A 68,240-nucleotide genomic window follows, 5' to 3' on the forward strand; every position below is an offset into this window, starting at 1 on the left:
CTCGGAACGATGCGAACCGAGGCGGTCCCGCCCGGCCCAGGGCAACCTCCCCGTCCCTCCCAGTCCCGCCCGGGGGCGCGGCCAAAACTCCCCAGAACGAACGCGGCGGTCCCGGAGCGATCCTGGAGCCGATCCCGGAGCGATTCCGGGTCCGATCCCGGTCCCTGTTTCGGCCTCGGTCTCAGTCTCGGTCCCGGAGCGCTCCCGGTGCTGATTCCGGTCGCGGTGCGGATCTCGATCCCGGAGCGGTGCCAGTCTCGGTGCCAGTGCCGGTTCCAGTTTCAGTCCTGGTCTCAGTCTCGGTGTCGGAGCGGTGCCGGTGCCGTTTTTGGTCCCGGAGTGCTCCCAGTGCCAATTCCAGTCTTGGTCCCGGAGCGGTGCCAGTCTCGGTGCTGGTTCCGGTGCCGGTCTCGGTCTCGATCCCGGAGGGCTCCCGGTCTGGGTTCTGGCCGCAGTCCTGGAGCAGTCCTGGTGCCGGTGCCGGTTCCGAAGCGCTCCCGGCGCCGGTCCCAGTGTCGGTGTCGGTCTCAGTCTTGGTTCCGGTACCAGTTCTGGTGCCGGTTTCGGTGTCGGTCCCACAGTGCCGGTCCCGGAGCGGTGCCGGTCTCGGTTCCGGATTCGGTCTCGGTCTTGGTGCTGGTGCCGTTTCTGGTGCTGGTCTCGGTCTCGGTGCCGGAGATTTTAGGGTCTTTTCGGTGATTTTAAGCCAAACCGGGCCCTTTTAGGACCGCGCGTTCCCTTGACCCCGCCCATTCCCCCCCTCAGAATTCCCGCCATTTTCTGGACCCCGCCCCTTTCCCCTCCCAGTTCCCGCCCCTTCTCTGACCCCGCCTCGTTCCATTCGTTCCCCGCCCTTTCATTGACCACGCCCCTTTTCCCTTGGGCCCCGCCTATCTGTTGGCGCGTTCCTTCAGCGCATGCGCAGACGACCCAGAAGTGGCTCTCCCGAGCGTCGCCATCTTTGTTCCCGGTCTCCCGAGCCGGCTCCGGCGTGTCCGAGACCTGCGGTGGGGGAATGGGGGATCTATAGGGGATCTATAGGGGATCTATAGGGGATCTATAGGGATCTGAGAGGACCTGGAAGTCTCCTTAGAGGATTTGGTGGGGGATCTGCAGGAGATTTGGGGCGGTCTGTAGGGGCTTTGGGGCGGTCTGGGGATCCCTAAAGGGGGCTGGGCGGGTCTCGGGGCTCTATCGGGGTCTGGGGCTCTGTAGAGGGTCCAGCGGGGTCCGTAAAGGGACTCCGGGCGTCCCTAAATGGGGTCTGGGTGTCTGTGGGGGATTTGGGGGGTCTCTGTGGCGTTTTGGGGGATTTGGGGGGTCTGTAGGGGATCTCTAGGGGTCAGCGGGAGCCTGTAGCGGGTCCGGAGAGGTCTGGGGGTGTCTGTGGGTCCCTGTGGGGGATTTGGGGGGCCTGGGGGGGTCTGGAGGTCCCCAGGGGGTCTGAGGGGATATGTAGGGGCTCGATAGAGGGTCCGGGGGCGCCTGGGGGACCCTATAGGGGATCTGGGGTTCTCTGCATGGGATGTGAGGGGATCTGGGGGAGTCTTGGCATCTCTATAGTGGAGTTTTGGGGCCCATAAAGGAAATTTTTGTGAATTTTTGGCTCTGTACAGCTAATTCTTGGAAATTTGGGGTCCAAATTGGGCAATTTTGGGCGCTCTGTTGGGATTTTTTTTTTTTTTAATTTTGGGGCCTCTGTTAGGAATTTTGGGGAATTTTGGAGGAATTTTGGGTCCAAACGTAGGAACTTGTGGAATTTTCTGTCCAAGCGTGGGAATTTTGGGTAATTTTGGGTCCTAACTTGGGAATTTGGGGAATTCTTTTTCCTAGATATCCTCTTCAAGTTCTCGGTGAGTGGCAGCACGGCACGGGCAAGTCCTGCCTGCTGCACAACTTCATTGAGAGCAAGTGTAGGAATTTCTGTGAATTTTCAAGGATTTGGGCAGTTCTGGGGGGTCGTGGGATTTTTGGGAATTTTGGAGGGATTTTTTTTCATTTTGGGGGACGTCTTGTGTATTCTGAGGGGATTTTTGAGGTATTTTTAGGACTTTTGGGGTGGTGTTTTTGCATTTTTAGAGTGTTTTCTGTTGCTGTTTGCGGGCTTTGGGGAATATGTTGGGAATTTTGAGAAATCTGAGGAGTTGGGGGATTTTTAGATAATTTTGGAGAATTTTTGGGGAGTTTGGGGGGGTTTAAAATATTTCTGGACATTTTAAGGGTTTGGGGTTTTTGTGTTTTGTTTTTTTTTTTTTTTCTTTTATTTTCTGGGTGATTTTTGTTGGTGTTTAGGGAAATTTTTGGACATTTTTTGGAATTTGGGAAATTCTGGGTAGTCTGGGAAATTTTGGGAATATTACTGGAATTTTTGGAGGTATTTTCTGGGTTTTTTTCTTTTTTGAGCTATTTTGAGGCTTTTTTCAGTTTGTTTTTTTCTATAGTTTTCCTTTTGTATGCAGTTTTGGGGGTTTTTTTTTTTAAATTTTTTGGGAATTCTGTGTCTCCGGGCGCTCCCCCATCCTGCGGCATTTTGGGCAATTTTCTGTCACTCTTGGGTCATTTTTGGTCACGCTTTGGGTCATTTTCAGCCATATTTTGTAATTTCGGTGGCATTTCTAGTCAGTTTTGGGTCATTTGGGGGCCATTTTGTGGCCATTTTCTGTCACTTTTCGGGCATTTTTGGTCTCTTTAGGGGCGTTTCTGGTGCCGTTCGAGCCATTTTTTGCCGGTCTCAGTCCCGGTCTCCGGGCGGTGCCGGTCCCGGTCCCGGTGCCGCTCTTGGTCCCGGAGCGCTCCCGGCGCCAATCTCGTTCTCAGTCCCCGTCCCTGGGCGGTGCCAGTCTCGGGGCTGGTTCCGCTGCCGCTCTCGGTCCCGCTCTCGGTCCCAGTCCCGGAGATTTTAGGCGGGTTTGGGTAATTTTAGGCCAAACTGGGCAGGTTTAGGGTGGATTTTCGGCCCCTTTGGATGATTTTAGGCCAAATCTGGTGGGTTTTCGGGTGGGCTTTAGGTACATTTCATTGATTTTAAGCCAAACCAGGTCTTTTCAGGGTTGATTTGACGCCCTTTTTAGGAGTTTTAAGGGGATTTTTTCCCATTTTGTGTGGATTTAAACCAGTCGGGGCAATTTTAGACGATATTGGTTGGTTTTAGACCCCTTTAGATGATTTTATCCCCAACGGGCTGATTTTAGACCGAACCCTGTGGCTATAGGGTGGCTTTTAGTGCCCTTTGGGTGATTTTAGGCCACTTTGTGGGGATTGCAGGCCTCTTAGGGTGATTTGAGGCCAAACCTGATCCGTGTTAGGGTGGATTTTAGGCCCTTTTGGAGACATTTAGGCGCTTTTTGGTGATTTTAAGCGAACCCGGGCGGTTTTAGGACCGCGCGTCGCCTTCGCCCCGACTCTTTCCCCTCACGATTCCCGCCCTGTCCCTGACCCCGCCCCTTTCCCGTCCCAGTTCCCGCCCTTTCCTTGGCCCCGCCCTCCCAGGCCGGGCCCGGGCCCGGGGGAGGAGGAGGAGGGAGGGAGGAAGAGGCGCAGCGGCGGCAGGAGCGGGAGGAGAAGACGAGCGGAGGGAGCGGCGGCTCCAGCGCTCCCTGAACTGGCGGCACCGCCGGGATCATCGCCCCTCATCCCGCAGGTGGCCGGGGAGGGGGAGCTCGCCCCAAATATCCCGGGGGGTCCCTGGGTTTGGGGTTTTTGGGGTTTTTGGGGTGTCCCGGTGTCGGCAGAGCCCCTGGAATTGCCGGGACCCCGCTGGGGCTGGAGGGGCAGGATGGGCGGGAAAGCGGTTCGGGGTCCCGGTGCCGGCAGTGTCTGCTCCCAGTATGAGCCTAGTCAGTCCCAGTATGAGCCCGGTCACTCCCAGTATGAGCCCGGTCACTCCCAGTATCCGTAGGTGGGGAGACAGAAGAGGGGGGAGCTTTAAGGGTTCCTGGGACTCGCCGCAGCCCGGGGAGGGCAGGCACCGAGCAGACGGGTGATCTCCTTCCCCTTCCCTGTGACACGGAGGCAAATCCCATCCTGTCCTTGTCCTTCCTCCCCCAGACAAGGAGCCGAGCATGGAGAGCAGGGAGGACAAATCCCCGCGGCAGAAGCTCGTGGCAGAGGCCGTTTTGAGCGACTCCACGGCGCAGGAATGCAACGGAGAGGAAAAGGGCCGGAGATCCCTGAGGAGGAGGGGCTGCAAACGCAGCTGGCGAGGATGTGAGGAGGAAAGAGCCAGGCCGGGCCGGGAAGGCGGCCGGAGATGGAGCCAGAGCTCAGAGCTGGTGGTCCATGAGCAGCTTCGTGATGGGGAGAAGCCCCACAAGTGCTCCGAGTGTGGGAAGAGCTTCAGCCAGGCCAACAGCCTGATCTGCCACCAAAGCATTCACACAGGTGAACGGCCCTACGAGCGTGGGGAATGTGGGAAGAGCTTCAGACAGAGAATCAACCTGATCCAGCACCAGAACATCCACACTGGGGAAAGGCCGTACAAGTGTGGGGAGTGTGGGAAGGGCTTCAGGGGCAGAGCCAACCTGAACTTCCACCAAAGGATCCACACTGGGGAGAAGCCCTACGAGTGTGGGGAATGTGGGATGAGCTTCAGCCAGAGGTCCAGCCTACTCCGCCACCAGATGTTCCACACAGGGGAACGACCCTACGAGTGTGGGGAATGTGGGAAGAGCTTCACAGAGAGAGCCACCCTGACTGAACATCAGAACATCCACACTGGGGAAAGGCCGTACACGTGTGGGGAATGTGGGAAGGGCTTCAGGCAGAGAGCCAACCTGAGGCTACACCAAAAGATCCACACTGGGGAGAGGCCCTATGAGTGTAGGGAATGTGCGAAGAGTTTCATCCAGAGTTCAAGTCTGATCAGCCACCAAAGCATCCACACCGGAGAGAGACCCTATGAGTGTGGGGAATGTGGGAAGAACTTCAGTCTGAGGTCCAGGCTGATCTTTCACCATAGAATCCACACTGGGAAAAGGCCCTACAAGTGTGGGGAATGTGGGAAGAGCTTCAGCCAGAAAATCAACCTGATCCAGCACCAGAACATCCACACTGGAGAAAGGCCGTACAAGTGTGGGGAATGTGGGAAGGGCTTCAGCCACAGAGCCAGCCTGAGCTTGCATCTAAAAATCCACACTGGGGAGAGGCCCTACAAGTGTTGCCAGTGTGGAAAGGGGTTTCGGGTCAGCAGCAAGCTCCTTGAACACCAGCAGACACACACAGAGGAGAGGCCCTTCCGCTGCCCTGACTGCGGGAAGGGCTTCAGGCACAACCCCAACCTCATCATCCACCGGCGCATCCACACTGGGGAGAGGCCCCAAGAGTGTCCCCAGTGTGGGAAGAGCTTATCACAGAGCTCAGCCTTGACCCAACACCAACCAAGGCAGCATCAGGAAAGCCCTGCCAGTGCCCCCGGTGCAGAAAGAGCTTTGAGCTCTGCTCCAGCTCCAGCCCCCACTGGAGGAGCCACATTGGGCAGAGCCCCGGTGACCCACATTCCCTGTGTTCCGTGTTGGGAAGTCACCTTGCCGATTATCCTTTTGATTAGACCTTAGTTATTTTCTCTTCTCCCTCTCTTTGTACTGCAAAAGCCAAGAGAGATTGTAGCCCTGCTTTCATGCCTGAGATCTTTTAGTTTTGTGAAATTCTTTTCTCAGGGAATTTTCTGTAAACAAGAGGAGTGTTTTTCTAAAAACTGTAGCATTGTTTTTCATTCCTTTTCCTAGGAGAGACTTCTTCTTGATGTCCTTCTGGTCTGACCAGTGTGATTGATGAGGTTTGTCTTTTTTTGTCACCAATCAGATTGGTCTGTGTAAAATACTAAGGGAGACACATTCGAAAATCTAAAGGAGTCATTTTCAGCCTTGGGAAGCTCCGAGTCTCCCAGCTCGGTCCCGCCCAGTCCCGCCCGGAGGCGCGGCCAAAACTCCCCGGAGCGATCGCGGCGATTCCGGGTCCGATCCCCGTCCCGGTTTCGGGCTCGGTCTCAGTCTCGGTCTCGGATCAGCGCCAGTGTCGGTGCTGGTTCCGGTGCCGGTCTCGGTCTGTCCCGGAGCGCTGCCGGTCTCGGTTCTGGCCGCAGTCCTGGAGCCTTCCCGGGGCCGGTTCCGAAGCGCTCCCGGTGCCGGTCGCAGTGTCGGTCGTGGTCTCAGTCTTGGTCCCGGTACCAGTTCTGGTGCCGGTTTTGGTGTCGGTCTCGATGTCGGTCCCAGTGCCGGTGCCTGTGCGGGGCCGGTCTCAGTTGCGGTGACGGTCTCAGCCTTGGTGTTGCTGCGGGTTCCGGTGCTGATCTTGTCTCGGTCTTGGTCCCATTCCCGGAGATTTTTGGCCCATTTGGATGATTTGAAGCTAAACCTGGTGAATTTACGGTGGATTTTCGGCACAATTGGCGATTTTAGGCGAAACCGGGCGGTTTTAGGACCGCGCGTTCCCTTGACCCCGCCCCTTTTCTGTCCCAGTTCCCGCCCTTTCCTTGGCCCCGCCCTCCCAGGCCGGGCCCGGGCCTGGGGGAGGAGGAGGAGGGAGGGAGGAAGAGGCGTAGCGGCGGCAGGAGCGGGAGGAGAAGACGAGCGGAGGGAGCGGCGGCTCCAGCGCTCCCTGAACTGGCGGCACCGCCGGGATCATCGCCCCCATCCCGCAGGGGGCCGGGGAGGGGGAGCTCGCCCCAAATATCCCGGGGGGTCCCTGGGTTTGGGGTTTGTTGGGGGGATGTTTGGAGCTCGCGGGGATCCAAAGCCGAGCAGCAGATGCCCCTCGGGGGGACATCGGGCGCTCCCCGGGAGGTATTTTTGGGGGGTCCCGGTGCCGGCAGTGGCTGCTCCCAGTATGAGCCCGGTCAGTCCCAGTATGAGCCCAGTCTGTGAAAAACAAGGTTCACTTTCTATGTAAATTTTCAGAAACAGGTTTAATAGAAAATGAGTCAGTTAGGAGATTAAAAAAAAGCTAAGTACGTTTGGCCGGTTGACTTGGCATTTAGCCAAGTCCACACTCTGCTGTATCAGAGTCATTCTTTAAATACCATTTCCATTGTATCAACCTGTTGAATGTTCATATTTTTCCATAAACTAGTTTCCATATTCCGGGAACTGTTTTGCATGGTCCCTCCTTGGGTCCGCTATTTTAGGGCATGCGTGTTTCTTGGCTGTGTCTTCATTATCACCTCCAGCTTGGGCCTTGGTCCATACTTTCTTCAGATGGTAGATGCTGATAGTTGGTATCTCAATAGCAGAGTCTCCTTTACATGTTCTCTAGATGTTATCCCGACCAAACAGACAGTTTAAGCATACTATATCATCTAGTACCTCCATGCCTAATTTTCTTTACTAATAGCAGAACTAAAAAAAACTTATATCATTACACAATATTCTTAACCATATAGAACACATCTTGCAAAAAGCCAAGTTTATAATATGCATTTATAACACTGGTCACTCCCAGTATGAGCCCAGTCAGTCCCAGTACCCGTAAGTGGGGAGACAGAAGAGGGGGGAGCTTTTTGGGTTCCTGGGACTCCCAGCAGCCCGGGGAGGGTGGGGACTGAATAGATGAGGGACCCCAATAAAAGTGTGACCCCCCAACAGCTGGGACAGGGGGGAACCAATTTGGGCCTTGGAGCTGCAGGTGGACACAGGCAGCTGCTTCTGCTCCCTCTGTGTCCCCGTGTTCAGCAGTGCTGCTCCATCAGTCTGTGCCCAGCAACGGGGAAAAGCCTCAGCCCTGCAGGGCCAGTGGGAAGGGAGCTGCTCCATACAGGAACAGGAAACAAAGGAAGCACATTCTTTAGGATGTGTTTTCTGTTAAAAAAAAAAAAAAAAAAAAAAAAAAAAAAAAAAAAAAAAAAAAAAAAAAAAGAGAAAACCGGAAAAAATACAAAAGATAAAAACTGCCCCAAAACCGTGTAGTTAAAAGTCTTCCATAAGTGTGGATTAAAAAGATGTAAGTGATGTTTTGAAATGAGAACTCAGTTGCTTTGTAAATGTGCTCGTGGCAAGGATTCATCAGCTGCATTCTTTTGCAGATGTTGGAATTATTTCCTAATATGAAGTAAATTTAAACTTAAAGCAATAGGAAATTGAAAGATGGATTGTGTACGACTGCATCTTGAGTGTAAAAATTTGGCAGTTTGAAACTTGGAGCAAAAGTGTTGCAAATGAAAGTTTTAAATCCCAATGGATTGTGTGACAGCAGTTTTTCCTATACTGTGTGTAGCAGCCCAAGGATTTCATCAGTGGGGTGGTGGGTGCTTTTAGCTTTGTCCTGTGCCACTCTGGGATGTCATGAAACAGGACTTCACCTGCCACCAGCCCGCGTTTCCCTCTGCCACCCCAGCTCCGTGGACCTTGTGTCCCCCAAAGCAGACACAAAGTTTTCCTGCTGCTCTCCCTTTGCACAAATCCACAGAGAGCTGGGATTGTTCCAAGTCTTGTCTCTCCATTGTGCCATATTCCTAAAGAACCAGCATCCCATCCCGATGAATACAGCGAGTTACACTGATGGTTGTCAGCTCCATTTCCTGCCTAGAAATCCTGAAACTGCTTCTAAATGCTGCTCTCCTCAGCTCTTAGACACCTACTCACACAAAGCTGGGAAAAAATCCCCTGGCTTCCGGCTTACAAGTGAGCCAAAGTTAGAGCTCTGTGGAAAATCTCTATCCATCCCTATCCTTTTAATACATCTGTATGTGAGGTGTGCATGGATGTGTCTTGTATAGAAAGGAAGGAGTGCACAAGCACCGTGCCTGACACTTTCCCTCTCTGTGTTCATTCCATACCCATGGGTACAAAGACATTATGGAAACCCTGGCGCAGACAGAGCCTTCTGTGCATGGATACAGAGACATCCAAGAGCCCCTTGGTCATCCTGCTGGAAGGACGACAAAAAGGGAGTGGGAACTCAGCAGTGAGGAGAGCTGAGGGCTGGAGAGCAGCTCTGAATGACACTAAAATGTCTCTGGGCCACTGAGACATTGCTACTCTTCAGCCAGTGACAGTCCCTAAGCCTGGGACTCAGTCTTCCTCATGCTGAGGGGCACCAAGGAAGGCAACAGTGTGATGGAGACTGGCATGGGCTGGGAACTCACTGGGGAAAAATAGAGAGCATTGTGAAGGAAAAGGCAGGTGGAGGACAGAACTGTTCAGAGAAGAGCTGAGCTACAGCTTGAGCAAGCTTAAAAATGTCATTTGGGGCCATCCCAGATTGATTTCATTTCAGAAGGTATTGAAAAAGTTTATTTTTTGGGCGGTATCATGTTTTCTCTTGGAGATGTACACTGCAAACTTGAGCTGCATTGCCAAAATGCTCAAGGCAAGTCTCTGCTGCAGGGCACACCGTTTCTTCTTTGGCTGATTCCGGCCCAGTGCTGAGCCCAGCAGAGCCCTGGCAGAGCCCAGAGCAGCCTCAGCACCCGCAGAGCCCGGCTGCAAGGACAGAAACCAGAAACCGCCCGTCAGCTGAAGGCTCCTGTGCCCTTGTTCCAGCCGCCCGCGGTGCCCAGGCCACGCTGGCCGTGCTCAGGGCTGGGCCCAAAGCTGCCCATCATTGCTGGCAGGACGTGTGCCCAGCCTGCAGCCAGCCACGGCGCATCCAGCCCTCAGCAGCTGCCCAGAGCAAGATGCTCCTGTGCTGGCTGCCATCTCCCAAAAGCGCTTACCCCACCTGTGCCAAGAAGACGGGGACCCACCTCACGCCATCCGCCGCTGGAAGAAAAGCTGCTCCCAAACCACGTCCTCAGCCTTCTCCAAGGGCGCGGCCCATCCACGCCACAGCTGGTCCCAAGCACTTCCCAATCCAAACTGGACACCACCTAGAACACTTCCTTTAGAAAAACAAACAACAAATTAACAGACAAAAAGGGGAAACAAGGGAAAAGGTAAAAGATGTGATCTCTGTCAGGGGTTTGAGGAAGGGCCAATTCCGACATGCTTGGGAAAAACCCACCCACCAGTGAGGGAAGCCCATGCTTTCACTCTTCCCCCCTGCACTGCCCCCCAAAATAATGGTGATCCCAAAGCAAACAAGGGCAGTGGAGCAGCCCAAGCCCTTCCTTGCCTGCAAAGCAAAGCAGCCCATGGACAGGCTCTGGAGTCCCACCTCTGCTCCCACCTGGGGGGTTTGTTTGTGTCGGGCTGGCTGCCCCAGCCCCAGCCCAGGGCACGGTGGGTGGTGGGGGCTGTTGGCAGGGCCAGGAGCCAACTCCCATTTCGTAACCACCCCAGCCTGTGCCCCCAGCCCTGCCAAAAAGCAGCTTGGCAGCCCACTGAACAATCAGTTGGACCTGCCCCAGCAAAGAGAGGAACCTGTGGTTCCTGGACAGGCCGTGCAATGCCCAAATCTGGGAGCATCCCCCTGTGCGTGGACTCATCTGCAAATTGGCTGTGGAGCCTGGCTTTGAAGAAGGTGCCAGAATCGAAGTCAATCATCTTCACCTTTGTGGTGGCCAGGTCCCAGAAGAGGTTTTCATCCTTGATGTTGTCCTCGCTGTCTCCAGCAGCAGCAGCCCCACCTTGTCCAGCTTCTCCAGGGGCTCCTTCTCGTTCCCTGGGGGTGAGACCAGGCTCTCAGGGCTCTGCCCAGGGCCCCAGCTGTCAGTGAACCAGGACAAGCAAAACCAGCCTGGATGGCAGCCACCAGTGCTGGGCAGAGCAGCTCGGCTCCAGCACGAGGGCTGCCTGTGCCCATCCCATGAGCCCTGCGCAGTGACACAGGCAGGACAAAAAGTCTGGGTTGCTCTGCTTCTGATCGCCGAGGCATGTGTGCAGCTGGAACTTACCAGGGCCCTGCATCAAAGTGTGCCTGTGGCTCGCTCCCTTCTTCTATGGCAGGTGAGTATCCTGCATCCAAGGATCACAGAACAGGTCTTCTAATGAGGGCCTGTCCAAGGAGTGCACTGATAAACACCACCTGATCAGATCTTGGCAATCTGGGGAGAGAAACCAGAAGCCACCAGTCAGTTGGAGAAAGCTCCTGTCCCACTATTCCCATGCCCAGGCCATGCTGCATGTGCTCAGAGCTGGGCCTAAACTTTCCCACCAATTCCCTGTTTTGGAGGAGATCAGGAGAGCAGGACATGTGCCACCTCCTCAGCAGCTGCCAAAGCAGGATGCTCACAAGCCAACTGCTGTTTCCCAGCACTGGTATTCCCCCCGTGCCCAGAGATGAGCATCCACCTTGAGAGAGCCGTTGTGGCAGGGAGAGCTGATGGCCCCAGCTGATCTTCTGACCCCTCCTGAAAGGGTGTCTTCCACAGACCATCTGGTGCAGCAGGATGCCCAGGGACCAGATGGTAGCTGGCTCGCCATAGTACCAGCCACAGTGGCTCCATTCCGGGGGGCTGTAGGATGGTGTTCCCATGGAATACAGATGGAGTTCATCAGGGGGATGCTGCTGCTCCCAGAGCCTGGCCCCAGCATCCCTGGGCATGCGGGGGCTGCACCAGTGGCACGTGGGGTGACCTGCTGCTCTCTCACCAGCACCAGTGACTTGTTCACAAACTCAGGGTTGGAAAAAAAGCTACTAGTGTCGGAAGGGGGCAGCGGAAGCCGTGGCAAGGCCTGGCCATGACATCCAAAGGAAAAACCCACCCAGCGCCGGGGAAAAACCATGCCCTCATCCTCCCTGCCTGCATTGCCCCAAAAAACATTATGAAGCCAGGGCAAATAAGGCAGGCAGAACAGCCCAAGCCCATTCTTGCCTGCACGCCAAACTGGCTGCTGCACTGCTTCTAGCCCCCGCTTCTCTGCTACTCTCACCCACAGGTGTTTTTGTCGAGCTGCCTGCCCCAACCCCAGCGCCAGACCTGGGCAGAGTGGCTGGCAAAGGCTGCCAGCAGGGCTGGAAGCTGGCCCCCCACACACCCCTGCTCAAAAGCCACTTGGCTGAAGACTCAGTGCTGTGTCTGGCAGCAAAAGGGAGAGTCCCTGCTGCCACACCCAGGCTGGGCCATGAGATGCTGGGACCGGGAGCACCCCCCTGCGTGGGCTCACCTGCAAATTGAGTGTATGCTGTCTTTTGCAGGTAGGTGCCACAGCCAAAGTCAATCAATTTGGCCTGCCCGGTAGCCAGGTCAACCAAGATGTTCTGGGGTTTGATGTCCCTGTGCAGGACCCCGCAGCTGGTGCAGTGCCGCACGGCTTCCAGGACCTGGCGGAACAGCTCCCGCGCCACCTCCTCGGACAGGAACCTCCGTGCCCGAATGAAATGCTGGAGGTCCTGACACCGCTCCGGGCGCTCCAGCACCATCACGATGTCGTTGGAGAGCTCCACCCACTCCAGCAGCTGGACCACACCAGGGAAGCCAGTGGAGACCCTGTCCAGCAGCACGATCTCCAGCGGTGCGCTGGTGCCGTTGGGCTGTGGGAGGACCACGATGCCGTCAGTGGGGCTGAGGCCCTGCCAGGGGTGGGGAAGCGCTCACCCTGCCCGGGATGTTCTGCACCCTCCAGTGGCCGCACGCCCGCTCTCCCTTGAGGCGTCCTGGCGGATTCCACCCTGCCGGGCCTCGGCTCGTCCCCGCCCGGCACGCCCCGGCTTCTCCCGCTGGCCCCCGCTCACTCACCAGCTCTCCCCAGTGCCGGACGCGGTTCCGTTGCACCCTTTTGATGGCCACCTGCAAGGCAAGGGGAGCAGCGGGCTGAGCTCACCGCCCGCCCTGCCCAGCCCCATCCTCTTCCTCCTCCTCCGCCCTTCTCCTCCTCCTCCTGCACCCCCTCCTCCTGCGCCCGCCGCTCACCGGGGCGCCATCCGAAAGCCGCGTCGCCGCGAAGACAGTTCCGAAGTCGCCGCGCCCCAGCAGCGAACCCAGCCGGTACTGCTCCTGGAGGCCCCGCTGCGCCTTCCCTGCCGGAGAGACGCGGCTGTCAGCGCTCGGCCTGGGGCCAGGAACGGCCCCTGAGCGCCCCTCAACCACCCCAGGCCGGGCATCCCCAGGCGTTCGCTCCTGGGAAGGCGACACTGGCGGCTCGGGGCCGGCGGCCGCGCTGGCCAGCGGCGGAGCTCGGGCCGGGGAAGGCGCAGCGCAGGCGGCGGGAGCGGCCGCGCCGCGTGTGTCCGCGGGGCCCGGGAGGGGCCGGGGCCGGGCTCGGAACAGGCGGAGGCAAAGCGCGGCGATACTGTCCCTGGCCCAGGCACCGATCCCCGCCCAGCACCGCCATCGCCAGGACAGCCAGAGGCGGGCGGAGGCGAGAGCGCGGTGGGAGGCCCGGGGGCGGGGACGGGGCAGCCCCGCCCGGGGCCGGGGGCGGGCCGGGGGCATGGCCCGGCCCTGCAGGGGAGAGGGACACTGGGAGAGGAGGGGGACACCGGGACAGGGAGACTGGGCGCGGGTGTGGGACTGCAGGAGAGGGAGAGGAGAAGCAGGAGGGAGTCACAAGAGTAGCTTTTTTTGCTGCTGCTGCTGCCATTGCTGCCGCTGCTGCCGCTGCTGCCGCTGCTGCCGCTGCAACTGAAGCCCCGGGGCCGTTTTTCCCCGGGGCCGTTTGTCCGTTGCCCGCTCAGCGCCACGCCGAGCCCCGCGCGCCCCGGGGGCAGCCCCTGAGCCTTCCAAACACGGGAACTTTGCCCCGTTGAGCCAAGACCCAGAGCCTTGACTCCTGCACTGTGGCAGAGCAATCCCCTTGGCCGCTGCTGTGCATTGTCCCTGTTGAGGGTCACACACTGTCAGAGAACATTCCTTGAATGCAGAATTCGTACCTGGCCCAAGCACTGCACTTGCGTCTCCAGCATTGCTTTCCAAGAAAAACGGGGGTAGGCAAATTGTGTGTAGCTCATGGTATTTTACAGCATCCAAAACTTGCCAAGTCATGGATCTTAGAGGTGAGATCCATTTGTAGTTAATGAGATGGAGAAGTAGTGCAAAATGGAAAAGGGGAGCATAGAAATAAATAGAGAAAACCATCTTGGATTGGTTCTTTCCATTTTTGTTTCATTTTTTAAAAGCTGTTTCAGCTTTCCCAGAATCTTCTCCACAGTCCTGTCTGCTCTTTCCAAGAACCCTTCCTGGAGAACGAGCTGCAGCTTCTGTCACTAAATGTCCTACCAACGGCAGCAAGTTTGTGAAGGAAAATAAAAAATGGTTTTACAAATATATTACGGCAAAAGGAAGGCTAAAAACCGACCTTTGTTCTCTGCTGGATGTGGGAGGGAACTTAGGAACTGCAGATGAGGAGATGGCAGAAGTGCTTAATGCCTTCTTTGCCTCAGTCTTTAGTGGGAATATGGCTTGTCCTCAGGACAGCTGCCCTCCTGGGCTGGTAGATGGTGTCAGGGAATAGAATGGTGCCCCTGTTATCCAGGAGGAGGCAGCCAGAGAACTGCTGAGCCAAATGGATGTTCACAGATCTGTGGGCCCAAGTGGGATCCACCACAGGGTGATGAGGGAGCTGGCAGATGAGCTTGTGAAGCCGCTCTCCATCATTTACCAACAGTCCTGGCTCACTGGTGAGGTTCCGGAGGACCGGAAACTGGCCAATGTGACAGCCATTCACACAAAGGGTGGGAAGGAGGAACTGGTAATTAGAGGCCAGTTAGCCTGACCTCAGTACCCGGTAAGGTCACGGAGCAGTTTATATTGAGTGTCATCATGCAGCACCTACAGGACGGCCCGGGGATCAGAGCCAGCCAGCACGGGTTTAGGAGGGGCAGGTGTTGTTTGACCAACCTGCCTCTTCTATGAACAGGCGACCTGCGTGGTGGATGTGGGAGAGGCTTTGGATGTTGTCTGTTTGGACTTCAGCAAGGCCTTTGACACTGTCTCCCACAGCACACTCCTGGAAAAGCCGGCGGCCCACGGCTTGGACAGGAGCACTCTTTGCTGGGGAGGCAAAGGCAGAGGGTGGTGGGGAATGGCGCCGCATCCAGCTGGCAGCCGGTCACCAGTGGTGTTCCTCAGGGGTCTGTTCCTCGGGGCTCCTGGACTCAGCCCCAAATCCACCGGATAAAAAACCACCGAAATCCCTGCGGAGCTCTTGGTCTTCCTTCAGTTGTCTTCAAGTCTCCATGGCTTGTGAAGCTGCTTGGAATCAGTTCGGAATTCTCTTAAGGAGGAAGATATCAAAGCGCACCTCGTGATTTTTGGTTTTTTAATTGCAGGAGTATTTTTTTTATTTTTCATTTCATTGAAGAGTTGACTGAAGCGTTCTTTAGGTGATCTTGGTGCTGAATGTCTCCTTAGGAGTTCTGAGCACAGCGAAGAATGAGCCCCTTGCAGGCTGACCCTGTTTGGACAACCTGCTTCTCACCCAACCTCACCACGTGTGACATCACCCACCTTGGACTGCGCTCCCAAAACATCAAAGAAAATTCAGCATTTTTTTATAAAAACAAACTTATGTAAATAATAAAATTAGAAATTTAATTTTTTTATAATAACATTTTTCTATATTTTATTAGCTAATTTTTATATTGACATTAAAAAATCAATATATTTTTAGCAACGAAGAAAGTTATTGGTCATTGGTTCTAAGTAACACACTTCCCTTCATGAATTGATTGACCACTACTGGCTATTGATTTCTTCTTCTTCATGCTGATTTGCTCTGTTTTTAGTCCTTTTGTCATCTTCTTTAGCATTTTCTCAGACAGGGTAAAAGGGGCAACTTTGGGGTTCATGGAGACATTTCTGGGGCACATTTGGGGCAGGGAATTTGGAGAGAACTTGAGGGTCTGGAGGACACGTTTGGGAAGCGGGCGGACACTTGGAGGGGCACTTAGGGATTCTGTCGGACAATTCGGGGTCCAGGGGGGCACTTGGAGGTCAGGGAGGGGAATCCGGGGCCCTTCGGGGTCCGGGCGGGCACCTGGGGGGCTCTGAGGGGACTCTCTGGGGCGCGGGGGATGATGGGAGTTGTAGGCGCGGGTAGAACAGGGTTGAACGGCGCCGCGGAGCATCACGGGAGGTCGAGGCGCAGCTCCAATGGCTGTCGGCGGGGCGCGGGGCATGATGGGAGATGGAGTCACGGTTGGAGTAGCGCTCCGAGTGCGCCGCGGAGCATGCTGGGAGCTGTAGTCCCGGAAGTGGCTCGAACGCGGCGTCTGGGGCTCCGGGAAGGCGCTTTGGGGACACTTTTGTGTCCGAGCCGCGATTTGAGGTCCTCGGGGGGAACGTGTACGGCTCGGGAGCACTTGCGGGGAGCTTGGGGAGCTGTAACCGAGCTCTCTAGGGCCCCGGGCGGGGCAGGAGTTTTTAGGCGCAGAACCGTGTTCCGAGGGGCTCCGAGGCCAGGGGGGATGATTGGAGATGAATCCCTGAAGTCGCTCTAAGGGGAATCTGTGGGGTCGGAGCGTTCAAGGGATCCGGGGACGCTTTGGGGGCGGGCGAATGGGCGCTGAGGGAACAGTTGGGGATCCTGGAGGGGCTGGGGGACACTTGTTTAGTTCAACGTGGTTTTCTGCTCATGAAACGTACGTATTGTATTTAAAACTTAATATTCCATAGGTATGGGTTCTACAGGCGTAGATATCAATTAGCCTAAGTGCAAAACCTAATATTCCATGTAAGAATGATGTTCTCTACTGTTAAAAGCAAAATTAACCATAACAAACAAAAAGGAGAGGGTTAACAATTAATGAGAAAGGAACAGAAAAGGTTGTTATGCCACTGTAAACTTTCACTCTGAGTCTACATTTCAAATAATACAGGTGACCCATCTGAAGGAGAATTTCTCCTCAGGAGAAATGTCTTTCTAAAAGTTTCCTTTGTTGCAAGGAGCTGCCTCTGTGCCAGGAGCCCGACCCAGCTCAGCAGCACAGAAACAGCACAAGGACTTGAACGACCCTCCCGTGGATTTGGTGTTTCCATTCAACTCTGTCCCTGAAAGAGTGTTCCAAAAACTTCTCAAGAACTCAAAGGTAAATTAAAACACTGAAGTTTTTTGCAGTTTTAATGAGAAACACAGAGAGACCCAATGGAGAAAGTGTCCCCAGGTTCCATCACTGCAGGCACTGGTGACAGGTGGGGACAGACAAGGCAAAGGTGTCTCTGGTGCTGAGCAAACCTGGATGTGTTCCATGAATCCAAAAGGCCAAGGCCTGAGCCCCGGCCCCTGGCAAGGCAGGGATCTGTGGGGCAGGGATCTGTGGGGTAGGGATCTGTGGGGCAGGGATCTGTGGGTCACAGATCTATGGGTCAGGGCTCTCTGGGTCAGGGCTCTGTGGGTCCGGGATCTGTGGATCAGGGCTCTGTGGGTCAGGGCTCAGCCATGGGTCACAGTACTATGGGTCAGGGCTCTGTGGGTCAGGGCTCTGTGGGGCAGGGCTCTGTGGTCACAGTACTATGGGTCAGGGCTCTGTGGGGCAGGGCTCTGTGGGTCACAGTACTATGGGTCAGGGCTCTGTGGGTCCGGGCTCTGTGGGTCTGTGGGTCAGGGCTCAGCCGTGGGTCACAGATCCGTGGGTCAGGGCTCTGTGGGTCAGGGCTCTGTGGGTCAGGGCTCAGCCGTGGGTCACAGATCTATGGGTCAGGGCTCTGTGGGTCAGGGCTCAGCCGTGGGTCGCAGATCCGTGGGTCAGGGCTCTGTGGGTCAGGGCTCAGCCGTGGGTCGCAGATCCGTGGGTCAGGGCTCTGTGGGTCAGGGCTCTGTGGGTCAGGGCTCTGTGGGTCCGGGCTCAGCCGTGGGTCGCAGATCCGTGGGTCAGGGCTCTGTGGGTCAGGGCTCTGTGGGTCAGGGCTCAGCCGTGGGTCACAGATCTATGGGTCAGGGCTCTGTGGGTCAGGGCTCAGCCGTGGGTCGCAGATCCGTGGGTCAGGGCTCTGTGGGTCAGGGCTCTGTGGGTCAGGGCTCAGCCGTGGGTCACAGATCCGTGGGTCAGGGCTCTGTGGGTCAGGGCTCAGCCGTGGGTCACAGATCCGTGGGTCAGGGCTCTGTGGGGCAGGGCTCAGCCGTGGGTCACAGATCCGTGGGTCAGGGCTCTGTGGGTCTGGGCTCTGTGGGTCAGGGCTCAGCCGTGGGGCTCAGATCCGTGGGTCAGGGCTCAGCCGTGGGGCTCACCGTGGCAGGGGTTGCTCAGGAGGTCACTCGGGGGGCGCCGGATCCTATGGGGCGGCTCCAGCGGCTCCTGTGGGGCAGAGACGGGGGCGGGACAATCTGTGGGGCAGGAGTCATCTGAGGGGCGGGGATGGGATCTGTGGGGCGGGGTTTGGGATTCGGGATCTATGGGGCAGAGGGGGGATCCCTCAAAATTCCCACAAAAATCCCCAAACTTCCCAAAAACTCCAAATTTCCCCCCCCCAAAATTCCAATTTTTTTCCCCGAAAAAATTCCCAAAATTTTTCCCCCCATTTTTCCCAATTTTTTCCCAATTTTTCCCCATTTTTCCCAATTTTTTTCCCAATTTTTCCCAATTTTTTTAATATTCCAAAAGTTTCCCACAGAATCCTCAAAAAATTCCCCCAAAATTTTCCACAAAATTTTCCACAAAAATTCCCAAATTTTTCAAATTCCCCCAAATGTTCCCAATTTTTTTCCCAATTTTCCCAAATTTTGGGGTTTTCCCCCCAAATTTTCCCCAAAAATCCCCCTAAAAACGACCCCAAACCATCAAAAAACCCAAAATTTTCCCGATTTTCCCCCAAAATCCCCTAAAAATTCCCCCCAAAATCCCCAAATTCCCAATTTTCACCCAAATCTCCCAAAATTTCCCCAAAATTCTCCCAGATTTCCCAAATCCTCCATTTTCCCCCCAAAATTCCCCTAAAAATGACTCCAAAAATCCCAAATTTCCCCCAAATTCTCAAATTTTTACCCCAAATTTCCCCAAATTTGGGGGTTTTTCCCCCAAAACTTTCCGACCTTGAGGGCCACCAGTGGCCGCTCTGCGGGGAGAGAATTTGGCGGATTTTGGGAAAATTTGGGGGAATTTTGGGGAGTTTTGAAGGAATTTTGGGAGAATTTTGAGGATTTGGGGTCATTTTGGGGCAAATTTGGGGGGATTTTTTGGGAAATTTGAGAGAATTTGGGGGAAATTTCGGGTAATTTGGAAAAAATTGGGGGAATTTTGGGGATTTTGGGAAAATTCAGGGGATTTGGGGGGAAATTTTGGGGGATTTTGGGAGGAATTTGGGAAAAAAATTTGGTCTTTTGGGGGGAAATTTGGGGGTTTTTTTCCGGAAATTTGGGGGTTATTTGGGGGAATTTTGGTAAAATTTGGGGAATTTTTGAGGAAATTTTGGGAATTTTTGTGGGCTGTTTATGGGGGGAAATTCGGGAGAATTTTGGTCGATTTTGGGCGGATTTGGGGACAATTTTGCGGGAGATATTTGGGGAATTTTGAAGAATATTGGGGATTTTTGAAGACATTTTGGGAATTTTGGGGGGGATTTTGGTAAAATTTGGGGATTTTTTGCGACTTTTGAGGAAATTTTGGGAATTTTTTTAGATTTTGGGGAAGTTTGAGGGGAATTTTTGGGGAAATTTGGGGCGGATTTTTTTGGGGGGAAATTTGGGACAATTTTGGGGTCATTTGGGGCCTCGGTGTATCCCGTCGGGCCCCGCGGCGCCGATCTGCGCCTCGGTGTATCCCATCGTGCCCCGCGCTGCTTAGCGCCTCGCTGTATCCCGTCATGCCCTGCGGCACTGCTTTGCACCTCGGTGTATCCCGTCATTCCCCACGGCGCCGCTTTGCGCCTCGCTGTATCCCGTCATGCCCCGCGCCGCTTTGCGCCTCGGTGTATCCCGTCATGCCCCGCGCTGCTTTGCGCCTCGGTGTATCCCGTCATGCCCTGCGGCGCTCTGTGCCTCAGTTTATCCCATCATTCCCCCGGCGCCGCTTTGCTCCTCAGCGTACAAATGACGTCACCCGCGTTTATTTTGCCTCTCATTTGCATAAATTTACATAAGGCTGGTGCATCAGTGAGGGGGGAGGGGTCAGAGCCACGCCCAGGCCCCTCCCAGTACAAACCAGTAACTCCCAGTCCCCGTGGTCAGTGACGTCATTCGCGTTTATTGGTGCTCTCATTTACATAAATTTGCATATCGGCGCGGTGGGCGGGGTCAGAGCTGCGTTGGCCCCTCGCACTCCCTCCCAGTAGAACCCATTAACCCCCAGGCCCCGCCCAGCTTGTCCCACCCTTGTTGTCGATCTATATAAGGGAAGGGGGCGTGGCCTGACGAGGGGCGTGGTCGGTTCACCTGTGGGGGGGGGGGCAAAGGTTACACCACGCCCAGAAACCCCGAAACCAGTTTAAACCAGTATAAACCAGTAACCCCCAAACCCACTCCCAGTCCATCCCAGTATAAACCAGTGACCCCCAAACCCACTCCCAGTTCATCCCAGTATAAACCAGTGACCCCAAACCCACTCCCAGTTCATCCCAGTATAAACCAGTGCCTCCCAGTCCCCGTCCCAGTGCCCTCACCTGTCCATACTGGTTTGAACTGGGATCTCTCGACGCTCAGCAGCCTCCAGGGAGCGGCTCAGGGCCTGGGCCCGGCGCTGGGGGATACCGGGAGTTACTGGTTTATACTGGTTTGTACTGGTTTGGGGGTTTTCCTTACTGGTTTGTACTGGGAGGGGGTTTAGGGGTCACTGGGATGAACTGGGATGAACTGGGAAGGGATTTGGGGTGACTGGTTTGTACTGGTTTATACTGATTTGGGGTTTTTCTTTACTGGTTTGTACAGGTTTGTACTGGGAGGGGGTTTGGGGGTTTTTTGGGACTTTTGGGGGAGAATTTTGGGGATTTTGGGGCATCAAAAATCCCAATTTTCAGTGGGAATTTTGGGTGAATTTGGGGGATTTGGGGGCTTTAAAAATCCAAATTTTTAGTGGGAATTTTGGGGTGAATTTTGGGGGTGTTGGGACTTCAAAAATTCCAATTTTTGGGTGAATTTTGGGGATTTTGGGGCTCCTAAAAATTTTAATTTTTAGTGGGAATTTTGGGGTCATTTTTGGGGATTTGGGGCCTCCAAAAATCTCAATTTTAGTGAGAATTTTGGGGGATTTTTGCTGGGAATTTTGGGGTGAATTTGGGTAATTTTGGGGCTTCAAAAATCCCATTTTTCAATCAGAATTTTGGGGTCATTTTTTGAGATTTTGGAGCTCTGAAATCCCGATTTTTAATGGGAATTTTTGGGGTCATTTTTGGGGCATTTTGGGTGAATTTTGGGGGATTTTGGGGCTCTAAAAGTTCCAATTTTTAGTGGGAATTTTGGGGTGAATTTAGGGGATTTTGGGGCTTTAAAAATTCCAATTTTTGGGTGAATTTTTGGGATTTTTGGGGCTCTAAAAATCCCAATTTTTAGTGAGAATTTTGGGGGTTTTTGAGGGATTTTAGGTGGGAATTTTGGGGGGAATTTTGGGGGGAATTTTGGGGCTTTAAAAATTCCCACTTTCAGCAGGAAATTTTGGGGTGAATTTTGGGGATTTTTGGGCTCTAAAAAATCTCAATTTTAGTGGGAATTTTGGGTGGGAATTTTGGGGTGAATTTGAGGGATTTTGGGGCTTAAAAAAATCTCAGTTTTCAGTCGGGATTTTGGGGACATTTTTTCAGATTTTGGGGCTCTGAAATCTCGATTTTTAGTGGGAATTTTTGGGGTCATTTTTGGGGCATTTTGGGTGAATTTTTGGGGATTTTGGGGCTCTGAAAATCCCAATTTTTAGTGGGAATTTTGGGTTTTAATGGGGGGATTTTTAGTGGGAATTTTGGGGTGAACTTGGGGGATTTTGGGGCTTCTAAAAATCCCATTTTTCAGTCGGAATTTTGGGGTCATTTTCTGGGATTTGGGGGCTCTGAAATCCTAATTTTTAATGGGAATTTTTGGGGTCATTTTGGGGGCATTTTGGGTGAATTTTGGGGGATTTTGGGGCTCTAAAAGTTCCAATTTTTAGTGGGGATTTTGGGGTTTTTTGGGGGGATTTTGGGCCTCTGAAAATCCCAATTTTTAGTTGGAATTTTGGGGTGAATTTTGGGGATTTGGGTGCTTTAAAAATCCCAATTTTCAGTGGGAATTTTTGGAGTAAATTTTTGGGATTTTGGGTGGAAATTTTGGGGTGAATTTTGGGGATTTTAGGGCTTCAGAAATTCGAGTTTTTGGGTGAATTTTTGGGATTCTTGGGGCTCTAAAAATCCCAATTTTTGGGGGGAATTTTGGGGTAAATTTGAGGGATTTTGAGGCTTAAAAAATTTCAGTTTTCAGTGGAAATTTTAGGGTCATTTTTAGGGATTTTGGGTGGAAATTTTGGGGTGAATTTAGGGGATTTTTGGGCTTTAAAAATCTCAATTTTGGGGGGGAATTTTGGAGTAAATTTTTGGGATTTGGGGTGGAAATTTTGGGGTGAATTTAGGGGATTTTGGGGCTTTAAAAATTCCAATTTTTAGTGGGAATTTTGCGGTTTTTTGAGGGATTTTAGGTGGGAATTTTGGGGTGAATTTGGGGGATTTTGGGGCTTTAAAAATCTCAATTTTTGGGGGGAATTTTTGGGATTTGGGGGCTCTAAAAATTCCCACTTTAAGCAGGAAATTTTGGAGTGAATTCTGGGGATCTTTGGGCTCTAAAAATTTCAATTTTAATGGGAATTTTGGGGGAATTTTGGGTGGGAAGTTTGGGGTGAATTTGGGAGCTTTTGGGGCTTAAAAAAATCTCAGTTTTCAGTCGGGATTTTGGGGTCATGTTCTGGGATTTTGGGGCTCTGAAATCCCGATTTTTAGTGGGAATCTTTGGGGTCATTTTTGGGGCATTTTGGGTGAATTTTGGGGGATTTTGGGGCTCTAAAAGTTCCAATTTTTAGTGGGAATTTTGGGGTGATTTTTGGCATTTTGGGGGGAAATTTTGGGGTGAATTTTTAGGGATTTTGGGGCTCTAAAAATCCCAATTTTTAGTGGGAATTTTGGGGTGAATTTTTGGGATTTTGGGTGGAAATTTTGGGGTGAATTTAGGGGATTTTGGGGCTTTAAAATTTTGTCCTGGGTTGAAGTATATTTTATCACCATCTTCATGAACTGCTGAAACCAGGTGAGGCAGTGCTCCCTGCCTCCTCCACTCTGGCTTATCTTCTGTTAATGGGCCCATCAGCACCTTTGCTGCACAGCTCACAGATAACCCCCTCCTGGACTACCTCCTGTTAATGGGCCCATCAGGCCTTATCACATGACTCACCATCCCATTGTGAGATGCTCCGCCCAGAGGGAGGAACCAAGCATTCCAGCCTGGATATAAGCTGAGACTCTGAACACCAGAGGGGCGCTTACCCACTGGATTCCCAGAGGACCCGAGCTACCAGACCTTTCTACAGGATCACTGCTTCAGGAAGACCACCTCATCTGGACTGCTTCCATCACTGCGCTCAGGTTGTATTCTGACTCTGTCAGTGGTCTTTTGTATTATTGCATCTATTTTAGTTTACTTTCTTTCCTTTTTTTTTTTTTTTCCTATTAAATTGTATCTCTGACTTGGAGCCTCTCATTTGTTTTGCTTCCAAACCACTACACATGGAAAAGAAAAAGCCCATTTTAGTTATTAATATAGTTGTTCACGTTCCATCGCAATCAGAAGACAGCATAATTAACTATTAGCATATTATTTGAGAATCAAAGCTTCCAGCCAGAAAAACTGCCTGTCAAGAGATGTCAGTAAGAAGAGGCAGCCATAGTACGGAGACCACACAGTTCCTCGTGCCCACACGTTCCCAGTGCACGATGCAAGTAATCATCAAAAGCACAGCTGAGACAGAATACAGTAATAGAAAGTTAACGACTTACACCATTTGCACCATAAGAATGCAGTAAGAGGAGGGAGCTCAGGCAAATACAGTTACAAAGTAGGTTGAAAAGCAGCTCGTCTTACTAATCAGAACAGCATTGAGCAGTACAATGTGCAGAATTCAGAGACAACGTAACAAAAATATTATCTAGCAAATAATATATGCCTGTGGTTAAAGTTCGAAATTATGACACCCATTCCTGGTTTTGCCAGCTCTCCTGTGAAATTGTGAGGAGGCTCCACTTCTCCATCATTAAAATGGGGATCACAGGAAATTCTTGTTACTTGGAATGCTAAAGTTTACTTAAACTTTCAAATTCTGCGTATAGGATACTGCAGAAGGAGTGTTTTCAGTTTTATTTAAGTCTTGAATTTTAAGCACAGTGGAAATGAATGAAAACACAGTTAAGTTAAACTCTGGTGCTTATTTGTCCCTGGACCTTTTGGATAAAAGTCCCTCTGGACTAAAAATCTGAGGAAAACTAGTAACAGCAGGGAAAGTCAATTGCATTCATAAGTAGAAATGAAAGCTATGTAAGGTGAAGAAACTCGTGTGGCATGCGTCAATGGAACCAGTCCTAGTTATTAGTTACTAGTCGCGGCGAGCAGGCGCTTTCTCGCTTCCCAGGCTAGGAGACGCACTTTCCGTGCCGCAGAAGCTTCTCTGTTTGTGGAGAGCTCAGAAACGGCGCCTAGCCGCTGTTCCCAGCCTGCCTGCAGCGTTGAACCGCTGACTGCACTTGGCGCAGAGAACAGGCGCTTTCTCGCTTCCCAGGCTAAGAGAAGCACTTTCCGTGCTGCAGAAGCTTCTCTGTTTGTGGAGAGAACCAGTCCACCAGGCCATTGCTATTCCAATTTAAACATTCAGTTCCACTCTCTGCCGTGCTCCAGATACCCCTATATGTTACTCCAGTGTCTTTGTCGCATTTAACTTCAGTATCTGAAAACAAGGTAAGATCTGAAAATCTAAGGACAGCATACCAATTCTTTTCCCTGACAGTTTCCCCAGTCTCTGTTCTGTTTAAACTTGGCTCTCAAATGTCTTGTCTAGTAAGTCAGTGAAAATGCCCTGTCAGGCAGTCTGTAAGTGTATATGAAGGTCTTCAGTTACAAAATTTAGAGTTTTATTAAGAGACACCTAGAACAACCAAGATGTGCTTAAAAGTTCTTTGTAGTATTAGCTTTAGAATAAAAAAAGACAACTTACTAGAGAGCCTAGCCTACAGCAGGAGCTTCTGAGTATCTCATCCTTGTGTACTGCACAGCTAACCGCAATAGCATTGTTCACAGCAGTTGCTGCGGTATACTCACCTATTTCACACCGCTTCCCTGAGAAACCTTGGTGGCACTGGCAGATGAAGAGCTGTGGGGAATAATGTGCCTGTGAACACTGGCCCCCATTGTAGCCTTTATTTCTGGTGCAGGCTGTGGAATAAGCAAAAGCCAGGAAATACTGTTAGATTTCACAGAAGCAAGAAGCTGGAAATGTAGACACACCTTTCATTTTCCTGTCAGTCTCTTTTAGCCTGTTCTGTTTTTCCCTACCCACCTGTTATTGCCATGTGCTTACAGCCTTTTTGTGTAGCGCTTCAATTTTTTCTCTGTTTCATTCTCTCCACATATTCTATCAGACTTTCTCAGCTCCATGCCCACTCCCACTTAGTCCCGCCCATGACAGTGTATACTGGTATTTTCTTTTCTATCCTCTTCTATTCCCAGACAAATTTTCTGTGCAGTAACTCTGGCCCTGACAGTGGATGATTAGATGGACAAGCTCTCACCATTTCCTTTTTCTTTGTCATAGTTACCTCTGACAGGCACAGTGTGGCAGTGACTCCAACCACTGCCACACCTACAGTATTTGATTCTGCTCCCTGAAAGCCTCAGCCAGGTCCCCCTGTATTGGTAAATTTCTGCAGATGAATTATCTGTGCAAATGGCTGTAATCAGAGAAAGGAAATCCTCTTTTAGTTCAGGGAAAAGACCTGGCTGAGCAAAAGGACTCCCTTCTATTTCCAGGAGAAAAGCATCTGTGATGGGAGCATCTGTCTAATGGGTTGCCCTTTTTCCTTCTCCGACCACAATTGTCCCATCTCTCTTGCTGCTGTGCTGCCAAATGTACTGTTCCACTATTGACTCGTCTCTCTTTCTTTCAAGAAGAGCAGAGGGAGGGGAAAACTTTGTTGTGGATGGTATTAACGCTCTGGTATTTTGCCTTCTGAATCTCTTATCCACATAACCATGACAAAAAGCTCTCAGGCTCTGTTTCCTCAGCATGATTTGCTTTCCCCTCCCATGTTCATAATGCTCCAGCTAACATGGTTTTAGTTAGCCTGGCTTACCTCTAGATCTGGCTCCTCGTTTGAAACGCATGTGTAAGCCCTGCAAGCAAAGAAGGTTAATTCTGTGAGTAACTGCTCTCTTAAAAAAGATGAGAGAACAAGTGCCTTCAAAGAGTCAGTCCTTTTCTTAAAGGGCATGTAAATCAGGAAGCTCTGAGGAATTGTCTGCCCTCTTGTCAGACAGTACAGTGAAAAGTGCCTCTAGTACCTCAGTATGGGTTCCTAAGAATTGTAAATCATTTTGTTCCACAGATTACCAGGTGATTGCTTGTCATCTGAGTGAGGTGAATTTGGGATATGCCGTACTCACATTGTGTGTGAAGTCATTATGTGTTCTTGGGGCGTTGCAAATGCTAACTAAAGCTTGCCAGCTTTCTGCTATTTGAAGGAGGTTCAAGCAAATAATTTCCAAGGTAGGTACAGTCAACAAGCAGTTACTTTTGCTCACTGACATGCAGTTTCCCCGTGAGACTTTGTAGCTTGATTATCTTTAAGAGACATGTCTCTTGCAGCCAGTTAAATGAAATATTTTGGATAAAGTTTAATGGAGGAAACCAATTTAGAAAGCTTCTTTGATTAGGCCACAAGAGAAAGAAGATAAGAAGGAGGAAATGTGGGATAGCAATTTTTTGAGAAAGGGAGTAAACGTTCTGGAATTGTGTAGCATTTACTCAAGCTGTGTGTGGTGTGAGGCTTAAAGTGAGGGGACAAGGGAACCACTGACGTGCAGTTTTAAGTGAGAATAGTGATGAAGATGATGACCATAGAAGACGGAAGGCTGGTTACAATGGAGTTCTTATTAACAGTGAAAGGTGACAGTGAACAGATACACCAAGAATACCCGGAGAAGACTTGTTTACTTGCAAGTCTTGAAATGAAAACGAGCCAGGATAACACATAACACATCCACAATGATAGACCACTTTGTAACATTTTTCTTCCCTTGATTTGTAGTGAGCTAAGCAGATTCTCATTCTGTCTGATGCAGACAGCTGCAGCCAATGGCAAAGAAATGCTGCTGAAAATACAGGAAGATGGCAAGAGAATTATTTGATGCCTTAGCCTCTTACCTGGCACTGGGCAGTCATGATTGCTCCTACCAGCACAAGGAGACATGGGAGCTTGCCTTCCATTCGGAGTGTTTTTCACATCAGCTCTAAAGATCAAATTATCTGTAGAGACAAAAGATAGGATGTTGAACAAAGGAAGTTTACAGTGTGAATGGAGTTCAAGGTGTAACTTTAAATGAAAGTTTTAAATGATGAGAATTCTTTTTATACATTTTTTCAACCCATCACTTCTCAGCTGTCTGGTCTAACTGTCCTGGTCTTCCTAGGGAAACTGCCAGGCTGGATCCAGATGTGCTTTTACTTGATAAACTTAGAAACTCGATAAGCTAAAGCACACTCATTTACATCTGGAGGAAACTGAGAGAGTGCTTCCTGGGGAATAATACAGAAGTAAATTCCAAGTACTTTTTCCCTAAATTGTAGGATGCCAACAGTAGTACCATGTGCACTATTAGAGAGATGGGCTTATCTGATGATGCAGTGTAATGGTGATTTAAATGCGTTAATTGAGATTCTGATTACTGACACCTACTTAAGAGATCTCTTGCAGAGGGTCTGCTGAAGGGTCAGTTTGTGTTAACTGTGGTTTAAGAGGATCTGCATTTCTTGTAGACTGCTACTTTGGGTGAGAGTGAAGATTCTCTCTTGTGTAGAGAATGTGTAGGCAAAATGACTTTGCTTGATGATAGGTGAGGACTTATTTTCAATATTTCTACCGATTCTTCCCAACTAAGCCTTTAGTTTTTACTAGTATCATACGCTTTTGCTAAAAAGGCAGAGTTATGGCAATGGTCTGGCAGGCTAGCTTTTTTTCTGATAGTCTCATTTATTTGTTGCAGCATCTTTCTGTATGTCCCTTCTATGCAGTCACAACTATACATTATTCCCTCTAATCTCTTCAGCAGCTTTACACTTCAAAGCCCTCTTCAATCCACCAAGAAGAGTTTCTGCTTTCTCCAAATCGATTTACATAGTCTGACTCGTCTATCAGTACTCTTGGGAGAGAACCTTCATTGATCCCTAGTGGAAGATTGTAAGGTGTCATGTAGATGTGGTACCATTGTGGGGTAGGTGCATCTGTAGGCTGTACCCTTCCTGAAAGTGATGAACTCTTGTCTGTCATAGGAAGAGATAACACATGGTAGTTCTAATCCTAAGGCTTTTCTGACCTTTGCTATAATCTGCCCATAGCTAAAACACAGACCTTAGGCCTCAGATGGGAGTTGATACTGTCAGGCAAAGAGGGATGGAACAAATAGAAGGATGAAAACGGGATGACAGTGACTTCTTTCATCTTCTTTCCCATGCAATTAAACCAAGGCACAAAGCTGTAATTGCTGCTACCGCAAGTCACAGTCCATAGAGTTTTGTGCTTCTGGAGAATTTAATTGCTGTTGCTGAAACTTCTTGCATCCCTGAGAATTTGTGGAACTCTGGAGTTCCCTCGGGATAGAGAAGGGAAAGACTACATTCTGTGTTCCTTACTTGCAGTACCTGGACCAGCTGGAGAATTGCTGTGGCTTGCGGGAAGAAGCTATTCTTATCTTGTTATCTGACATTGGTAAGTGGTGGCAGTACCTTCAGTTGTGTGAACTATGGAAACCCTTTTAGTCCTGAGTCCACTCTCCAGATATACAGTAGTGACCTTAGTGACTCCATTTCAGACTGACCTTTTATGATCTTGATCATTTCCCAAAAGTGTTGGGAGTCTGGGGAGGTAAACTGTATCAGGCCCCAGAGCTGCTGGAACAGCAGAAGTATAGGGTGACAGTGGATTCCTGGAGCTTTGGCACGCTTCCTTTGAGTGCATTACAGGCTTCCGACCATTCCTACCCAACTGGCAGCCAGTGCAATGGTGAGTGAACCGTGGCTGGGTGGTAAGTGGGCATGATGTGACTTTCCTGTTTACAGGAAGCAGAAGTGTGGTCCCTTGATTCTGAGGATAATATCTCCATGTTTCTTGCCCTTTTGGAAAGTGACCCCTTTCACAGGGGCTTGACTCACCTGAGCAAGTTCAGCATTCCTGAGACTTGCTCTATGGGATAAGGGCTGACTCCCGCAGGGCAGGTAACAGAAACCAAAGTGGCATCTGTATTATATGTCAAGAGTAGCTTTCAAGAGCCTACTAGCATGCAGGCTGGGAAAGGCGGGCAATTTTTTCACCATTGTACTCGCTTACATTAGGCATACAAAAGTGCATCAGAAGAGTGAGCTGGATATTGTTGTTTCAGAAGACTTATCCGGAGAAGTCAAGTTTTCTAGCAGTTTGCCCTGCCCCAACAATCTAAACAGGTGAGTACTAAAAATTGCTGTGCTGAGATAAACTGATTCTTCTGCAAAAGGACCAAGTTTGTGTTATATGCCTTACTGTGTTAATCTGTGAATACATTGAGTGCGTGACACAGGCAGTACTACTGTCACTTGTCAGACTTGTGTAGTCTTGGTTTCTGCCTTCTAAACACTGCGTTTGTGATGGGGAGAGGTGGAGTGCTGGAGGGAGAAGGAGGGGGGCAGTTTTGTCAGTCCTCCCACACAGAACAGGCCGTATCGTTACTGCCAATGAACTTTTACCTTTTCTGATCTGGTTTTTGTTGCTCAGTGTTTTGTCTGGGAGGCTGGAGAAATGGCCGCAACTCATGTTAATGTGGCACCCACGTCAGAGAGGTACAGATCCTACCTATGGACCCAATGGGTGTTTCAAAGCATTGGATGACATTTTGAACTTGAAGGTAAGCAATATGTCTGTATTAGCCTAAAAAGTTTTCCAGAGAGCAGTTTCCTGAGCCTCTGAATCCTAGACTTAGGAGGAAGAGTGAGGCAGAAACTCATAGAACTGTCTCCTGATCGTTAGTGACAGGTGCTTTCCTCTTGCTTCTTTGAGGACAAATACTCCCTGAGCTTGTTGGGAGTAGCGAATAGCTTCTGTGCATGCTTGGTTCCATATTCTGATAGAGGATTCTACAGGTATTTAACTGCCATGTGGCCTCTCTTCCACTTGATGGAGGACAAGAACTTTGCCATAATGTTAGGAAGTAGCTGTAAAGTGACTTCTTGATTCTGCCAAGTGCTTTGAAGAGTTTCTTGGTGGTCATTTTTTCGGTCCCTCAATCTCTGCTCTAAGATGACCAATGTATCTTCAGCATTTCTCATGCCATGCTACTCTTCTGGTAGGTGCTTCACGCTTTGAACATGGTTACGGGAACTGTGCACACCTACCCTGTGACAGAGGAAGAGACTCTGCAGAGTGTGAAGGCCAGGATTCAGTCAGATACAGGAATTCCAGAACAGGACCAGGAACTAGTGCAGGAAGCAGGACTTGAATTGTTTTCTCAGAAGTTGGTCACTAAACATACAGCTGATGGCAAGGTGAGTCTCGGTATTCCCTTTCTTAAGTTTGAGTGAATCAGAAGTCACTGCACTCGCTTTGGGATCACAGCACTCCCTGCTGTTGTGGCATGCTTTTGTCATGGTAACCTCACAGACCTAACAGCCACTGTAGCGTAGGCAGCCTGTTGCCTTTGGTGCTCTGTGTTTGTTTGAGGAGGACTCTTCTGTTTGTAGTGTTGCCAAGGCTTGCTCTTCCCAAGAAAACCTGGTTGGGTCTTTTGTCTTGTGCAGGGGAATGATACTGCAGCAGCAGACACAGACCTTCTCTTCCTCTTTGATAACAAGAAAGTTTCCTGAGGCTCAGGTGGCCTTGCGTCCTCATCCAGAAAGTGTTGGCTGCATCCGTAAGGACTCCTCTGGCATGAATATGAAGGGCGGGCCGGGGTCAGTGTTGAGAGGGGCGTCTGTGTTTTGTGGTCTGTATCATGCACAAAGAGTAGAGGGAGCTTTTGCGTATTGGGACTGAAGAAGCAGTAAAATGGACTGTCATTCATTCAGTTTATCAGAATAACTAAAAAAGGGAGGTGTTTGATTTTGACATGCTAGGGGAGCTGCACAGGGGTTATCCAGCTCTAGGCTTTGCAGGCAGTAACATGCCCCTCAAAGGAGCAATGTTTTGGTCTGGTTTGTGATAACACAGTATTCCTGCTTCACGCTGATATGTACATTTCCCTTTCTCCCACCTCCTCTGTTTTCAGTTCAGGATCCAAAGAAGAATCTCCACTTTTTCCAGTTGCGGGAAGTGTGGGGTCAGATCTGGCAGACGATGCGGATGCTGAAAGAGGACTGTAATCGGCTTCAGCAGGGGCAGCGAGCAGCCATGTACGGTGGCCGTTTCTCCACAATACTTATCTCTGTCTTTGTGCGCTGGTGGAAGGGAAGACAGAAATGGGACCCTGTTGGAATGGGGAAGCCCGTGATTGGAGCTGTATGCAATTCATGAAAAGTGGAGAGTTAGCCCTTTGGCACAACTGCATTTGTCCTCAGCGCTATCTCAAGTATCTGTTTTGGATGTAAATGAAAGCCTGGTGGATTTCTACTTTCAGAGGCTAATAGGACCTTCTTGTCCTTGCAGGATGAATCTGTTGCGTTACAATAGTGCCCTCTGGAAGATGAAGAATTCTATGGCCTCCCTTTCTCAGCAGCTGGAAGCAAAGCTGGACTTCTTTAAAACAAGCATCCAAATTGACCTGGAAAAGTATAAAGAGCAGATTGAGTTTGGAGTTAGTGAGTATAGCATCTGGCAAATGGGTCTTTTCATGACTCTTCTCCTCACAAAAACACCTGCCTCCTTCTCTGTGAACCTGAGAAAGCCAGTCACCCTTCTTTGATTCCTGTAGCTTCTGAGAAGCTGCTGTTTGCCTGGAAAGGGATGGAGCAAGCTGTGGAACTTTGTGGGTGGGTATGTTTCTAAATCTAACTGCTAGTCATAAAGAGGTTTGTTTTTGTTATCTCTCCCCTCCTCCCCCTTTAGCTTCATTGTCCCTGCCTTAAATAGAAGCCCCTTGTATCTGCCCTGATGTCAGATTTCACATTGCCTTGGTTTGTGTGGCACAATTTTTGTCCATTATTAGTACTACATGAAGCTCATTCTGTTGTAAGGCTTAGGGGGAAATGGGAGATCTTGGCGAAGCCCCAGAAACGTCTTGGAATTTCCTTGAATTGAAACGACTCGTTTGTCTTTGGCCAAGGCTGCTGTTTGCATCTTGTTGGTTTGTTTAGAAATAAGAATGAGAAAGGAAGAACCAATGTGAGTGTGAGTGGTAGTGTCTCTAGGTATGAGACTGTTGTGTTGCTTATGTTCTACCCTGCTTTCAGGAAGATGATGTGGAGCAGGTAGTGAAGAGGATGATGGCCCTGCAGACAGACATCGTGGACCTGCAGAGAAGTCCGCTAGGTCGTAAACAAGGAGGAACACTGGAGGATTTGTGAGTTGAACTACCTTGAGCTTCAGATGCAGGAGTGTTTCTGGCTAAGCTTACTCACTAGAGGACAGTGAAAGGGCTGTTTCTTCCACCCAAATTGTGGGGGACTGGGAGCACTTTAACACTAAAGATGTTTTTTGACTCATCTGTCATTGTTCTGAAATGGCAGACAGGTATAGAAAAGATTTGAGTTCTCAAACTATTTGTTCCATGTTTTGGTTCTTTGGAAATCCTTTTCTTTCCTGCTTTTTTCTTCTAGAGAAGAACAAGCCAGAGAGCTGTACCGAAGACTCAGAGAGAAGCCAAGAGGTAAAAGACGCTTTAGCTCAAGGTCAGCTTGCTTTGTGTGTAACTTTGGAGATGTAGTAACGATCATTGAGAAAACTATCTGACTTCTAGGCCTGCCCAGACACTAGCAGCACATGGGCTCTCCTGGATTGCCTTTTCTCGAGAGGGAAGTCAGGGAGTCAGTTTCACACTAGGCCAGCCTTCCTTTCTTGGTGCTTTGTGAGCTGTTCTCGAAACTCCTCTGGAGCTCTTCTCAGAGCAGGCTGTTGCGATAAGCAACAAACAACCTTTCTGGGTAGAAAGGATGAAAGACACAACTGTTCCTTTGATACAGTCCCAACTCTCCTTTTCAAGTTCTTTAAATTTTGAAGAAGGTGGCTAAAATTCAGTGTAATTCATCCCACTCAAACTCGCATATCCTGAACTTTGGCTGTTTCAGGATTAAAGCAGTAGTGGAAATGAGCCGCTAAGAATCTTCTCACTCTGTCCTATAAACCGACCTTTCTGTGTAATATTGGCTCTCATTCCGGATCAGAGGACAGGCGGTGACAGCCAGGAAATAGTACGACTGCTTCTACAGGCAATCCAGACCTCTGAAAAAAAAGTTTGAGTCATTTATGCTCAGCTCAGGTGAGCTTTGTACATTTTATTCAGAGTTGAGAGAAGGTATTTTCTCTTCCAGCAAGAGAAGGTTTAAAACTCATTGCATATGACTCTTGAGATCTTGCAGTGTTAACAGAAAATAATTAACTTCAGAACTGTTCTCCTACTGCAGTGGCCCATGTGTGATCTGATTAGTTTTTATTTTTTTAATAGTAAAACTGTAGTTTGAAAACAGAAGGCATTGGAATTGTTCCCCAGAGTGGAGAAAGTGATGAATCTGATGAGTGAAGATGAGGAAACAGTTGTTAGGCTTCAGGAGAAACGACAGAAGGAACTGTGGAACTTGCTGAAAATTGCTTGTGTAAGTAAAATAAGAACTCCCCTTTAACCTGAGAATATGGTTTGTAGCACAGGCTACTGAAACAATAGTAAATTGAGTGTATCCTATGGTTCTTTTCTTTCTTTTGAATCAGTATGAAAGCCAAGTTCCAGGTTGTCTCATATTCCCGGCTGCTGAAAACTAGTGGGAACAATTACACTCTGAATATTCTGTGTTTTCTTCAGAGTAAAGTGCGTGGTCCTGTTACTGGCAGTCCAGAGAGCGTGAACACATCCCGTCTTGGTAGCTCAGGTCAACTGCTGCTGCAAGTCCCTTCTGGAACATTCAATTTATCAGAATCTGTAAGAAAAAGGTGAGGCAAAGTCTGGAGTTCTTCGGCTGCTAATGCCACCACTACAAAGCTAGGCTTCCTGCTTTGTGCAATAATGGCACACAGGGTTTCTCATATTTTACGCTTTGTGTTCAGCTTGCATTGTCAGCAGCCTTAGTTTACTTGGTAGTTAAGACTTGCTGGGGCTTTCAGATCTTCCGTATGAAAATTGGGTATCATGTATGGCTTCACTTCCCCCAGCCTCAGTAACAAAAGTGGTTTTTTGGTTTTCTTCCTTTAATCTGAGATGGTTGGGCTCACTTGGAAGTACACTGCCAGCAAGAACTGATGAAGTATTGTCATGTAAGGTCACAGTAGCTGAGCTGTGTCATTGAGACTGCTGCATGCGTAGTTCCGGCTTGCTTAATTGAACTGGGTTACCACTTGGAATGAAAGACCTTGGTTTGTTTTTTTGCCTGTTGCCCCATCCTTAAGTTTATAGGCTTCTCAGCTTTTCCTCTAGCAGCAGTGTTTCCACCTAATAAGAACCCAATTCCATCTTGGAATACATTTCCTTTCCCCCATTTGGTAAATCAGGGGCTGCCACCAACTTTTCAAGTTGCAGTATGAATTACAAGCCTATGTCCTGACTAACTTCAGTGTTCTGCAGCGTATCTGCCAGAAGTATTTCTTAATGATAGAGGCAGCATCTCTTTAAACTGCCACAGAAATTAATAGTGTAATAATTGCCCCTTTCAGTGAGGAGCTGCTGCTGGAATCTCGGGAACTTTGTAGCCAACTAGAAAATGTGATGCATGACACAATGAAGGATCAAGAGCAGAGTTTCTTGGTAATGTATTCACTCTTCTGTAAATGGACTAAGGAAGTGCCTGGCTTCGAAGTTCTGAATGTGCAACTTTGCCACCACTAACACAGCTAAATGAAATCTGCATTTTACTCATGGCCAGGGGGGAGAGTAGGAGATGCACAGAGATAGGAAGCACCGGTTCCCTCATAATCTGCGCCTGACATATTCTGCTTGCCAAAACTGGGAGCCACATGCTGGGAACTTGCTGCGCTAAACAGTAAAGGATGGGGCAAAGCACTTGGCTGTTGTACAAAACTACTGCAAAACTGCACACAAATTTGGGATGAGCGGGTGTCAGGGATCCTTAATTTAACAATGCAGAATATTGAAGAGAGAGTAAAATACTGGAGAGTGCAAGTAGGTTGTTTCCTTGACAGCAGTCACGTGGCTCATCATGAAATTGACCAATTTGTTCCCAGTAAATTTTTTATACCTCTTAACACACTTTACCTTTATTTTAGAAAAAGCTCAACTGTAGCCTGGTGTTGAATTTCATTTATTCTTTCGGCTCTAGACTGGAGCTGGCTGCAGCTTCAGGTAGAAGAAACAAACAATCCAGAACAAACCCAGATGTAGAATCACTCTGGTTGCCTCTGAAGCCATGCTGCTTTGGGAAGCCAACTGTGAAAAGCTGCTGCCTCTGAGAAGGGAATATCAGCTGCCTTCTACTGTCACCAACTGCTTATGTGATACATATGGCTTAGCTTTTAGTATCCACTTCTCAGACACTTTCACAAAGATACATTAGGGAATGCCTGTTCTAACTGCTTGGAGAATGTTCTTAATTGTGCCTTAAGACAGCAGATCTCTGTCCTGATACGTCTTCCGTTGGGCATCGCCTGTGGCTGTTTTGCTGCATTTTAGGCTTTCTAATGAACAATGGACAAGGTATACCCAGTCACTGGTAGATGTCACCTTCCTAATGAACTGTGAACTTAATTGCTTAACTTTGCTGATTTGCACTTTTTTTCTTTAAGTGTAATGGTTGTACTTACCTAATACTTGTTTCCTGTATGGGAACGAAATTATCTAAAACATGTAAACTTTTGGTTTGCTCTTGTTGATGCGCTCAATAACACTATAATGGAAAAAACTGCTTTCACTGTGCAGGTCTCTAAAACGTGAGAGGTGTAAGAATGTTAGCCTGGAAACCAAAGAAGGAAATCTTCAGTGTACAGGTATCGTGTAACAAAGCATTTGCAGATTATCTATTAACCATGCTTAAAGTTGCATGAAAAGATGAAAAAAAGACCAAAAAACCCAGCTGGATGGAACCTTGGTGAGAGTCAACACACACCAACCTTGTGTTCTGACTGTGACCAATTTATTTCATTCTGTTCTAACCCCAAATTTCCACTACAACACAGAGACCTCCTTTTATAAAAGGCTGTGAAGTATAGGACTTGCAAAATGCAATACAATAATAGGGAGAGGTTGGATTTTCTTTTGGTTTTTTTGGAACAGATTTAAAATACAGGAAACTGAAATGTGGCACAAACATCACAACTTCCATGCATGCCTTCAAGTGTCTTCCTTTGTTGTGCTGGCACACTCTGGACTTCAGCATTGGGTTAAAGTCATTCTTGGGCAGAGTAGAAAGTTCACACTTCTTCAAATTTCCGAGTAATAATAAGGCTGAAATGCACCGGGTACACTTTTCCTTCATCTTCCAGAGCACCACCAGTTGTTTTACTTAAAGCTGTGTTAGGCTTCCAGCTCAAATCCCAGCCCAATTTTGTGACCTCCAGCACTGAAATTCTTGCCATCAATCAAGCCTGAGAGGGTCAGCTTTACACCTACAAAAGCAAGTCACGAGAACCATCATGCACTGACATCCCAGTACAGTGCTCTTCCTCAGGTCCTTGACCTCACTAATGTGGCTTAGTTGCCACAGGAACTTGCATACACAGACATCCTTTAGTTCTCTGAGTCTGCGTAGACTTCTAGCTCCTTTGTTCATCTAGTCTGTTCTTAAGATGACAGTGAATTAAACCATAGTGTAGTACTTAACACCATTTGCTGCTACCAGTGAGAACTGCGTACCAGGTCGAAGGGCATGAGTGTAACCAATTCCAATGAGGCTGGCATTGTTCACTTTAGCCTATAAAAAAAAAATCACAGTATTTATAAACTGTGTAAGTATTCATACAGAAGAATCTCAGTCCCCTGAGAAGGTGGCCTATGCATTAACACTCTTGAGCTACTTGGAGACCAACCTCTCTTAGAAGCATGTTCCAATCTTTTCCTTTTCTCAGGAGTTTTCAGCTTAAGCAAATGGTGCGAATTCTGCCTTCAGAGAATGCCATGCTGTTTTTCACTGCCTCGTCTATTATGTCTTTATATCTTTTAAAGAGCTACTTACTGCAGTCCCTCAGAGCCTGTCTTGTTCACATCACTCAGGAGTGATTTTCTTTTTTCTTCTAATGAGCAAGAAATACATGAATATGCAATCCCCTTTTTGCATTACTAAGTTTTGAGCTCTTAACAACAGTATTTCTCATTTTCAATTTTGGTTCAGTGGTCCTGGAACTAATTGTTGTTTTGAAACATAAATGCTTGCTACTTCAGTTCTTGGTCTTAAAACACACACGTCAGCTAACTTTCAACGGTTAACTTACTGTTAGGAGAAGGCTGTAAGCTCAGGTAAACTTCCACCATTGTAATTATAATATGGTTTTACATTATGGATTTAAGAATTAAAAGGACACTTTCATTGTCTTTTAAAAGACATTTTTCAGCACAGTAGCATGCTATTCCAAGCACACTAGTCAGACTATTTCACTATGGACAAAATTATATTTAAGATTTCTTTTCCTCCATAAGTTCACAAGTACGATGTGTGAGGTCCCAGTTTAAATTTGAACCACAACAGAAGCCACAGTTCGCAATCTACCATACTTCCTCAGTAACTAGTTCAAGCAACTGCTTCATTACAAATTTTCAGTATTTAGGGGAGCTTGAAATACTCATTTCTGTAACAAAATTCTTACCACAACGGAAGTCTTCTCATCCATTTGGTACTTTCCAGCAATACCAAAACGTGTGTTGTTACTGCCAGCAGTCCATGCAAGATTGACTGATGTCTCAACCTTATTAGTAACCTTCTGATAAACAGACCCACCAAACTCAGTGCTGTCATTCCTGTTTGTAATAGATGCAAGTGTGTCAGGCCTTGCTTTGTTTAGTAACTCTTAAGATTAACCCTTCCCCACAATGATTTGACATTATCTCCTAAAATGAACCAAGAGATCCAATACTTCCCTGAACCCAGGCTCACTACTTCCTAGCTGGAGCTGGCAGACTCCTGCTCCTATTTTTTTTTGCACAAAGCATGTTTTGCTTGCAGAACGGAACAAGACTTGCCAGAGACCTACAGTTTAAGGTTCTGACAAAAAAAAACCAAACCAAACAAGCCAAAAACAAAACCAACCCACCCAGATAACCTGGTTGCTTGTCTCAAGTAAGCCAGTGTGCAGTAACACATAAAGGAGACTTCAGTTATGAGAATAAGACTGAAAACAATGCTGTTGCATTATAATCGTTTAAATACACCATCTTCAGAGCGTCTCAGGCCACCTGAATGCCAAGATTAGGGCTACGCAGTGATGACAGCTGGAAACAAACACAATGCCATGCATGCCTTTCTCCTTCATCGTGGGCATTTCTGAGGGAGAAAGTTTCTGTGTGGAGAGTGTGATTGATAACTGGCTAGCTGCAAAAGGTCACGTAGACATGAGGGAGCTTTGCTGAGCACACAGGCACTCTCATGAGAACCAGCAAGGCGGTAAGGTTCGCATGTCCTTGAGCACAGCTGGGATACGATAACAAGACCTTGTAGCTGAAAGATATGAGGGAGAAGCACGGTAAAACAAAAACTTACTCAAACTGTGTAACCACAAAGAAATGTAGAAAGAGGCGTAGCTGACTTTTAGTCTGAGCACCAATCCTGAGCTTAACTTTTGAAATATGCATGAGCTTATTAGTGTTATTGTAAAAGCATTGTATGAATTATCAATAAACGAGATTTGCCGATCACTCATATTGAGTGCACATTTCTCCCGCCACGGATTTCCCACAAGAACAGACCTTCCAGTTCTTAAAATCTTCTTAGTAGGAGGTGTGATGGTGCACTTTGACTAAATTGTGGTCAATTCTGTCTCCTAATAGCTGGCATCTTCAGATTCTACTGGAGGTGTTGTGAATGTCTTTTCAAGAGTTGAGAAGGAAAGTGTCTTTTAAGGATTCTGATCTTCCAGTGTGATGCGTAGATACCAGTCAACATGTAGACTGATGACAGGCACAGACAGTATTCTTGGCAATTGCTTAGAAAATAAACAAAACATCAGGCAGTAGAATAATCCTGTCAACAAGGAGGATAACAGTAACTTTTCCAAGGCACAAATGTCAATGTCACTTTCAGTTACATTGCAGGAAAAAATGGTAAAAGAAATGGGTGTGACCCAGAGTTCCCACAGCCAAGAGGATATGTGAGTACCAGTTTGGCTGAAATGACTGTTGCTTGTCATTCCCCAGTGACAGTTTGGAGAAGTCATCACAGGCTCTTTTAATTGATGAATACTGATGTGTATAAGTCAGGTGTCGGTATATGTATTTTCACATCCTTTTTTTTTGCTTTTTCCATTGTGCTGCAGGTAATCTCAGAACAGCAGTGGCTGTGCTGAAGCAATATAAATAATAATCTCTGATTTTTTCCAATGATGTTTGATTGCCAAGTGATATCCTCAGCAAAGTTGGTCAGACCCTCTCAGTCCTACTCCTTGTAGCTACTGAGTACTGAGATTGTAGAAGGCCTTACTGAAGCTGACAGAAGTAATTTTCATTGCCTTCAGTGACTTTTCAATTGGGCTGAAAGTGCTGGTTGGTCTCAAAAATACTTTGTGAGCTTTGATCTAATGAGTGGAGACCAGTGGTAAATCAAAATGGAAGGAAGAGCTTTGTGGGCAAAATGCAGTACAGGTTAATTTGCTTTTTCAAATTCTAACTTATTTAAATTTTACATCAGAAGTTGTGGAGGTCTAAATCCCTACTACCACCTTAAGGCATCTCTGCCTCATCATTGCTTAAGACACTGACTGAATGCACATAGTTTAATTTAAAGTTGATTGCATTTAACAACAGAGTTTTTTAAAGCCTTTAGTCATGTAATAATGGTAGATAGCGCTTCATTTAGTCAAGAATGACCCGATACAGTTATCTATCATTTACATTAGCAATGCTGAACCGACAGTAAATTCAATTAATTCTTCAATTTTATGCTCTTAACATTTAAAAACCTAAATCCACTTTAAAATCAATTTGCATTATTTTGAGGATGGGATTCTTAATGTTAAGCTCCTATTAAATCCGCATTTTCTCTACTCTAAGGTTGCTTTGAATTTTTTTGTCATGTTTTTGTGGAATGTTGGTCTTAAGCAGTTTTTGTGGGTTTGTCTGTGACTTAAGGAGCTCTCTATTGGATACTGATCTATGCAGTTGAAATAGAACACTGGAAAAACATGATTTATAACAAGTGTTCTCATAGCAGACCAGGAGGTTGGGTTGATATTTCTTCTTCTTCCATCAAGGAACACCCATGGCTGTGGGCTATAATTTATAACAACAGTGTTGCTTTGACCGGTTTTGGTTACTGTGGGCTTGTTTTCAGGAATGATGAGTATGTAGTTATCCCATCTTGAAAGAAATACATAGCACATGTGCTTATTTGGATTAATTAGTATGGTTTTATATCACAGTTGATAGAAAGCTGGAAGAAAAGCCCAAGAGTAAAGGAATAAAGGAGGCAAACCAAACAACTGAGGGTTGTGACTGTGGTTAAAGTCCCTTATGAATTCTGAGTGCTCCAGCACCGGTTTTCTGTGAGTCACTCTTTGAAGCTGCCTTATCATTTTGTTATATATATTCCAATATATGTCAGTCCTGTCAGACCCTAGAGAGAACACTTGCAGTGAGTAATTTCAGGTCTGAGTGCCACAACCAGGCTGCTGAGAAAGCTGGCCCAGCCTTTTTTTTTCTTGGTGTTTCTGATGGTTTGAGCTGCAAGTTCACTCAGCTGAGCTGCTTTGTGCTCCAGCTCTGTTTCTTTAGTGATGCTGCAATACTTGCTGCACGGCAACTCAATTGGAAAACAAAGAAATTAATGATACAGACAGAAGATCTGTTCCCAAAGCAGGGTGAAATTCTGGTGGAAGGGCTTCTGCTGCTTGAATTTTAAACACTGTGCTGTGAAACCTCTCACGTCATCTGTGGGTTAGTGGTTGTATCACCTGGGATAGTCCATCCAGGCCCTGTTGATGCAAACGTGCTTTTCACTGGTGCTGCTCCCTATTTTGGAGAATATCTGAAAATAAGGTGTGAGCAAGTACTGAAAATTTCAATTTTTGCTCCTATTTACCCACTTGCCTGCTGTTTTAATTTTGAAGTAGGGTGTCAGATAGAATCTGTCTAATGGCAGCGGTGTAAATAGCATGCCTTCAGTTCCAAACTGAAACCCCTTGCAATCAGCAGATGTCCCAGCTCAAGGAAAATGGGTTGCAAGCCCAAAACATTCACTTTCCCTGCCTCATTTCTAATGGTCTTACCAAGGAAATAGCCAGACTTGGATTGTGCTTACTCTTTGCAATGAAGAAGTTGTTAATGCTGCGTTTTCATGCTCCCATCGTCATTGTACTCCAAATGTCTGTTCTGTGGAATGGGCAGGATTAGGCTGTTTAAGACAAAGCCACTCCACATTTACAGTGCCTGTAAGGTCCATAGTAAGAGCCCTAAATAGAAGTATCATTTCCAAGATGCCTTCTATTTTACAAGCAGCCAAACAGAAAATGAAACCCTGGGTTGAATTGTAGTCTTCCTGAAGGAAGTGTCAAAGCCTAACAAGGGAGCTTGACCCAGCTTTGTACTTGTTGTTCAGTGAAATAAACTTTAATTGTTAATGAATCCAAACACTGTTAATGAATCCAATACTACTACTTTACTGAAAAAAGCTGCAATTACTGGACAATCCCCTGATTTTCAGCTGCTGTAAATCACTCTATCTTCACAGAATGGAGAGGGGCACTTCATTTAACAACACTGAAGAATTAAGACAGGAAAATGGCATAAAAATCAGAAAGGATCTTAGGATTATAATCAGGGGAAACAGAGTAAAGAAAAACATGTAAAGTTGGGTGTTGCTTCTGTGAAAAGACAAGTTGTACATCCATGTGCATGTAGCTGCATTAAGGAAAAGCATTAGTATTCAAGCCAAATGATGTCATGGAAAAACCGGTTTGTTTTTTTTAAGCATGCAAAACTTCTGTCAGTTGAAAGGGTATAAGAACAGCATATTAATCAATTTGCCTCCTTACCTGTTGTTTTGTGAAGTAGTTAGGATTGCTGGCATTTTCCATCTGGAATTTTATGCCAGTGGCAGATCCCTGACTGTGATGGTAGAAGGGTAAGGACCTCATCCAAATGCATCAACAGGAATAGTGTTTCACTGTGAAACTGCCAAGTATTTCAGACCGGTGCCTAATGATGCAAAAACTTGTTGTAATTATGTGTGAAGTGTAATTTATCTAATGTAATTATGAGATGTTTAGAGCCAGTCATTTGAAATAGACTCCACTTCTCTGTTAGCTTTTGACATTGGAAAGACTGTAATCATGTTGCAGACCATCAGCCCTTGGATTAAAATTTCAACCTACAGTGAGCTTCAAACTGCTTTGCATTTACCCTTAGAAGAAAAGGGAGGTTGAATAAATTTTGTTACGTTGATTTATCTTAGGAAAATGGGTGTCAAGGTTCTGAATTACAGTAATTATTGTAAGCATGTAAAATATTATCAACTACAAGATACATCTGATGTGGTGTGGATGGATTAGTGCACATGCTAAGACCAATTTGAGAACATTTCAAGTTTTGCTACGTTTGCTAGGGCTAGTTACATCCACTTAAAATACAGATTGACTCTAAAATGGCAGTGGTTTGCAGGTCCTAAGTGTTGGGACTTTGGTTAAAGCAAAAGGAACAAAATAATTCTTTTTCTTTTAGCTTGTCATGCAGTTTGTGCTAAGGCTTTCAGTAGTACTTTATTGTGACAGCTCATTTTCCTTTTCATTTGATGCCCTCATATACACCTTGTCACTCTATTAAACCAGAAAGATTTAGTTTCTTAAAGAGCCTTCAATGAAGCTGTTATAAAGCCTTTTCTCAAAACAACAAATATGGAGCCTGAACACATGAGATTACATTGTTTTAGTTTATGTTGCTTTCTTGAGGAAATAAAAACAGGAGAGAGCAAGAGTTAATTGCTTAATAAGTATCAGCTATTATCATCAAAAGGGTTCATAATTTTGAGTTTCATTTTTATTTTGACCAGAACACTTTTAGATAATAAATGTTGCAATTGAATCTTGGTTGTTTTAGGAAGTTGTTAAAACAAGCTAAATGTTTTCCATTTATGGATAACAAACTGATGCTCTAAGTTTAGGAATTACTGTGCCAAAATTTGAGTATTTCTTTCATTTCCTTGTAACCCGTAAAACTGACTGTTTCTGGTTATTCTGGGACCTTTGAACTAGGGATCTTACCTCAGGCGGGATGTCAAAAGAATATATAGATTGTGATGCTGTTTTCTCTCCATTACTAGGAACAGTTTTTTATCTGGGCAAGTTGTGATTCAGACAATGCCACTAGATTTCTACCTGAGAATCTGCCTTTTGTGGCCTGTTTTATGGGTATTTTCACTTTTTTCATTGCAAGTTTTTAGGATTTTCTAAGTGTGTGTTTATAAAAAAGCAGCACCCAAATTAATTGCATCTTATCAGTACGTAAGAACTACTTTATGGCATTTTAACCTGCAAACACTATGATAGCGTGTGTGGAAATGGAATTTAACTCACTTGGCGGACTTGAAATATATCCCTAAGCAGTAATTGCAACATCTTATCAAATTCTCGAGCAGGAAACCAACCTTTTTCTAAATGGAATTTTTATGAACTATTTTAAGGACTGTTTACTGGAAAGCTGCCTAATCACTGCATTCCCTGGGTAATGGCTGAAATAAGTGTGCTGAATTAGTAGCAGGAAGATGCTCAACTACTCTGGCAGGGAAGAGTTGATACTGCTTTTGCTAATGCATGTAAATCACAGAGAAAATTCTGAATATGGAGAAAATTTTTATCAATAGCCCCATTTAATTGTATCCTTCATTTGAACGGTGCCTTGCTTCAGCGATTTTTAAGGAAATTATTGAGACTATTTTTTTAAGTGGTAGAAGTAATAATTAAAACCCATCCATGAAAAGATTTGGGAATACATTTAATTGATAGAAAGATTAGGTATATCAGGGGAAAAATCCACTTTGCTGGCATTCTTCTGGTTTTGGGTCTTGGTGAAGGAACTAAAATGGGTTAAGAGGAAATTGCTTGTTCCACAGTGTGCTGTGTGTGGCTTCCTGGGGATTTTACCTTTACGGTGAGTGTTCCTCTGAACACAATGAAGCTGCAAGCGTGTGCTAAATCCAGTTAAGGAGATTTCCAGTCTAGTCTTTTGGCTCTGGAAGTTAGATGTTTCCATATTCTTCTAAAAAAGAATCATTGCTTTCTGTTCAGTGCCTGCATTCACAGCTGTCTGGTTTTTACCTTTTCTTCAGCTGCCTCTTCTCCACACAAGTGCCCTTGTCTACGTAACTCTTTCTTTTATGGCAGCTGTTCAATAGCTGGAGTTAAGCTTCTTGCCCTACTCTGAATTTCCAATTTCCCGTTTGAGGATGAGGCAATCACCGCTGACTTCCCAGAGGGCACTCCTTCGCTTAGTTATCCAGCTCTTAGCAGCTTTGAAAGGGACAGAGAAATGGAAGGGAATAGCTTTGGTTCATAAATATTTTTGCATTAATAATAGTTAAAGTTAAGGTCAATGATTGTAGTACAGATGACTACCAATAGTGCTTTATAGCCCCTTTGGAAACTGAAATTATGTGAAATAATTCCAAATAGCCTCCCTCGAATGGTTATTCTGTGAGCAGCAGTAGCTCTGTTTTAAGGCTGGCGTGGTGTCAGGAGGTCTCTGGGCATGCCAGGAGTTTCAGGTTGCTCACTTTTCTGTTATTTTTGCCCATCTCCAAGTGTTTCCATTCTACATTCGGTCTTCCTGAAAATATTTGTGTGTCTTCCTTCATTTGGACATTGCAAAGCATGACTCCTTTTGTGGAGGACTTTTCACCCTTTCCCAGTCTTGTGCCTTTTGTTTCTTTTGGATGTAAATCCAAGCAAGCTGCAAATCTTTTATTTCTTATTGGGATTTAGCAGTGGTGTCAGCAAGTACAAAAAAAAGTTCAACACGTTTTATTGTTATCAAAAGCATTTCCAGGAGTGGGAATGAGGGATAGGAATCCAGGGCACAGGGATGGTGGATCCCTGCTTATCTCTGTAGTATTTTAGAGTGTGTTTCAGTGTATCCCTGAACCTCTTTTGCAAATATTGTTAAAAAGGCAGTGCTTCCTAAAGCAAGAAATGAACCCAGGAAAAAAGAATCTCACAGTCTGTCTTGGTTTGGGAAAACAGGTATTTGCTAGGTAATAAAAAAAAACAACAACTGTAGTTTCCTTTGGGATCGAGAGTGTAAACCCCCCCTTCACCCCTTTTTTTTCTTTTTCAATTATAAATTTAAAATCAGAGGCTCTTAGGCAAAGATTTGGGTAATAGAAATAGCAGTTCTTTACTAGTATGTATTACAAAGCAAGCAAACACAAAAAAACCCCCACCAAACAACTACAGCATTAATAACAAACGAAAACAGTACTAAGCTGTTCTCTGAGCCCCAGAGGGGATTCCGGGGGGCCAAGGGACTGAGAGAGGGACTGTGCAGGAGCCGGGAACAGTGAGAGAGCCCAGGCTCTGGATTTGTGTTTATTTTAGAACTTCCTGTGTGTCTAAAACATTCCTTGCATGGTTCTGCCTTGGGAAAGGGGAACTTCCTTGGTGGCACCTTGGGCTTGGCACACACCTGAGGATGTTATAAATGATCAGAGCCAATTTCCAAAATCAAAGATTTATTTAACAAATTTGAAAAGCAATTTCGGGAAACGCCACGATAAATCAGGACAACATCGGTCGAATGTTGGGTGGACAATCCGGGAGCAGCAAAGGGTGCTTCTCCGGAGTACTGCCCACAAATTCGGGGTCTCAGGGGAGGTGTTTTATACCATTTTTCTACCCTGAGGCGAAAACAAGACGGTAACAAAGAACCCGAAGAACATGACATCATGTACATAACATAATCATTGAAATGTCTGGTGTCCGCAAGGGATATCTGAAAGAGTTTCCTGAGAAATTGAGAAGACGTCTGAATGAAAAGTCTCCGAATCTTCTGTCAGAAGGTTTCTGCCCAGATTGGTATCGGATCTCCTGATGAGCTGTGAAGATGTGGTCAGCCCATGCTTAATGGGCCGTTTCCCGGTTACCTCTCTGGCAGATGTCGAGGTAACACCTTTGGACTGTGAAAAGACTGTGGTATGCGAAGAGATGCCCTGGAACTCTTTCCAGGAATTCAGGGGTTTTTTACATTCCACTGCAAAGTTTTAATACACACAATTTTAATCCACGAATTTAATACTATGTATCCATTACAAGGAGATTGTCTGTTTTCCATGGGGAAGCTCAGGGGTTTTAGATTGCTAAAATAAAAGAAAGGAAACCCCTCGTTGCCTGAGTGCACCCAGTTCTCCGAGCAAAGCAGGTCCCAGGTGAGCGAGGAGAGGCAGGATGGAGTTGGGGAATGTGGAGCAAGGTTGTCCACTGGGTCAGAGCTCAAGGCACAGCTTCTCTGAGCAGGCCAGACCTGCCTGCTTAGGAGAGTCCCGGGGTCAATATGAGTCACTGAATGCTGCAATCACCTCTGCTCTCAAGAGAAAAATACACCCTTGAAAATAGGAATGTGCGTTTATTAGAAGCCCTTTGAAATATTTCTCCGTAACTCTAGGAAAAAAGATCTCCCAATGAATTGCAACAGACCACGGGGAAATCAAGGGAGAGCTGAGAGGTGAATTTCAAAGGAGGTAAGGATTTGAGAAAAGTTAATGTTTTAGCTAAAGATAAGCTTTGCCAGAATTAGTTCAAGTAGGTAGATAGATAAGCTGTGCTGGAAAGAATTAGAAGTTAATGGTTAGATGAAAGGATTGCGATCAAGGATAACAATCCTGGATCTAAATAACTAATTGCTTGTCATTTTTGTGTTTGTTTAGCTGTGTTTATAATGAGAAACAGAAGAAACTGATAAATAGATTTAGGAACACAGACAATTGTAAATCCTCGAGCATCCTAAAACCCATTCAACAGTCACGGAGAAAGGAAACAGGAGTTTGACCAGTTATCATTTATCTTGATATCCATTGAAAAGGTTGAAAGTTTCCAATGAGGAAGACTCCACTTACTTCCTTTTTTTACGCCCCCTCCCCATATAAAGGACCACTGACCCAATTCAAAGAACAAACTACACACGCTTAATAGCTTTTTAGCTAATTATAATATGAAGCAGAGAATGGGAGGTTTTAGTGCTATAAATATGTATTAGTATTTTGGATATTCAACGCTTTTGAAAAGAAAGAGATTTTGTAACTTGGCAGTGCATTTTAGGGAGTGATCGCACACAACTGCCTGGCGTTGCATTAAACATATACTTTCTAACTCTAAACTGTTAGAGAGTCTTCTGTCTGTCACAGTTGGGTATCGATAGTAGATCAATATCCATATTTTAATAAGTCAGCAGTGGCACAGGAAACTCCCAGCTGATGGGAACAAACTTTCTGGCTGACTTCAGAGGCCTCAACAAAGTTGAGTGGTTTTCTCTCCTGTCCCCCAGGCCTTCCTGGCCCCAGGGGCTGATGGCATTTGTGCTCCCTCAGGTTCATCTCCCCACACCAACACCATGGGGGTGCTCAGGCCTGCTCTGGGCACTGCAAACAGGGGCTCCTGAGCCAGAGCTGCCGTGTCTGTGCCTGCAAGGATGCGGCCCCCGTGTGAGCTGGGAGAGAGGCCAGGGCTGCAGAGGGGGGATGTTGTTGGCAGGGGCATGAGGACGCTCTGGGACGCTGCCCGGGGGTGTCCAGCACAGTGGGGATGGATCAGCCCCTGCTCTGCTGCTCCTTCCCGTCTCCCCCAGGGACCCTGCAGAGCCCCAGCCGGGCTGTTTGCCCCCAGCCTGCCCACGGCCACCCTGGGGCTGCTCACGGGGCTTTTCCGTGCACAGCATTGGGCCTGGGCGTGTTCTGGAGAGAGCCTGGGCAAGGAGCCTGGAGCAGCGAGGCCCTGCCCTGAGGCGTCAGCGCTGCCCCAGCGGAGCCCATGGCCTGTCCCTGCTGCAGCCCCGGCACTGCCAGCCCCAGCCCTGTGCCCGGCGCCGAGAGCACTCCGGCCCTACAGCAACACCAGGGCCAGGAGGGCAGCGGGGCAGGGCCACGGGAGCAGCGCTGCCAACACCAAGGGCTGCTGCTCCTGGGCACAGCTGCTGTGCCAGCACTGATCTGCCCCCAGCTCTCATCCAGAGAAGAGAACCAAAGGGGGATCTCTGCAGAAAACTTGCCTGCCAGATCCTTGGGTTCCTTTAAAGCCACCAGGAGTGCAGCCCCTCATTGACACAGTCTGTGGCCACAGGGAAGGTGGAGAGAAACAAAATGAGAAATGGCACAAACAGTGACACTGCTTTGTGGACAATATTATAAAAGTAAAACAAAGGAAAAGAACCTCCAAAGTAAAGCAACAAGAGGTATCAAAAATGACTTTTATGACAAGTGATTTTGAGAAACTGGCCAGCAGTTTAATGTTTGTGAAACCATCCAGCCATCAGTCTTCCACACTGCAGCCTCGAGCTCCTGCTTCCTCAGGCTGCAGATGAGGGGGTTCACGGCTGGAGGCACCAGCGAGAACAGAACTGACAGGGCCAGATCCGGGGATGGGGAGGAGATGGAGGGGGGCTTCAGGTGAGCAAACATGACGGTGCTGAGGAACAGGGAGACCACGGCCAGGTGATGGCGGCAGGTGGAAAAGGCTTTGTGACATCATCCCTGCTCAGACGGGATCCTCAGCACAGCCCTGAAGATCTGCACAGAGGAGAAAACAATGAAAACAAACCAACCAAATACCAAAGAGGCACTAACAGCCAAAAGTTCTTTTCTTACCTGGCGGGTTGGAGGCTGGGGGCTGCTGCTCCCTGGGGAGCTGCTGGAAGCTGCAGGGCTGGATCCTGAGCACCTCCCGGTCGAGCGGGGGCAGCTGCCCCCCGTAGAGCTCCAGGAAGCGGCTGGGGGCCCCCTCCTGTCCGTGCAGCCACAGCCGCTCCCCGTGGAAGCCGAGGAAGTGGCAGGGCGGGATCCGCAGCACCTCCCGCGGGGCGGGCAGTGGCCGCTGCCCATAGAGCTCCTGGAAGCGGCTCGGCCCCTCCCGCCGGGCCGGCCCCGGCCGCTCCCTGTGCAGCAGGTGGAAGCCGCAGGGCGGGCGGCAGGCGAGCGGCGGCCGTTCCCTGGGCGGCTGCTGGAAGCGGCCGGGCCGGGGACAGCGCAGCTCCCGGCCGTCCGGCAGCACCCGCTCCCTGTGCAGCAGAAGGAAGCCGCGGGGCGGGCGCCCGGGCGGCAGCGGCGGCCGCTCCCTGGGCAGCGGCTTGAAGCCGCAGGGCGGGCGCCTGCGCCCCTCCCGCCCCGCCGCCGGCCGCTGCCTGTTGGCCGCGCTGCGGCGCCTGATGCGGAGCAGGAGGTCGGGGCGGTCGCGGCGAAACCAGGGGTTCCTGTAGTGGAGCCAGGCGCCGGCATCGCCCGGCGCGGCTGCGCCAACCCAGCCCGGCCCCTTGCGGAAGCCGTAGCGGTTCAGCTGGCGCAGGAAGCTGCGAAACTGCGTGGCCCGGAAGGTGTGCGGGGCCGGCCCCTGGGAGCCGCCCGGGCCGAGCAGCTCCCGCTCCAAGAGGGAGCGGTCGATGAGCAGCCCCCGCGCCTGGCTGTCCCAGCGCACGGAGCGGACGCGGGGGCTGTTTGCCAGGCGCCACAGCTTGGCGGGGAAGGTGCCGGCGCTGAGCCCGGCGGGCAGCGGCAGCTCCGGCATGGCGTCCATCGCCGACTGTGGCCACAACGACCGGAGACCAACGGCCGCGGCTCGGTTCGGCTCGGCTCGGCTCGGCTCGGCTCGGCTCGGCTCGGTTCGGCTCGGCTCGGCTCGGCTCGGCTCGGTTCGGCTCGGCTCGGCTCGGCTCGGTTCGGCTCGGCTCGGCTCGGCTCGGCTCGGCTCGGCTTGGCTCGGCTCGGCACGGGAAGCCCCTGGGCAGGGTGGGCTCTGGGAGCTGTGGTGGACTCTGTCCCCATGCTGCATCCTGTGCCTGGGTCACCGTCGGTGACGGAGGAAAAGGCCATTGCTTTGTCTTGGCTGGGGAAAGGATGAAAAGGGGACATTAGAAAGCATTCTTTTGGCCACCTTTTCAGCAGACTAACTGTTTTTTTCTCGCCATCTCTGCCTGTTTTTTGCAGAGTTGGAACATTTCTCATGATTCGCTGTCAGCAACAGCAGCAGGAAGGGGCAGTGATTTTGTCAGCATTGTCATCAAAACGCTAGTGCTGCCCCATGGATGGATGTTGCTTTATGCCAGGGATGAAAGACCTTCACTTGTAGGGAGCTCACGCCGCTGTCTTCCCAAATGACGTTGCCATTTTCTTTCCTCAGGAATCGCTTCTTCTGTTTTTCCCCCCATCTGGGGAGATTTCCAATGCAAATGCCTCCTGCAGCCAGCTCTTGCCAATGCAGACTGACCAAGGAGATCTTGCAATGGACAGAGACTCCCTAGAGCTGGTGTGGAGAGGTGAGGGGGGAAGGTTTGTCCTTTAGTCTTGAAGTCTTGTTGGGGAGCTGATTGTGCTTGGGGGCACTGACAAAAATGATGTGTCCTGAAAAACCACAGAGACTTTGGGGTTGTCATGTTGGGGCAGAAATTTCTGTCTGAGAACTTTTTGAAAAGTTTCAATTAACCTTTTTTTTTTTTTTTTCTTTTTCCCTGCAGAGATCCTTTTCCATACCTTTTGGGGAACTTCCCTCTGCTGGTCTCCCAGGTCAGGCCATTTCCCAAGGTTCCTTCCCAAAGTGAGGAGTAGCCCATGGCCTCCACTCTCCACTGGAACCAAAGGAAGCACAGAGCTTGCTGTTGTGGGAGAAGAGCTTCTCTTTCCTTTCCCTTTGGGGCAGGTTGGTATGTTCTCATTTGATAAAGGGAGGTTTAAACTCTGGAGGTGTTGCATTTCAAACTGCTCCAGCCTCGAGCTCTGGTGTGGGTATCCTTGGACAAAAGGCCTCCCTGTGTGAGCTCCCAGTGGGCTGGTTCAGTAAGGAAGTTGATATTTCAGGCTTGTGACTGCTGAAAGCAGTTGGTGTCTGGAGGTGTCCGGAGCTGAGAGCGACTACTTTTCTCGCCTGGCTGCAGAAAAGGTAGCTGGAAAGTGGGGATTGCACTTGCAGAGATGGCAATCAGGGGTGTTTTCCAAGAAATGGGCTGGCAGAGAGGCAGGTCTTGTGCTCAACTGGCTGTGTGTTTGTTTTGGTGGTGGGGAGATGTTGTAATGAATCAGCCGAGACTCCATATCCTTCATGCAGATAAAGCCAATTCTTTATTCACATCGCTTCTTTTGTCCAGTTTTCAGGGACCTCATGCACCACACCCGTTGGCGGGTAGTTTTCTTACTGCCTCATTTATTGGTCAGAAGGTCATTTGTGTGGATGTGCTAAGTTTCAGGTTGTTTCCATTTTTCCTTGGTGGGTTCTGATGGAACAGAGCTAATATTTATGCAGATGCACTTGTTTTTCTCCCTAAGAATAGGCTGTTGTGTGAACAAACTTCTCTTTCTCTAAACAGTTTTCAACTGGGAGCTTGCAGGCTATTGCTAGCTGCTTAGCTAAAGTAGCATGGCCTCATCCATATTCCATAAGACCTTTCTTTAATAACATTTTTACCTGTCTGCAACAGGGAGAGTCACAGACACAGACACCAGCTGAAGCAACAGTGTCATTTACTATCATGCAGGAGTGCAAAGACAAATCAGAAAAGAAGAAGGTAAGCAATGCACCTTATCACTGGTACAAAAGGTTGCCTCTAGTGGTTAAGAAAGATCCATCAGCAGACACCCTTTTTACTTTATCCTTCATCCAGATCCACTCATCAGGTGGGGAAAGCTGTCCCAGCAAAGCTCGGGAAAGTCACTGCGAGGAACTAGGAAATCCTACACTGCCTCCCCCTTTCTTGGCCACCAGGCTTCTGACTGCACTGTGAGAGTAGCCCAGCTTTGACAGTGCTGAACGAGCAATCTGACAGACCTTCTGGGGCAGGAGATCTGATTTCCTTCTCCTCTTGGTTTTCTGCCAGAGCCTGTCCAGGGCTCAAGGAGGAAGCAAGGCCAGATGTGGCCTTGTCTGGTTTCTTCATGCTGAAAGGTAAAGACGTGTTTCACCAATGAATGAATGCATAGATCCTAATGATAGTAACACTTGGTTAAGGAGCAGATCCATTGAAAGTTTGGTTGGAAGGGTCATCCAGAGGGCAGATTTAGCTCAGGGCCTGTTGTTCAGGCCTTAGTCCTTCAGTATTTTGTGGTGCAAATCAATGCCCTGGAAAGCTGGAAACAAATGAGTCCCTCTTGAGCACGTTTCAGAGCGGGAGCAGGATTAGCCCTGCAAGGCCGGGCTAGGGCCAAGAGCAGAGGGCCAGCAGGCTGCATTTGCCCAGAGGCAGCCGTCCAGACCAAGAAGGCCACTGGTGCCCAGGGCCTGAGGTGCCCGAGGCTGCCTCCCCGCTGTGCAGCTCTGCAGAGCCCGTGGAGCGCAGGGTCCCGGGCAGCCAGGGCGGCCTGGCTGCCTTGGAGCACGAGGGGTGTCCCAGAATGCTGCGGCCCTTGGCTTTTTAACTGTTGCTCAGAGTCTTGTCATTAGTCCACACTGTCTGACATGTTTTCCTTTCCTCTGGCATATTGAAGAGAGCTTTTTGAGAAAAGTGGCTGATGTAGCTTCTGCTGGTGCTGGTGCTTTTGTCTGCAGGTCAGGGCAGGTGGTTTGAACCAAGGACGGAGTCCGCAGTTAACACTGCAGTTTTGCCAAGCCAAGAAAACCATTCACAACTGGGTGACCGATGCTGAGCAGCTTTGCTAGTTTTTGGAAAGTTATCACCTTAAAAAGCCCAACAAATGTTCCTACATGAGGGTACCAGCAGTGTCCCAAAGATCCCAACTTTTTCCACCTCTTTTCTGTGTCTTTGGTGTTTCTAAGTTCCCCATTCCCCAGCAGGAATGAAAGCATGTATGATAATGTGAGTGATTTGAGAGCTCTGTGTTGTGCCCTGCCACATCAGCGTTGATGACAGGCTGGACATGGACAGGTGTGTCGAGTTCAATTCATCCCAGTTCTGTGCCAACAGCAGCCCCAAGATGCCGAGAAGAACAAGGACGGTGGGTGGGTGTGCACGCACAGCCCTGTGGCCTGACTGCTGTGTGGGCAGAAGGTTCTCAACAGCAGTACATCTTCACTCCCCCAAGTGGGAAGAATATATCAGATCTATATGAAATGAAAATATTTATGAAACTGCACTCAATGGTACATATTTATATGTATCATAGATGCAATTTATCAAATATAATGCTGCATATTCTATATTTTGATATGCCATAATCAATAGAATATATCAAATAAAGAGTTGATCTTTCCCTAAGCTATTGCCTGTGGGTCCTAGAGGCCATCTCCTAGTGTTACTACATTTGTGCCTTCTGGTACTAGTTCTTATAGCAGCAACTCCCCTGGGAGTTCCTCCAGGGAACTTCACAGCAAGGCCTTCCATCACTGTCGTGGCTGTGGGAACTTGTTGCTTGCCATTTCTCCCCCAGAATCCTTGTGGATTCTGGAGCATGTCAGCACAGGTGTCCATGGCCCTTCCTTCATCCCCAGCCTGCAGCACTCACAGCCCTGCGGCCTCCCCCTTGCTGCAGCTCGTTTGCAAAGTGCTGCCAAAGGCAGCGGAGCTGGCTCAGGATCCCTGTTGGCTCCTGGGCTCCAGGATGACCTTCAGAGGGACACTTGGAGCGCTTCCTGAAGAGCTGCCCGTGGCATGGCGAGTGGATTTGTCCTCCCTGGGTGCCTCTGGTTGGAGCTGGATGCTCCGTGGAATCCCGGAGTTTTCTCAGCAGCCTTTGCAGCGAGTTCTCAGCCAAGGTGTGGCTCTGCTGCCATCCCAAATCTGCACCTGCCTTGCCCAGCCTGAGTGCAAGTGGGGCATGTGCTGGGCACGGATGGAGATTTCCATGGCCAAAATCCTCCAGTATATAAAACTGCTCATTGCTCTGGACAGCACAAATCACAAAACGCCCATCGCAGTTGACAATTGTAATTTCTTGCAGATTCCTACAGCTGCGCTGCTGATCGACAAATACACCAGAATTGATTTCACATGGAAAATGTCATTTATTACAAATTGCTACACCTGCGCTGACAATACAGAACTATGCTGATGTCAATTTGAGTCTTAAAAAAAAGGAATTTATTAGATTTTTACAACAATGCCATGTAAAAATATAGAAATATCCACTTCAGTTAAGAAAACTTAATTTATTGCCAACATCTACAACAAGTCACTAGACACAGAGATCAATTAGGTGTTTAGCAACTTAATTTATTACATATTACTGCAAGCCTAAAGCCCATCTAGGAATACAAAAATATCAGTATTTCTATCTAAACCGTCGTCTACAAAGATCTCAATCGATACAATGACACAACTATACATCTCCATACATGTTTAAATAGAAAGATACACCCAGATACACCCACCTCAAAATACAGAAGTCAATACACAGATGTAAATAGAAAACTGGATATATTTACTTCTAGGAATACCAATATACCTATTTAAAGAGCCATATAACTCCAACTGCATGAATAGAAATACCTACACAACTCTATTTATAGGGAATAAAATTAAAACACACATAGAACAGCATACTTACATATACATATACTTACATCCATACATACATATGTTATTACAAAGATGTATGCATATATACAGACATATATATGTAGCATACATTTATAAATATACAAAGATACATACAGAAATATTCCTATACAAATAGTAACTTGCATATATAAATATCCATGTAATTATTCCTCTCTATGCTACAGTCCATATATCTTTAAACAGAAATCTAAGCAGAGGGATTCCCGCCACCCCATCTTCAAAGCCTTTCACTCTGTTCTTGCTTCCTCCCCTGCAGAGCAGCACCCCTGGACAAGGACAGCAGATGGCACTGGCTCAGGGGACAGTGCCTGGGGCCACCGGCAGCTCCCAGCGCTCCAGGGACAGCCGGGGCTGGAACTGCTGCTCCGCCCGGCCCGGCCGCCAGCTCGGACCCAGCGCGGCAACAGGGGACACAGGGGGCACAGGGGGAGAAACAAGAGCTGAAACAGGCAGCTGAGCGGGGGAAAAGGTAAAAATGCAGCCTAGACCAACACAAACATCACTCTATCCATCTCTATCAATTCACAGACCGTCACAGGGCTTTGCTTTGTGATGTCAGGGCACGGTTGCCACGTGGTCGTGGTGACATCGCAAGGTTGCCTTGGTGCCCGGAAGGCCTCAGGGGTGTCAGAGCAGCTCTTGGGCTTGCTCGGTGCAGGAACTTGGTCCTGTGCTTGAGGCTTTTGTCAGTGGGCAGCTGCCGACTGACAGGAGACTCCTTTTAGCTAGCGTTAGAGCGCAGTCTGCAAACTTGCACAGCAGTTGCCATAATGATTGGGCAACTCGCCGCTGCAGTTTTCACTGTTTATGGAGTTACTTATTCCTGCTATTTCCTGACTAACCTGGCACGTAAGTAGAGGTTTTCCCTGGGTGTCACCTCACCTGGTTTTTGTGTCTTCCTGCTCTTTCTTAGTGACTGAGTTGATTTGGAAACAGAAAGGCCATTGGGATGCCGCTTGGGTAAAGGTGCTGTCAGCACGTTCAGCTCAAAAGGGGGTGTGTATAGCCACGGCCGTGCGGCCAGCATTTGCAAGGGAGCCTGCAGGAGTTGCGTTCCCTCCGTGGGAGAGTCTGTGGCAGCAGAGTTTGCCAATTCCTCCATTGCTGGGTCAAGCAGGACAACTTTGAAAATGTAGACTGGGAGGCCTTCTTGGAAGGTCTTCTAAAAATGCTGCGGTTGTCTCCAGTTTTCTCAAAGCATCTGCTTCATTTTCCCTTGTCCACTGCAGGTCACCTGAGCCAGGTATTCAGAGGTGCTGATCCCGAGGTGAGTAAGGAAAGAACATTTGATGTTCCTGGTGTTTAAAATTGTGCAGCAAGCTGTGAGCTTGGCCTGTGGCAGTAGAGTGTAGAGGGCCAGCTGAGTAGGCGGCAAGAAAATCCATTTCCATGTCTGCAGCAGCAAGAGCAAAGGCATCACTGCCTATTTCCTAATTTTCCATTTCAGAGCTTTAAAAGAACTAAAAAGATCAGTTTTGCAGAGAGAATGTGCTTCCTGATAGTAGTCGGGGGAATATGTAATTTGGAGCCATTTGCAGTGTCCAGTTGAATCAGGTCATTAGAATTTAGTCAGAGTGACTTAGAATCCCCTTGCTCTCAAAGTTGATGATTTGTGCTTAGTAGAGCTGGTTCTAGAGCTGAAGAGAAAGAAGGTTCTAAATGAGCCTGTGTCTCACGCTCCTGTCTGTCCACAGATCCCAGAACCAAGAGCAGACTCTCCTCTGGCTTCCTCTGCTCCTGGACAAGAAGCCAACGCGGAGCCAAATGACCCCAAGGCTTCAGCTGTGGTCACACCACAGCTGGAACTTTCCCAGACAGTAAGTGCCACTTCTGGAGGGTGCTGTCTTTAGTGCGAGGCAGAGCTGCAAGTTTCTGAGCAGCCAGCTCTTGCTGTTGGTGGCTGAGGATGCCGAGTGCTGCAGTCCTGCCAGACCTAGCCATTCCCCTCAGCCAGTGACAGCTGGAAAATGGGCTTTGAGCTGCCATGTTTAGGCCCCAGCTTGCTGGGATTCTGATAGGGGCCAGCCTGGAGCAGGAAGGTTCCCTGTCTGCAGAGGAGGGAGCATGCCAAAGGCACTGTGCTCAGCCTTGGTGGATACGTGGGGGACGCTGTGGTCTGGGGACACCTGTCCCTCTCCACAGACGTGCCAAGTACCCACAGGCACCAAAAGTCTTGATCTGAGAACACAAGCTCTTTGGGGTGGTTCGTGCCCATGAGCTTCTTGGCTGTGCTTACCCGGGAGCATTTCAGAGACATGCTGGGGATGTGGAGTTGCTCTTTGAAGACAGGGATCTTGGTGCCTTTGTTGCCAGGTTGTTCTTTTGCCTCTTCAGGCGGAGCAGTCAGTAGCAGAGCTGACAGGCACTCGGAGTCCACCTGTCTTTTGGCTTTTAATAAGCTGCTAAGAGATGATGTGTTGTCCGTGAATCTTTGGAGGGCATCTCTTCTCTTGTGTGGCAAAAGACACGTTCCCTGTCAGCTTCCAAAGAGGCTGTTGGAGCTTCAGCCCCAGATGGAGGCTGATTGTACTGCTAGTGTCACAGTGGGACAGAGTGAAGGGCAGGGAGAGGGGAATTCAATGGAGCTCTTGGGACTGAGGAGGCCAGGAGTCCCCCAGGCACTGAAAGCACAGAGCCTTGTCATCTGCAGAGATCAGCACTGGGACAGGAGGGTTACAATGGAAGCAGAGGTGGGCAGGGAAGCAGAAAGAAGTGGCTGAATGAATATGATTAGTACACTGAAAAAGGAAAAAGCTGAGCCTGATGGCATCTCCCAGTCACTTGCTCTGCATTTGTGTGTACAGAACGTGGAGGCAGAGGCACAAGCAGAACCGCCCAAACCTCCGAGTGACACGATGGCAGCGAGGAGGAAGAGCAGGGAAGACATCAGGAGAACTGAGGATCAATGGAAACTCCATCAGGAGAGGGGCAATCAACAAAACCATGTAAGCGGAGGAGTAGTAGCCACTCCCCTGATGGAAGGTTCTGTCTCCTGTTCTTTACGGAACTTTGGAGACAAGCTGGAGGCAGAGCTGCAGAAAACTCGGGCTAGGATCAAGGCATGGGAGAAGAGGCTGGAGGAAGAAATGGAGATTCAAACAGAATGCCGAGCGAAAATTTGTCTCCTCCTTGAGAAGCAAGAGGCTCTACAGAAACAAGTGAGTGAATGAGCAATAGCCACTGCAGTCACCAACCTGGTGCTTTCTGCCCTTCTTGCCTTTCCCCTGCAGAGCAGCAGGGGGGTGGGGTGATGCCTCTGAGTGCCATCCTGCTCCAGTGTGTGTCACAGGCACTCTGAAGGACACTCCCTGCTCTGCTGAATCTCAGCTGCTGCCCTGCACAGTGTCACTAGTGCTTTGGCCTTTTGGCCAGCAGTCATCTGAATGCATTCCTGCTGGCCTCTTCCCGCTCTCCTTGTTTCTTGAGATGTTCTTGCAGGTGAACACGGTGACCCAGATGGATCTGGAAAGAAGCTGTCTGTATCCCTTGTGAATCTGGTCCTCTCCCTTTCCTCACAGTCGATGACTCTTGGCTGACAGGGACAAGCTGGACTCTCTGACTGCTTTGTTCTCTTTGACTTGAGGTGGAAGTGTTGACATCTCGCCTGGCAGCCTGCAAAGATTTCCATCAAGTGACTGGCAGCAAGGAGGCCCAAGATTCCTGTGAGGCACAGAAACTGTCCCAAGCAGCAGCGCTGCCGGTTGGGCACGTTCAGAAGATGCCGGAGGAAAAGAGGACTCCATGGGAGAAGGTAGAACATTTGAACAAAGAGCTGCAAGTGTGTCTGCAGCCCTTGGAGGGGGAAAAGCGTCCTTGGGAGAAAGTGGAATGGTCATTTTTGCAGTCACCCTTCAGAAAACCCACGCAAATGCATTTTGGAGAAAATAGACAATGAATCTGGCCTTGCACTCCAGTCAAACCAGCCTTTGGCTTTGAGCCATCCAGTTTGAGGAGTGGACATCAAAACAAACCCATGGCAGAGCCCTGCATGTGGCTGACAGCATCTTGCTAAGGGCTTGCATTTGAAATGGGATCTGGAGCTAATCTCTGCCAGCCACTTTTCTTTCTGACACCAACTCCTTTGTTGTCTCAGATCTCCACAGGCTCTTCTGTTGAACCTGCAGGAGCAGCAGTGTCACCTGAAGGCACTAGTGCTGGCCAAGCTGTGCAGTGGAACCCGGGCAGTTCGTTCATCTCCAGCACTGACACGGCTTCTGCTCAGCAACAGGAGATGGAGGATGATGAGGATGAGTCCCTGGAGCTCCTGAGTATGTCTTGTGTCTTTCTTCTCTGAGGGACAGTGTATGGTGTGCACGTGCCAGCACAGCTGGACCCAATGATCCTCCTCACTTTGGTGTCCCAGGAGCATTTAGGGCTCCCCACAGGAAAGGCTGTGCTCCAAGGCAGCAAGAGAGTGCTCTGGGTGTTCCCGCTGCCTCTGAGGGCAGCTTGGACGTGCCTGGGGTTTGCCTGAGCTTCCCCATCTGCTAAAGGCAGAAGCAGGGGTTGTCCTTGCATCAGCAGAAGGCTGTGAGCTAGCAAATGATCTGGGCAAGTCCTGTGTGCTAGTGGCCAAACTGGACAGAATAGTCAGCTTCCTAAATTCTCCTTAGACTCCTGACTTCTCATCCGCCATCCGAGCAAAAAAAACCTTCACGGAAATTGATTGGTTTTGGCATTTTGTCTTCTGGTTGTGGTTTTAGTTTAGGTTTTTTTACGGATTTTTTTTGGGTAGAGGTTTTTTCTCCATCTTGAAGGAGCTCTTCTGCCCCATGTGTCTTAGTGGCGTCATTTTGATGACTGTTCTTATTTACCACTACTACATCTGCAGGTTTTTTAATGAGAATATTATATATTTGTCAGTGAGGACTCTTTGGAAAGAACATCAGGTGACAGCAGAAACAGAGAGCAAGAGCTGGTTTTTTTGTGCCCCCAATGAAAAAAACCAGATCTTTTTATTACAATCAGTATTTAATAACCTAGTTTTGTTCCTAGAAAGATGCATCCAAGAGACATAGGCCTGGGGCATGATCAGATAAAAGTGCGCTGTGGGCATTTCTCAGGAGTGAGCCTCCAGCCCCTCTGCTGTATATTCCTCAGATCCATGACACTTTTTCCTACCTGATTCCCAGTCATTCCCATGACTGTTAGAATGCTACCCACTGGCCCAAGCCCTGCTCAGACCAGTCTCTAGGAAAACACATCAAGTCCTTTGTGATTCTACAGCACAAGTCATTGAAGCTGCTTCTTGCCCAGAGCAGCTGCCAGTCCTGTGCCCTCAGATAAGACCTGGTGGGGCTGAGAAGAGAGCCCAGCTGACTCTCTGTCTCCCGTCACCTGTTGGCACAAAAGGGCACTGATGTGCACCTGGGTGTGTCTGCTCTCCAAGCCAATCCTGCTGTGTCCTCAGTGGGGGCACCAGCTTGGAAGGGGCTGGGTGTGGCCGTGCCTTCTTGCCATTGCTTGTCAGTGCTGGTGCCTGGGCTTTGGCAGCTTTGTGGCGGTGGCTGCCCTGGCCCTGAGGGCTGGTGTGAGCGCCGAGGCTGGAGCCTTCCTTAGCTGGGAGAGTCCCGCTGCCGGCCGGCCGCTGCAGCGCGGAGCTGCCGCGAGGCAGCAGCCCCTGCTCTGGGCCGGCTCCTGCACGGCCTGGGCTGGGCTCACAGAGGGTCAGCATCTCCTCTGGGCAGCTGTCCGTGTCCCGCCGGCACCTGAGGAGCACTGCTGTCCCTGCTGCCCTTGCCCGCTGCGGGAAGGTGGGCACGTGTGTGGGGCTGAGAGGGCGAGTGCAATGGCAGGGACTGATCCCTGCTGTCAGGGGGAGGAGAAGCAGTGTGGTTCTTCACGTGGGCCACGGGCAAGGGCGTCTTCCAGCTCAGCCTGCTCATCAAGGGTGAGGGTCCTGCTGCTGAAGGCCCCTTGGGATTGGTTAGAGCATGAGCTGCTTGGGTTTACAAAGGGAAAGGCATTCTTTTGGTAAAGTGCTGCAAGGTGGGGAAGATGCCCTCCTCTCCTGGGAATGCATCTCCCTGTGCTTTGTTTTCTGCCAAGGCATCTCTTCAAAGGACTGTAGAAAATCATTCTCTGTGCTGGCCTGCTTGTGCTGCAGAGCTGCCTGTCTTGTTGCAATTGTTGTTGTTGTTGTTGTTACCCAGCTGGCCACAAAGGACTCAGAAGGCCAGACTGTACAGCCCCAGCAGGGCTGCCTTTTGTATCTCTTGGATGGTGGGATGTCTGCTTTCAAGTGAGCATCTTGCATTTTGTTTCCCTCAGGGCAAAGGGCGAGCATGGAAAATCCCCGAAGGAAATACATGGAAGAGGAAATTGTTGGCAGAGGGTGAGTCCAACCACAGTTACTTGTACGCAATCATGGGGCAACGATTTGCTGCTGGAATATCTGTCAAGGGTGAAGTCAGGCAAGCTGCAAACATATTCAGACACTGGGGTTAGTCTGCCCCATCTCTCAGTACCAGCCAGAATTTGGAAGTGTGGTCAGAAGGAATTGTCAAAGACACTTGGATTTCATTGCCAGAAACAGCAACCACCCCTTTTTGTAGCAGGCAGATAACTGTTTGAAGGAACATTTCTTCCCAAGAGTTTGCTGAAGGAAATAGTGTGATCAGGATGAAAACTGCCCAGTTTAGAAACTGAAATCCAAGATGAAAGAATCACCTGGCCTTTTGAGCTGAGGCACTAAACCCCAATGCTTCAGAAACAGGCTCAGTGCCCATGCACTGGAGAGGAAAATGCATCATCTGCCTTCTGGCAGAGCCCTCCTGCATGCTGCAGGTTGGAGGCATTTCCAGCAGACATCTCCTGTCTTGGCTGGCTTTCACTCCAAGGTCTAAATGGCTTCTCCTTTCTTTGCTGCTGTTTTGTTTCTAGGGCTTTTGGAGAGGTTTGCAGAGCCATCGACACTGCCACAGGACGACAGGTAAATGTCAAGAGCCCCTGCAGATTCTGCTGCTCTCCAGGGCTTTCCTCTCTCGTGTCAGCTGTGGCTGCAGCTGTGGCTAGAGCTGTGCTGCAAAGGCACAAGAAGCACAGACTGGTGCCAGCCTGCCAGCTGCATTTGGGACAGTCTTTGTCCTGCTCAGCTGCCAGAAGGAAGGCAAGGGGGGCAGCGGTTCCTTTCAGAGAAGGACGCTCTCCCTGGCTCTCAATTGCTCCAACAAAGGTGGTGCCTTGGAGCATCTCACTGCTCTCTGGGGCTACGGCTTCAGAGTCCTGAATTCCCATTTCTGGCTGCCAGCAAATACATCTGAATGTTCCTGGCAGTTCCTTAGCCACCTGCAGTGCTGCACTTGGGAACTGCACATAGGGAGAGATCTGCAAGGCGTCCCTGAAAGCCCCAAGCCCTGCCTAGAGCCCAAGATGTATCCACAGAGTACCAAGGCACGCATTTCTTCCTCTGAAGTACGGACAGAGAAACAGAGAGTGTGCTCAGAGCTTTGGGGATGAGAGTTGACACACCATTTTTAACAAGTGGACAAGGCAAAATGTGGTCAGTGGCCACGTGTCCTGGAACTGGCCCCCAAAAGAGCAGAGAAATGAGCTGTAGGAATGTCAGTTCCTAATTACTCCTTTGTCTAATCGCAAGGCACTTTGGCAGAGCTCACCTGTGTCATTGCAAAATCACTCGCTCCATGTGTGTTTTGGTCTCCTTCCACCAGCTTCTAAAGTTACTGATTTTCTGTGTCATTCTAGGTGGCCATCAAGAAAATCAATCTTCAAGGACTGAATAGGAATCAACAAACACTAAATGAAATCATGATCATGAAGAAGAATAAGAGTCCCCATATTGTGGATTATTTAGACAGGTGAGTGGTCATGGTCTCTTCCCATGAAGGTTTGTTTACATAGTTAAAGCATGCGAGGTTAAAAACCCACTTTGGACACTGGCAGAAAATAGAGCTGTTAATAATCAGTTAATTATTATTTCTCTACTCATCTCCAGTGGATGGGAAGAGAGTGTATTTTGCCTGCATGTGTCTTCCCTGGCTTTCAAACACTGAGTTGGAACATTGGCCAAAAACCTGAATCAACCCTCCCATACTAAGTAAGCTCACTGCCTCCATGTTGTCTCAGGATTGATTTTTTCAAGTTTCTTCAATGCTGATGAAGCATGCTAGAGAGGATTTCCCTTGGATTGTTGCCTCTTTTCCAGGGCTGGCCATGCCAGGAACACTAGGTGTTCCTTTCCAGAAATACCATGCGGGGCAGGTTTTTCATCTTGGCTGATACTAAACTGTACTTTTTGCTTGCTGGCCATCTAAAATATCTCCTTTTTCACAGATGTGCTGTTCTCCTTGAGACTGCACAGACTGCAAACAATGCACAGCCTGGAGGGAATGTCTATTCCTTGAATTCTGTCTATGTCACAAAGGGACCCGGAAACAAGAATCAAGCAAAGAAACCAATGTATGCATGTTCATCTGCATGGCCTTGTTCCCTTCTTTCAGCTACCTTGTGCTCAACGAACTCTGGCTGGTGATGGAGTACATGGATGGAGGCTCTCTGAAGGATGTCATCGCTGAGGTTCGCCTATGTGAACACCACGTTGCAACCATCAGTCGAGAGGTGAGGGATCCCATCTGTGTGTCCCAGGGCTTGGGCAGTATTGTCTGGGAAAGGGGCTCAGGACAGGAGCGATTCCGTGAGCCAGGCTTTGTTTCTGTGTGGCTGATATGCTCTGGGCAAGCAAGAGCATCTCAAGTGAACTGCCTGCCAGTGCCCCTGCACTCACTGGACTCTGTTCTTGTCCTCTTCTCTCCTGCTGTTGCATTCTCACTCTGGCTCTTGTATTTGCTCTTCTCCATCTTGCCTCTCTAAACTTTAGCCTGTCTGCACTGCATTCCTTGCCTGTAAAAGCAAAGGTGGGGGTGGCACTGTTTGAAAGCAGCAGCAAAGAAGAAAGACTCATTTCTCTGAGTCCTCAGCTGGAAAGGTTATCAGTGCAGCCAGAATGCTCTGTACTTCTGAGCACATGCACTGCAGCAGCAGTCGTCCTGGCTGGTTTGCAGGGCAGAGTCTACACCAGCAGTTGCTGTTGCTCTTTGACAAGCTGACATGCCTTTCTTTAGAAAGGTGCTGCTCTGCCTGTGTTGGAGCAGCGAGCTCTTGCCCTCAATGGCACTGTCTTCTGCCATTACTCCTCATTCCCCTGGAGAGGGAATCTTGGAGAGCTCTTTCCTTTCTTGTGTGATGAAATCACATCACTGATTTTTGCCCTCCTGTTTCTGGTTTCTCTCTCAGTGCCTGCAAGGACTGCATTTTCTCCATTCCAACCACGTGATACACCGAGATGTGAAGAGCCTCAACATTCTCCTCAAAACGGATGGCTCTGTCAAGCTGGGTCAGTATATTCTTGGGCAGGTGCAGCGTTCCAGGGATATGTGGGCTGTGGGGCTGCTTTTGAGTGAGTGCCAGCCCCCCCAAAATGGTGCTGGTGGCAGTGCAGGGAGCCTGTTGTGAGCTGACCACGCGGTGGCAACGTGCACAGACCAATGGCAAGGATCGAGCAGTGCACAGTGGCATTGCTCTGTGTGTGTCCCTTCCAGAGGGAGGGGGCTACAGGTCTAAAGCTTCAGGGGAACAAAAGACACTGCTGGAGGCCGTGTAAAAAATGTGGGGATTTTTGAAGCAGCCAGCACCATATTTCCTTGGCTAAAGTCCTGAGGAAACAGAGCAGGGACAGTTGTCCAGGAGATTCAGCAGCACATTCTCCAACTTCAACTGGGCAATTCTTTTCCTTGCTTTCCTAACTGCACAGGATTCAAATAAAAACCTTCTTTTGCTTTCTCCCCAGCTGATTTTGGCCTCTCTGCTCAACTCACCCCTGAGCAGAGTAGACGGAGATCGGTGACCGGGACTGCTTGGTGGATGGCGCCTGAAATTGCAAAAGCTGAGTCCTATGGCCCCAAAGCAGACATCTGGTCTTTTGGAATTGTGGGCATTGAAATGGTAGAAGGAAAACCTCCTTACTGGAATAAAGGTCCTCTCGTGGTAAGGTGTAAATACTCTCTGATCCCGCTGTCTTTCTCCCCCATCCCACGTTCTATGTGCCATTGGACAAAATCCCATTGCCATCTGCTGGAACTACTTCCACCACGGTCCCTTTCTGAAAATGTCCCTGCAGCACATCAGCATCTGCTGGGGTTTTGGTTGCATCCGTGGGGGAACTCAAGCCTTAGCCCAGGTAAACCATCTCCCTTCTCAGGCAATATTGGGCTTTGGCTTAGAAGTCCTTCCAGCTCTTTTGGCTTTGTAGATGGCCCTAATAGCAGCAAACAAGCATCTTAGAGCTGCTGTTATCTTTCCTGAAATGAAGGAAAGAAACCTAAACCCAACAAAGTTTCTAAAACAGTGGTTTGGAGAGAAGTGTACCCCCATTCTTCTCACAGGGAAACTTGCCTTAACTGAGGGATTTCCTTTCTTTACTTTTAATTACCATTGTTTTCAAGAACCAAGGAAAAAGCTTGATGACTTTAATAGCAGCTGTGCTTAAGGGACCAACAAGTGCTGCAGAGATGCTTTTCATATAATACTCCTTGGAAATACTAGAGTGAGTTAGTAGAGCAAAGTCCCTCTTCCAACTAGCCTGTCAAGCTGGTCAGGTGAATCCTCGGAGAAGCAAAGGTGCTTTTGCTGATGTAGTTTCCACTAAGGAGGTCAGTCAATGAAATCAGCTGCCAGGGCAAGATCTGCTGGATGCTGGAAAAGCTGTGACTGCATCAGGCTTTGGGTTTTTTGTTGGTCCAGGAAAGTCATCTCTTCCTCTGTGCCACGGCAGAAACAGCCACTGCAGAGTGCAGCTGAAACAATGGGATCTGGGAGAGCAGTTCCAGATGTGAAAGAAGCATCTGAGAGACTCGTCTTTCCTTTTTCTCCAGGCTCGATTCCTGATAGCCATCAAAAGGATCCCAGAGCTGCGGCAGCCCAAGCTCCTCTCCCCTTTTCTGCGTGACTTCCTGAGCTGCTGCCTGCAGAGAGACGAGGAGCGGCGCTGGTCTGCCAAGGAGCTGCTGCAGGTAAAATGCCAAGGGGCTGCAGGGGAAACAGTGTCCCAGGGACGGGCTCCTCCTGCACTGAACTGCCAGGCATCAGATGAGCCTCGTCCTCCTCGCCTCCACTCTTGGTGCTGTTCAAATGAGAACAGCCAGGAATCCTAGACTGGGCTGGGCTGGCAGGGACCTGTAAGGGTCATCTGGTCCAAGTGCCCTGCAATGAGCAGGGGCGTCTTTAAAGAGATCAGGATGCTCAGACCTGAAATATTTCCAGGCCTGGGGCACTTAGCAGCTCTTGCAGTAAGCTGTGCCACTGTTGTCCCACTGTTGCTCCTTAGACCTACTCTGACTCAATCCCCTTTTCACTGAAAAAAAGATTACCCTGCCTTTGGGGCTCTTAGCTTGGAAAGTAATGGTTCATTCTTGGCTTTTTTGTTTTCCTTTGTGCAGCATCCATTTGTAACATCGGCCAAGCCTACATCCAGCCTGGTGCCACTCATCCTTACATTTAAGAAGTAGAAGGAGTTGACAGGAATGGACCAGTCACTTAAAAACTTTTTCTTCCATCACCAGCATCATAGAGGATTGTAGGGTAGGATTGTAGCTAGGATTGTAGAGTAGGATTTTAGCCTAGGATTGTAGGGTAATATTTTGGCCTAGGATTGTAAATAAAGTTTCTGAAACCTCAAGTCATTTTGACGATTCTCCTCCTTCTGAGCCTGTGAGAATGCTCAACATTTCCTTCTGAACTGTCCATTTTTGCTTAGAGGTGGAAAGTGAGATTGATGCCCTCTTTGGTACGGTTTGAAGGGGGAGTAGGCTCTTCTTTCGTCATGCTCTCCGGACCGCAGTGCCTTTGGAATATGGCCCAGGGGCTGGGTTTTACCCAGCTGTGGCACTTGTGTTTGAGGCAGAAAGGGCAGTGGCATTTGCAGGCAGAACCAAAGGACGAGTGGGGCAGCCCAAATACCCTGTGCAGATGCAGGCCTTGAGCTCTGACTCGAGAGCCTTTGGGTTGCTGCCACTTGCATTTGTATCCCTAAGTGCAATCTCTTTGTCTGGGGGAGAGTTTTGCCCAAGTGAGACAGCAGAAAGATCAGGGAGGCTGCTGGGAAAGGCGCAGAGCTGGTGCAGAGCTGTCAGCGGCTGCAGGGTGAGCCCAGGCCCCGCCTTGCCCAGGCTGGAGCCCCGGCAGAGCCCTGGCAGAGCCCGGAGCAGCCTGAGCCGGGGCAGAGGCAGCTGCAAGGAGGCCCTTGGAGCTGCAAGAGGCAGCAGCCCGGCCCTGGGTGCCTCTTGGGGGCCCCGGGCGCCTCTTGGGGGCCCCGGGCGAATCCTGCGCTCTCAGAGCCCAGCTGGCAGCCGGCTGCTCCCGAGGGGAAGCGTGGCCGTGCTGGGCACAGCACAGACCGGTGGCATCGGCCGTCCGGAGCGTGCACAGGAGCAGAGAAAGGCAAACCACAGCCGAGGGCTGCCGGCCTGGCTGAGGATTGCCACCCTTGTGCCGGCTGCCCTCTAACTCCTGGCCAAGGCGAGCAGTGTGTGCAGCGCTCTGGGCACAGGGGAGGGAGCCGGGCTGCTCCGCAGGCTCCGGCACAGGGCAGCCTCCTTCAGGCACGGCGCTTCTGCCGGGGGAACCGAGGCCAGCGGCAGGCAGGGACAGCTTGTCAGGTCACATCTGCAGGAGCCGGGGCCTCACGCGGCTCTGGGAGGAAGCGCCTGCAGTGCTGGAGTTGTGCACTGAGCCAGAGCAAAGGGGTGAAATGCAGAGTGTTCTGCAGAAATATTCCGGGGCACCAGGCCAGCCTGCTTTGAGCTCTCTGGCACACAGCAAGCACTGTGCAATGCAGCCCTGAGCTGCTGGGAGAGGGGTGTTAGAAAGGAGCCAACTCTTAGATGAAATTAAATGGGGCGACAAAGTCATCAAAGCCAAAGAGAACTGTTTCTTAGGAAGGATTCACCTGAGCTGGGTGTGTATCTCCCTCTCCCAAGAGCCAAACACACACACAACACACACACAGAAAATGCTGCTTTTTATTGCCTTTCCCAGCCCAGGGCGAACCATGTCCCCTTTCCCTTTGGCCAGGAAATAGGAAACTTTTATTCTGTCCCCACCGCCTCCTTTTCTGTCCCCTCCCCTCTTCTCCTACTTCCCTTTTGGTTTGGTCTTCACGCTGGCCTTTCTCCCAGCTCACAGCAACACCCAACAAATCAACTAGAACCAATCCAAACTCTAAATAACAACCCCAAGAACCAACAGCTTTCGTTCTTTCTTCTAATAACTCTGCAGCTGCAGCAAAATATTACCTCCTATCTCACTGAGGGAATCGGGCATGAGCCTGTGGCTCGTGCTTGAGCAGTGAACTGATTTGGAAGGGAGCAGAAGGGTTTCAGTAGG

The 68,240-nt window shown here is 48.9% G+C and overlaps 3 protein-coding genes and 3 long non-coding RNA genes across 9 annotated transcripts in view; 5 read left to right on the top strand and 1 right to left on the bottom strand.

Annotated features, from left to right (window-relative positions):
- Window positions 1–10,494: 10,494 nt before the first annotated feature.
- On the bottom strand, window positions 10,495–12,315 carry LOC136304234 (serine/threonine-protein kinase pim-1-like). The gene is made up of 3 exons (XM_066207850.1): window positions 11,979–12,315; window positions 10,766–10,915; window positions 10,495–10,533 (listed from the first exon to the last, which is right to left on the bottom strand). Exons 1-2 carry the CDS (start codon window positions 12,232–12,234, stop codon window positions 10,809–10,811), a joined length of 363 nt encoding a protein of 120 aa, XP_066063947.1. The 5' UTR covers window positions 12,235–12,315; the 3' UTR covers window positions 10,495–10,533; window positions 10,766–10,808.
- A 3,723-nt stretch (window positions 12,316–16,038) lies between these two features.
- LOC136304231 (uncharacterized) lies at window positions 16,039–28,656 on the top strand. Of its 3 annotated transcripts, XR_010724438.1 has the most exons (6): window positions 16,039–16,079; window positions 16,697–16,839; window positions 22,941–23,275; window positions 26,282–26,442; window positions 28,005–28,166; window positions 28,591–28,656. It is a non-coding gene; the product is annotated as an uncharacterized lncRNA (long non-coding RNA). The 3 variants fall into 3 exon arrangements; XR_010724439.1 differs by having other exon boundaries at window positions 28,002–28,628; XR_010724437.1 differs by having other exon boundaries at window positions 28,005–28,628.
- A 213-nt stretch (window positions 28,657–28,869) lies between these two features.
- LOC136304232 (uncharacterized) lies at window positions 28,870–30,463 on the top strand. Its single transcript, XR_010724440.1, has 4 exons — window positions 28,870–28,954; window positions 29,284–29,391; window positions 29,699–29,828; window positions 30,271–30,463. It is a non-coding gene; the product is annotated as an uncharacterized lncRNA (long non-coding RNA).
- Window positions 30,464–31,569: 1,106 nt separating this feature from the next.
- Window positions 31,570–39,417, top strand: LOC136304230 (inhibitor of nuclear factor kappa-B kinase subunit beta-like). Of its 2 annotated transcripts, XM_066207848.1 has the most exons (9): window positions 31,570–31,713; window positions 31,827–31,888; window positions 32,305–32,414; window positions 32,671–32,720; window positions 33,139–33,329; window positions 33,516–33,663; window positions 33,867–33,994; window positions 34,712–34,802; window positions 35,335–39,417. In XM_066207848.1, exons 1-5 carry the CDS (start codon window positions 31,599–31,601, stop codon window positions 33,150–33,152), a joined length of 351 nt encoding a protein of 116 aa, XP_066063945.1. In that variant the 5' UTR covers window positions 31,570–31,598; the 3' UTR covers window positions 33,153–33,329; window positions 33,516–33,663; window positions 33,867–33,994; window positions 34,712–34,802; window positions 35,335–39,417. The 2 variants fall into 2 exon arrangements, with proteins under 2 accessions (XP_066063945.1, XP_066063946.1); XM_066207849.1 differs by lacking the exon at window positions 33,139–33,329.
- A 12,601-nt stretch (window positions 39,418–52,018) lies between these two features.
- On the top strand, window positions 52,019–56,552 carry LOC136304228 (uncharacterized). The gene is made up of 3 exons (XR_010724433.1): window positions 52,019–52,273; window positions 56,072–56,109; window positions 56,537–56,552. It is a non-coding gene; the product is annotated as an uncharacterized lncRNA (long non-coding RNA).
- A 5,177-nt stretch (window positions 56,553–61,729) lies between these two features.
- Window positions 61,730–68,240, top strand: part of LOC136304235 (serine/threonine-protein kinase PAK 1-like) — an 8,705-nt gene continuing 2,194 nt past the window's right edge. Inside the window, exons 1-6 of the mRNA XM_066207851.1 lie at window positions 61,730–61,773; window positions 62,547–62,659; window positions 63,302–63,419; window positions 64,095–64,194; window positions 64,648–64,844; window positions 65,732–65,869. Coding sequence (XP_066063948.1) covers window positions 62,610–62,659; window positions 63,302–63,419; window positions 64,095–64,194; window positions 64,648–64,844; window positions 65,732–65,869 — 603 coding nt within the window. The 5' untranslated portion in view covers window positions 61,730–61,773; window positions 62,547–62,609. The remainder of the gene's footprint in view (window positions 61,774–62,546; window positions 62,660–63,301; window positions 63,420–64,094; window positions 64,195–64,647; window positions 64,845–65,731; window positions 65,870–68,240) is intronic.

Source organism: Chamaea fasciata, unplaced genomic scaffold, assembly GCF_029207755.1.
Source record: "Chamaea fasciata isolate MVZ Bird 193981 ecotype frontalis unplaced genomic scaffold, bChaFas1.0.hap1 SCAF_59, whole genome shotgun sequence".
NCBI classification, from domain to species: Eukaryota; Metazoa; Chordata; class Aves; order Passeriformes; family Sylviidae; genus Chamaea; species Chamaea fasciata.

Bases quoted from the DNA above. Each gene is read 5' to 3' on its own strand.
- LOC136304234 (XM_066207850.1), bottom strand. From the start codon at position 12,234: ATGGTGCTGGAGCGCCCGGAGCGGTGTCAGGACCTCCAGCATTTCATT. The intron at 10,916-11,978 runs GTGAGCCCACGC...TTCTCTCCCCAG, and splicing joins AGCATACACTCAATTTGCAG to ATTGCCAAGATCTGATCAGG.
- LOC136304230 (XM_066207848.1), top strand. From the start codon at position 31,599: ATGAAGAATTCTATGGCCTCCCTTTCTCAGCAGCTGGAAGCAAAGCTG. The intron at 31,714-31,826 runs GTGAGTATAGCA...TGATTCCTGTAG, and splicing joins GCAGATTGAGTTTGGAGTTA to CTTCTGAGAAGCTGCTGTTT. The intron at 31,889-32,304 runs GTATGTTTCTAA...CCCTGCTTTCAG, and splicing joins CTGTGGAACTTTGTGGGTGG to GAAGATGATGTGGAGCAGGT.